The sequence below is a fragment of the Lepeophtheirus salmonis genome, chromosome 4 (assembly GCF_016086655.4).
Source record: "Lepeophtheirus salmonis chromosome 4, UVic_Lsal_1.4, whole genome shotgun sequence".
NCBI classification, from domain to species: domain Eukaryota; kingdom Metazoa; phylum Arthropoda; class Copepoda; order Siphonostomatoida; family Caligidae; genus Lepeophtheirus; species Lepeophtheirus salmonis.
In genome coordinates, this window is record NC_052134.2 from 1756432 (window position 1) to 1827821 (window position 71390).

General features: G+C 32.8%; 7 protein-coding genes, 2 long non-coding RNA genes and 1 other non-coding gene across 13 annotated transcripts; 6 read left to right on the forward strand and 4 right to left on the reverse strand.

The window, feature by feature from the left end:
- Positions 1-5996: 5996 nt before the first annotated feature.
- On the forward strand, positions 5997-7429 carry LOC121116697 (uncharacterized). Its single transcript, XR_005863918.2, has 3 exons — positions 5997-6230; positions 6356-6646; positions 6718-7429. It is a non-coding gene; the product is annotated as an uncharacterized lncRNA (long non-coding RNA).
- An 11276-nt stretch (positions 7430-18705) lies between these two features.
- Positions 18706-19850, forward strand: LOC121116331 (uncharacterized). The gene is made up of 3 exons (XR_011779569.1): positions 18706-18845; positions 19660-19744; positions 19802-19850. It is a non-coding gene; the product is annotated as an uncharacterized protein (transcript).
- A 467-nt stretch (positions 19851-20317) lies between these two features.
- LOC121116330 (uncharacterized) lies at positions 20318-24567 on the reverse strand. The gene is made up of 3 exons (XM_040710563.2): positions 23665-24567; positions 23237-23584; positions 20318-23177 (listed from the first exon to the last, which is right to left on the reverse strand). The coding sequence occupies exons 1-3, from the start codon at positions 23903-23905 to the stop codon at positions 20779-20781; spliced, it is 2988 nt and encodes a 995-aa protein (XP_040566497.1). The 5' UTR covers positions 23906-24567; the 3' UTR covers positions 20318-20778.
- A 1108-nt stretch (positions 24568-25675) lies between these two features.
- On the reverse strand, positions 25676-32908 carry Chd1 (chromodomain-helicase-DNA-binding protein 1). Its single transcript, XM_071887518.1, is given in 9 exon segments — positions 25676-26019; positions 26082-26251; positions 26319-26430; positions 26510-26688; positions 26751-29339; positions 29614-30291; positions 30360-30821; positions 30823-31239; positions 32766-32908. Coding segments are annotated over 9 exon segments (4854 nt in total). The 5' UTR covers positions 32775-32908; the 3' UTR covers positions 25676-25781.
- Positions 32909-35421, forward strand: LOC121116336 (myosin-2 essential light chain). The gene is made up of 2 exons (XM_040710571.2): positions 32909-34793; positions 34879-35421. Exons 1-2 carry the CDS (start codon positions 34701-34703, stop codon positions 35242-35244), a joined length of 459 nt encoding a protein of 152 aa, XP_040566505.1. The 5' UTR covers positions 32909-34700; the 3' UTR covers positions 35245-35421.
- On the reverse strand, positions 35351-37478 carry LOC121116333 (uncharacterized). The gene is made up of 5 exons (XM_040710567.1): positions 37340-37478; positions 36924-37273; positions 36608-36817; positions 36242-36552; positions 35351-36188 (listed from the first exon to the last, which is right to left on the reverse strand). Exons 2-5 carry the CDS (start codon positions 37270-37272, stop codon positions 35487-35489), a joined length of 1572 nt encoding a protein of 523 aa, XP_040566501.1. The 5' UTR covers position 37273; positions 37340-37478; the 3' UTR covers positions 35351-35486.
- A 1528-nt stretch (positions 37479-39006) lies between these two features.
- Positions 39007-41513, reverse strand: LOC121116335 (deoxynucleoside kinase). Of its 3 annotated transcripts, none has more exons than XM_071887517.1 (3): positions 41395-41513; positions 39815-40202; positions 39007-39749 (listed from the first exon to the last, which is right to left on the reverse strand). In XM_071887517.1, exons 2-3 carry the CDS (start codon positions 40164-40166, stop codon positions 39430-39432), a joined length of 672 nt encoding a protein of 223 aa, XP_071743618.1. In that variant the 5' UTR covers positions 40167-40202; positions 41395-41513; the 3' UTR covers positions 39007-39429. The 3 variants fall into 3 exon arrangements, with proteins under 3 accessions (XP_071743618.1, XP_071743617.1, XP_040566503.1); XM_071887516.1 differs by having other exon boundaries at positions 39815-40240; positions 41395-41507; XM_040710569.2 differs by lacking the exon at positions 41395-41513 and having other exon boundaries at positions 39815-40338.
- ScsbetaA (Succinyl-coenzyme A synthetase beta subunit, ADP-forming) lies at positions 40679-43560 on the forward strand. The gene is made up of 6 exons (XM_040710568.2): positions 40679-41073; positions 41441-41629; positions 41704-41937; positions 41997-42408; positions 42476-42756; positions 42811-43560. The coding sequence occupies exons 1-6, from the start codon at positions 40999-41001 to the stop codon at positions 42973-42975; spliced, it is 1356 nt and encodes a 451-aa protein (XP_040566502.1). The 5' UTR covers positions 40679-40998; the 3' UTR covers positions 42976-43560.
- Positions 43561-58541: 14981 nt separating this feature from the next.
- LOC121116362 (uncharacterized) lies at positions 58542-62871 on the forward strand. Of its 2 annotated transcripts, none has more exons than XM_040710607.2 (5): positions 58542-58889; positions 59399-61171; positions 61444-61606; positions 61680-61802; positions 61908-62871. In XM_040710607.2, exons 2-5 carry the CDS (start codon positions 59659-59661, stop codon positions 62095-62097), a joined length of 1989 nt encoding a protein of 662 aa, XP_040566541.1. In that variant the 5' UTR covers positions 58542-58889; positions 59399-59658; the 3' UTR covers positions 62098-62871. The 2 variants fall into 2 exon arrangements, with proteins under 2 accessions (XP_040566541.1, XP_071743620.1); XM_071887519.1 differs by lacking the exon at positions 58542-58889 and adding an exon at positions 58931-59129.
- Positions 62872-67800: 4929 nt separating this feature from the next.
- Positions 67801-68682, forward strand: LOC139905043 (uncharacterized). The gene is made up of 2 exons (XR_011779504.1): positions 67801-67939; positions 68003-68682. It is a non-coding gene; the product is annotated as an uncharacterized lncRNA (long non-coding RNA).
- Positions 68683-71390: the final 2708 nt, after the last annotated feature.

Consider the following 71390-nt stretch of genomic DNA (forward strand, 5'->3'; position numbering starts at 1 on the left):
TCAAGAACCTTTGGCCCCCTCAGAGCCCAGATTTGAATCCACTGGATTACTCCATTTGGTGGCAAATTGAGAAGAAGGCCAACAAATTTCGCCATCCGAATATTGATGCCCTGAAGACCTCTGTTAACCAGGAGTGGAGAATCATTAAAAAGGAATACGCTGTCAATGTGTACAAGGGGTTCCGGAGACGGTTGGAGGCTGTCATTGAGGCTAATGGCGACCAGATTTATAATTAATGTGTATTGTTATAGTCAAAAATATTATAAAATTAAATTTTCTATATCCAACATCATCCGGACCAATAATGAGTATTTTAATTACTATTTAGATGAAGGTCTTGGTGCTTTTTCTATACCCGGTAAGTGGGAAGAGAAACTTTGAAAAAATACATAAATCAAAGAAAAATCTTATTTATACAAAAATAAACTTTTGAACCTTCCTCCTCCTCTCCCGTTTTTTTCTCCCTAGCAACCGTTTTTATTCCTCATTTTATTATTAAAAATTAAGTGGGAAGGGGAGATTGCATTAGCCAGTTAATTTGCCTTGGATGAACATTTATGAGAATTAAATATGTTTTAGTTAATTTGGTATATTACTTTGATAATATTTTGAAGTGCCTATGGCTATAAGTATTGGATATTACGCAGGTTTACTGTTGTTATGTAGTTGGTGCATGTATTAAGCGATCTTTACTTTAGGCAATAAACTTTTTATTTGTGATAAAAAAAGACATCAACCAAAAAATTATTAATCATAAATTTGTTTTAGTTTAGTACTGAGAGGATTGTTACGTAGCTAACAGTTGATTGTTTACTGTAACTGATTATTTGGTATCTTTGCAATTTGTTGGTTTGTCTTCTAAGTATGCATAACTATGGTTTATACGTACACAATACCGGTTTAGGAGTAATTCTGACGAGCATAACCGTTTTCTTTAATCAAATAGGAGGCAACCATTTTTTTTTTCTTACTTGGGTTTTTTTATTTATTGTTCTGGAATAAATTAGGCACTTTAACAGTCGGTTCAAATAGAAAAAACATACGTTATGAATAATATTATTTATTTGAATTTTTAAGTTATTTGACCACCACCATTTTGTCCACCATGCGTCCGTGGAACGGGCAAGCTCATACTAGTACATAGAGCACTTTTATGTAAATGGTAATGAACAATAATATACTCAAAGACTCAACAAAGTATTGATGGTATAATATTCCAAATAAACATATTACAAAATAACTCTTTGGTACTTTACACATTCCTGTTTAAATTTGACCAGTACGGAAGTGTAATTTATGATATTATAAAAGTAGTTAGGTAAATCCTACGGTTTTTTAAGGAGACAGGGAGTAGTATGATTTATAGAGCTACATGTCAGATGGTCCTATAAATATGGTTTAATACTTGAAGCATAAAATGATTTTGGCAGTAAATTTTACATGTTTTACATTTTTTTATGGTGTGGGCACCATTGGACCTAAGAGAGTGAAATTTTTCATCCAGCGAGTTCTACCCTAAACTCATGATTGGTACTGAGCTCAACAAAGAGAAATTTGCTCCTCACTCCCCGGTATGGGGTGCAGCTCAACTGATGATATGGGCAGCTGTTCCTTTATTCATTCGAGATTCTATTTTGGATGTAATCCGAGGGAAGGTGAAGAAGCCTATCTTCTTTGGGAATCTTAGAACTCCCAAGAAATTAAAGGAATAAGGCCTGGAAAAAAATATTTTATCCTTTCATGACCTAAAGCCGCAAACCCCCTTTTGCGATGGTCGTTTTTAGTTCCTTTTAAAAATTATTTTATTGTTCCAATACCCTGGCATCTTAAAATGACTTCTATAAAACCAACAGACGTAGCTCAATCTATTTGTGATTACTATTTAAATTTTTTAAGACTTCGAGAAGATTGGAGGGAAATAATTGTATCTTCCTTATGTAGATATATTTCGGATGGTAGGAATTTTACCGCTCAATTTCAGATCTCTGCCAATTCTATCAAATATTATAAACCATGAAAAGATAGTTGGAAAATTTATAACAATATACTGCATGTCTATGTGGTTTGCAGGACTGTCGAAACTCTGCAAAGATTCGTCGCCATCAGCATTAAGGGTCTGGAAAATAGACCTTTGAAATTTTAGAAAGTTTAGATAAGGGATTAAGTTATAAATCAAAAAGTGATTGACATCTCAAAAAACAACTATACGAACACGAAGGACGTTTTCTAAATTTGTTCTAAATCAAAAAAGTTATGTGCAAAAAAAGGAATCTGTGAAAATTGGAGTTTTTTTTTTTTTTTCAGGTGTAATATAATGGATTTTCAATAGAATATTAGATTCCTAGATAAAATAAAATTTGTAGATATTTGTCTGAATATTCCTTTACATATAAATTTGACACATAAATTTGGATGCTAAACTGAAATATCCATCATTTTATGCATTATTTTTCAATGTTCTTTTCTTTCCTTTTTTTTTCAAACGTCAATTTTCAAACTTTTAAGAAGAAATGCCAGAAAACAATGCAATTTTAGACTTAAACTGTACAATACTGTAGGTATTTTCAATTACCAGAACATTTTATTATAGAACTTTTCCAATTTTTGTAAAAATAAACTCATACTAATGAATGCCTGCGATATTTCATTAGTATGAGTAGTTTGTAGGGCTGGAAACCCACGGATTGGTACAAACCGTGGTACATCCTTCAGGGTATGCAATTCGATACCGTACAATAGTAAATCGGGTTTTTTTTTAGAAATAATATAGTTTTACAAGTTTTTTTAGATATTTTAATCTTCAATAATTTTTTGAGGGTACAAATAAATTATTTATGAATATACTTATCTTATCTAAAAAACAAAGGAATTTGCCTCCAAAAACTAAGGCACAGTATTATGGACTTTTAAATTCTAAGGCATATACTGCCAAAAAAAACACACTTTGAGAGAGTCGATCAAAGTAGAAGATTTTTGAAGGTATTTTAATAGATGCAACAGTAAGATACATTTCTTTTAATATCAAAATACCAAGAGTCTACAGAAAATGATGGTACTTTGCCTCCGACATTGTGAGGTTCATACCCTCTGAATCAGAACGTCACCTGAAAAATTAAAAAGATATTGTGAATATTTTTTAAAAACATCATCATTTCTCAATTTTTACTACCGTAATTTGTATTATAACTCTTAACGCTTTCTTAGTATTTGTGGCCATTCTTTCAATATTCTTGTTAATTCATTTCATTTTTTTATTTTACTTCCAATATTGTTAAATGAACACATTATTTTTTAATAAAATTTTTTGAATTGATACATAAATAAAACAAAGAACGGATGAATTAGTCTATCCCTGGAGGTTTAATTTTAAACGCTAATGTTTATTTATATTATTATAATGCAATTCTCTAGGTATTTTATTTAATTATTAATTGTATTAGTTAATAATTAAAAAAAAGTTTGATAAAAAAATAAACAGGTTATATTTGCAAAAAGATGAACAAGTCATCGTTTTCCGGTAATAAACAAGACCGATTGTCAGTGACAATTTCGCCAGCTGTATAAAAAATTATTATGTACATATAATATATATATAATATCATGAAGCTGATTGGAAAAACTGGGAAATTTATTTAAATAATCCCTTGCCCATACCACTGTGTTTTTAATACAAGTGGGATGTATTATATCATTTTATAAGTCTACATTTCTTTTTTGCATAAACAAAGACATTAAATATTTATTATATAAAAGGAGTCTTATGGATTAAAAGCTTACCTCAATTTCTAAATCTATTAATTTAAAAAAATCAAAATTTTATAATATCAAAATATTTGATATCTGATTATGTGTATTCGAAGGAAAAACGTACGAAACTTTAAGGGTCGTACCGTACCGAACCGTAGTACAATCCCGTACCGTAGCAGTCCTAATAAATTTTTATTTCTTATATTATAAAAAAAAATTCTTTTTAATTCCAACATTTATAAATATAGACAGATTAACTCGGCTTTATTAATATTGTAGATATATTGTGTAGTAGTTCATTTAATTTATTTTTTTTAAATATATATTTTTTGATAATATAAATCTTGTTTTTATTATAGTCATTATCATTCATGACAAACGTGTGGCAATATGCTTTAAAAAATTGTCATTATTAAAATGTATAGAACAGTAATAGTAATATTAACAACGTTATGAAATTGATGCCAAAAATTGCATATTGTTTTGAAATTTGAAAAAAAAAAAAAAAAACACGGATCTTTACCTGAGTAATATGGTGAAACGTGAAAAGTAAGCCAACTAGCCCCACCCTCTCGATGCCATGTGATACAATTGTAGAAAAGATAATTTAAATATTTATTTCCTCTTGTTTTGTATGTGTTTTTTGTTTTGTTTTTTCAAAAAATAATAATTATACATTTTAATCCTTCAAATTTTTTTGGTTTGAATATATTTGTATGTGTAACCATACATTTTCAACACCCTCGAAATGTGGTTATATATTCAAATACATAACCATTTTATGAATATAGATATTTAGATTAAAAAATTAAATAAATAAGTTATCTAATGGGATCTGGGATGATTGTAATTTAAATGCTTTTCAAGGCCGAAAGTTAACGTTTTATGATATGTACCATACTCCTTCAAATATGTAATTAAATAAATTATGTAGAATAAAGGATTGTCATCAATTTAAGCCCTATAAGTAAATAGAACTTCAAAAATACTTTAAGTAATATTAAACAGTAGACGTTTTATAAATATATATATCAGTCGATGGTATTAGGGTTGGATCGGTCCTTATTTAGGACCGAGGACCGCAGTTAAGTCAATTCCCACTTGTTGGTCCTTAATCAAAAAAAAAAAAAAAACAATACCTCGTGTTGATTTGGAGGGTCACAATTAGCTTTGTATCCACTCTTAACCTCGCCTGTGAAAAGGGAAATGTAATTCTTCCAATTGCTTTATATTATGGCTAAAAATAAAGATTAACAGCTATATTACAACTTACAATGATTTACCGTCAAAAAAAAAAAGTTTTATTTTGATTGATTTTTACCGTTTCACTTTTCTTATAGAAAATTTAATAAATATGAAATATAAGGTTGCGTGAATTTTTAGAAATTAAATACAATTATATTATTTGATTAATTCTCAGAACAAATATTTATTTTAGAGGTGTGAGAAAAACTCAAAAATTAAATATAAATTAGTTTGACTAAATTTAATCTATAACTACTGATAGAATAAATTACATACGAAACATATTTAGATTAAGATTAATCTTTCAGTCTTTAAAATATGAATTACTTATTGTGATCAGTCAAATAATTGACTTAATTATATTTAATTTCCAAACAGTCTCAGGCAACTTTGCATTGCTTATTTATTAAATATTATATAAGGAAATGAAAAGTTAAAAAAATTGAACCAAATAAAACTTTTTTTGACAGCAAATCTTTTGAAGTTGTCATATAACGATTATTTTTTAGTTTTAGCTATGGTATAAAGTAATTGAAGAAAATATTAGCTTCTATTTATGATCCTTCATTTTTCTTGATTTTTGTACTATGAGACACATTTTATTGGAACTGTATTCATAATAACTTAACAAAATTATATATCTTTTGAATGCTGCAAGGTTTTTATCAATTGTGAGGACTTTAAATTTTCATTTATATAATTATTTCATTTCAAAATACGGCTCTGAGTCGAAATTATGCTAAAAATTTGATTTTAAAAAAAGGATTTAAGGGTCAGCCGTACTGAGATTGAAGAATTTAATGGTCATTTTTGTAACAAATGTGGGTTTTAGGCCGGAGGGTGAATTTGCTGTTGCATAAAAGAGTCTACTAATGAAAACAGCTAAAAAAAAATTACAGTACATCTTTTTTTAGTTCAAAAAACTAGTTGTGTATATAAAAGAATAAATTATATAACTAAGTAAAACATACTGAATGAATAATTTGTATTACAAGAATATTTTGTGTAAGATATGTGCAATGCTCTTAGTATATATATCTAATTTGGCATAATAAACTATCGCAATTTGTAGAAAAAACCGACTACACCGAATAAATAAGGACCAATACATAACTAGAAGGGATATCAACAGAGAGCACAGAAACACACAGAAAGCTGAAAGATTCTAATCTCAGCCTCCTACTCTTACGTGAAGTAACCATTTTCGCAGCATCCAAAACAAGGAAATTTTGAATCATGTATCTAGTTTTTTTTTTTTTTTTTCTTTTTAAAGAATTTTGAATATTAGTTTTCGTTAGAAAACAATTGAAATGTTAATTTAAAACAGTGTTTTTACAAATAGATTTTTTTTTCTTGAGTCTAGTACGTCTAAAAGTAGAAAAAATATACGTCCTGCTTCATGCTACACATGATGGGGCATTGAAAAGAGGAATCCTCTTCCTGACTGATGACACAATTCATTACATCATTACGGAGGCTGGAATCTTAGTCTGGTTGTCCCGTGGAACCTCATCGTTAGCCGAGGTAGCGGTCGTTCTGTGAGTTTCTCGACTAGTTGACGGTACTGTTATTATTTTCTTGTTGATATACTGGACGCAAATCAAATCGGCTATAAAACCCTTTTAGCCTTCATCTCGATAATGAATTAGTTGATGTAAGTCAATTGTAGCACATTTGAACGCTAATATTCACCGGATTATTGTGTTAAAAAATCTTGAAACCTAGCTCTCAAATGAGGACTCCCTGACACTATCCAAGTGGAAGTCGCGATTTGCTTTCGTACAGTGTATGTATATGGTACTACCTCAAGATTGGAACGCGGGACAGAAGGGAAATAATGGCTGAACGTTGAACGAAAAAAAATAATTGAATGGAACGCCATAATAGCGGAACTCTTACAAGCCTGATTTTAACAGTAATTTTGGAAAGATTCACCATTCTAGCCAAACTTACATTCTTATGGGTATAAATGGACTCAAGAGTTTTCATTTCCATGAGAATAGTAGTCATAATCAGATGATTAAAAACCTGAGCACCTTCAAGAGCATGAAATCTCCATATAAGTCTTTTTTGAGTATGTATTGTTACTTTTTAAAGTTGTTTTACGTATGGAGCATTATGACTTCCTTAATTTTTGTATTGATTAAAATACCATAAAATGATTTTCTAAGAATAACTATGTATGTAGTCCGTTGGATCAGAGATTTTTTGCAATTACTTGGAAGGAAAATATCATTTGATTTTCATTATAACAATTATTTATACAAATAAATTTGATGGCCTCCCTATTTGTAACTCATCATGAATTCAAGTACTACTACAATATAAAATTCAAACTCATATAATATATACCTGTTATTAAATTATGATGTAACTAAAAACCCTTGCAATATCCTCTTCCAAATTGATTTGCATCCAATAAAAATGTCCACACAAATATTTCGTCAATTACCTACATATTTCCAAATGATTTTTTCAAGATAAATTGAGTATTGATTGACCATATCCAAAGTACTAATGTCACGTCACGTTACTTGAGGGATCATTTAATTTTAGTTGAAATTCCTCCCTTATAATCTGGATATCTATATTAATAAAGACATTGAATACTTTATGAGCACATATAATATTTGTGAATCTCTCTGAACACGTCATTTAGTTAAAGATACTATGTTACATGTAGTGCACATGTCTGGGTTATTTGCATTTTCCTCTATCAAATGAATCATTTAAACCCACATTTTTGGCATAAAATTCATATTGTATGTGAAACATAGCCATTAAATTTAAAGTTTATTATATTAGTAAAAAATAGACATTTATTGTTAAAGGAATAGGTTTGATCGTTAATTGACCTATACAAATATATCAACCTGGATATATGGAGCTTCTCAAATAACGAATAGCAAGAGCGTGATTGAAAGATAAGCAAATATATGTATAAGTGACCTTCGCTGTGGAAAAAAGCTTGTACAACTGTGATTTCGTATATCTGTATGCAATAAATATAGATAGAAGAGGAGATTTTCTCAAGAGTAACACCTGGGATCTAATTTTTAAAGATATTTTAAATGATAAAGGAGTAGAACGATAATTAAAAAGTAGTTCATCTACAAAGATTCCAGGGTTGATCTTCATCATGTCTTTCAAAATATGTACAGTCTTTTCGGCTTGTCTGTTAGATTCCGAATGTGGAGAAACACTCACTCCGACATCTTATATTTGAAGCTGTTGTTTGTAGACTGAAGACCATTGTCGGAGTACAACCATGTAGGAATACCAAATCTAAAGAACCAGTATAATAGTTGTTGCAGTGTGTGAGACGTAGAGGTGTTTGACATAGGTGCAGTATCGATCCATTTGGACCCATCCTAGACAAGAATTAGGAAATCCTTCCCTTTGAATTGTAAGTAGTCCACGTGAACACATTACCAAAGACAGGCAGGAGAGAAGGATATGTATTTAGTTGGTGGAGAAGGAGCATTTTCCTGACAGATTTTGCAGGTGTTGACATGATGTGTGATGTCATTGTCAATATTAGGCCACCAAGCATTACAGCGAATGATTGATTTCATTTTAACTATCCACAGCGAGAGAAGTAAAGTTCGTCTTGTATTCTTTTGCATAGGGAGGAAGGGACGACCAGACGGATTCCCCAAAACAGAAAACCATTTTTCAAGGAAAATGTATGACATTTGTTATTGTACCCATTGTCAATAACTTTCGACCAGTCCTTCGTTGTTGCAGCATAAACAACAAGGCAAAGATGGTTATCTCCTGAATTGGCCTCCCACAACTCTGTTTAATTACTCTTGAAGGAATAGATAGAAAGGCACAGTAGTTTTCCGGTTGTGTCTTCGTCATGAACAAGAATTTTTGGTAGACCTCGTGAGAGAGCGTCTGCATGAAGATTCATAAGGCCTTTCACATGCACAATCCTAAAGTTGAATATAGACAGACGAAAAGCAAAAGTTAGTAGTGTGGCTATCCGAAGTTTCGAATATGCATTGGTATTTTGCATTGAGAGATTCCAAATCATCCTTGAAAAATACTTGTTTGGAAGAATTTGGAGAATAGATCTTGCAGAGTTTCCCAACAATCAAGTTGCTTTGACCAGATCTGCAGTGCAATACAAAATTATCAGCACCATTGCATTTCAAGCAGATTTTACCAATGGCAGGACAATGAGAACGAAGAAGAAGTGGATGCATTGTGGCACAAAATTTTGCATTTGATACACTTTTTCTGAAATTTTGTTCCAGAGGAAGGGCACATTCTCAGTATGGAATTACATTTGGGGTGAAAAGTGCCTTTGGGGTCCTTATATTCAGAAATCCTTCTTCTGAGTTTCTACTGATTCCATGGCATGACCTATAAGACTTACTTCTTAGAGTTTGACAAACATATTTTCAACAGCGGTCTGTCGTAGTTTAGTAGAGGTTGTATTCTTAAGGATAGTTAGCACGACCACATCATCTCCATAAGGAGAAAAACAGGATGAATATTTGAGTTTGTAGAACTGTGCCTGACTCCGTAGATGGGTTAGAAAGTCATCAATTGGTTCTTGCACAGTCTGCTTTATCTCAGTCAAGCAGAACCTTTCATATAACAGAGACTCTATTGGAGAAAATGCTTACTCCTTAGTGCATAGGAGAGCTGTGTAAGAACTGACCTGAAGCTCCACATCGAGGGTTGTATGGCACTGTATGACATCTGAGCCGACTCAATTAAGTAAGAGAGCTGCATTTTGTTCTGCAGACAGATCAAGATAGAACCCTACGTAATTCCAGAATGCATCACTTCATGAGGACCACCAATGGCCTCTTCTAGGTTGGACATTCAAAAGGAGAAGGTTGGGAAACAAGTCTAGATAAAATAAGGCTACAAGTTGAGGTTTACGTAGGCCCATCAGTTCTTCCTTAGACTCTGCTAGTGACCTTCTGGACCATTCCTCCTATAGGTCATTAACAGAAAGACGTGGAAATAGCTTCACCATCATCATATGCCAGGGTGTTAGGTATAGATACCTATTAATATGATGAGTAATTAGATATCCAGGATCCCCAGGCTCATCCCTAGGATCAACTACTAGATTCGACTGGAGGGTAATACCGAGTGAGTACAAAGCTGTACTCAGGTTCTTTATTAACATGCGACTAACAAAATTACAAAGAATATAATTTAACACAAAGAGTATGTACAGTGTACAGACATATAAACCGGTAGGGATATACCAGTCACAACAATGAGCTAGTTATAATTCAAACAACCAACATTCAGAACACTGATTAAGAGAAAAGAAGCCGAAACATCGACATCTGACCACGGAATAAACTGTGTATTTTTGAATTATGGAGGTAACGCCGCGTTGAGGAAGGGAACAATTTATTTACGTTTATCAGACAGGTAGCTTGACTTTTTTATAGTTCACTCCTCTTTGTTCACTAACTTCATCATCCGCTGAATGCCGCGTGTGATGTATTCATGGCTATCAAAATCGTAATTCTGGAGCAGGTACTTCAGCTTATGGAAGACAAATCGGTTAAAGATATTGAGGTGCGGGCTGTAGGGACTCTGTTTGATCGTGTCCACCTTTCTCCGCGTTAAAAACTGGTTCATCCTTCGCTCATCCTTGTTGGCCTGAGAGAGAGAATGAGTTACCCACAGACTGAGGAGGTTTTTGAAGCTGAGATCACCAGTCAGGATTCTAAAAATTGCTGTGAGTGGTAAGGAAAGCTCCAATGGGACCTCTCGAACGCTCAATTGGGTTTTGTTCTTTACCAGGTTCTTAACTCCCGGGGACGTCCTGATGAGATACATTTCTCGAGATTAAAAGTTCCATCCCGGATCTCACCAGCCCACCGAAAGATGGTTGCATGACTAGGGCAGGCATCAAGGTAAACGATAGTGAGGTCAGTGTGAATCTCAGATACTGTTTTGCCCAGTTTGTAGCGTATCAAATAGTATTGTGAGTCTCCATTTCAGCGACGAATGGAGAAACATGTACATATGTGGTATGTAGGCATTAGCTATTTAGTCTCTGAATAACTGTTTTTCCACGATAAAATTAATAAAAAATCGATGCTGGTGGAATTTGTTGCTAACTCTTCTTCTTTCCTTCAAACGAACTTATCTCCATCATTTCGGAGTAACCTAATATATTGCATATATCAATTTGAAAATAGTTGATGCTAAGTCATCCATGAAAGTGAAGAGTTATAAAATGATGTACTATGTTACAATAAGAATATTGAAGATACATTTTAAAGGCATAGTTATCATCCTTGTCAGATCATCTCCCTTTTTAATTGTCATTAGATTTAGGAAAATGTGTCCATACTTTTAATTAAATAAAGGTTCTAAAATACAGCCAAAAATTACAAAGCCTAAAATAAATATGAAGTAAAAAATAAAATGTAATTTTTTCATTGCTTGATTTTTGTTACAGATTGATTTTATGTTGAAGCAGCACATATATTTTTAATTATATCATAACTTATGTAACTTATGATATCCATAAAATAATTAATATACTTATATTTCATTTAAAAAAAAAAGTAATGAATATTTTTGAAAAAGAATAAATATTTCAAATATACAATTCTCGACAAATGGTTGCACTCGAAATACTTTTCAAACTAATTTTATTAAGTCGTAGTTTTAAAACAATCAAGCGGAACAATAGTGACGTAATGAAGAAAAGATACATTATTTCTTTTACATGGACTTATTGAACTAGTGAAATTCATTTTTAAAAAGGTTTATTTTAATATAATTCTTGGAAAAGTACATTTTTATTATGTCTTTTTGAGTGGGTAAAAATAGGGTCTCAATGTGACAAATTTAAGAATATCATCCACGTTAAATTACAAATCTTTGTAGATTTTTTTCCTTAAGAAATAATATTTTTAATAAGTACCTATTGAAATAAATCACTTAAATGATTAACTTTATTATATCACGCAACCTATCTTATATAGGCCACCAAAAACCGAAATTATATAGGATTATAGTGTTCATTTTCATATTTCTTGGGATAAAAGCAATCAAGAAAAATGCCATCACAATCCCAGGAGGAACTTAATTTTCTTTAACATGGGTTATTAAACAACTAATGGTGAAGGAAGTTTTATAAATGTCAGCAAGGTAGTTATGATAACTCTTTTTCATTTGAACTTAGATGAAATAGGAGGAGCCTGCTAGAAACTACTATATAATATATAGTGATTAAAACCATGTGTAATTTGGTCATGTTAAAACAAAAAAGAGCCCGAAAATCAACAAGCTAACCCAAATAATTTGCAGAATGTTTTAGAGGAAAACAGCTTAGCCGTCATTAGATCAGCTACAATCAGCTGTGACAAGGAGGGAGGGGAGAATCTTCAATCAGGTTTTGAATATAATTCAATCGAGTAGGAACTCCTCAGAAGTTAGAAAATTGTGGCAACAACTACGTAAAAGAAAATTCAGATTAGCAATTCAAAAGAAAAACAGGCGAGCTAAAAAATACACACGATTTAGATCACTAATAATTAGGACAGGGCATCGAGCGAGTGTGATGAAAACGTGGGAGCGAGACATATGGTACTATTGATTAAAGTTACGGTCTTGGAGGATAGAATATCACGTGATTCTGCTATAGAAGTGAGAATATTCTATATTTCAAGTAACACTAAAAAACATGTTGTAAAATGTAGACGAAATTGTCCAATTCAGGAATACTTTATTTTCTTCGTTAAACTATTAAAATACTTTCCTAGTTCTATATTATAGATGTATTAACATTGAGATCTCTTAAATGTCTTCCCTTAAAGTCGCTTTTCATCTTATACAATGAGTAACACTTTAGACGTAGTAGTTGATTACTAATAAATTAGTAAGTGGAAGTATAATAACGAATATTTGTGATGTCATGTTAAAAAAGTGTAGTGAAAAAAAAAATTTAAAAATTAAAAAACGATTAACTAGTACAAAAGAAATATCAATTATAAATTTTAATAGAAGTTAAAACATAGAAAATCAAACAAATTAAGGTTGACAAAATTAACGACAAATGTAAATTATATATATTCAAAAGATAACGAGACATTTTACACAGAAATAAATATACATATAATTAATAGAAATAAAATAATGACCATTATTAAGATAATATATTAAAGTATTATGACGTATGTTTCTAATAGTAAGTTAAATAAGTGTGGGTAAATTTAAAAAAAATTATATGATTTATAAATTTTAATGGAAGTTATAAGTAGATAATTAGAGAAAATTAAAATGACAAATGATACGATATAGAAGTTATTAATAAAAAAATAAAACAAATAGATTCAACAAATTATTAGTGATATTATACATATACAAAAATTTATACAACCCAAATAAATATACTTATTAGCAGATTCTTGTATTTTTTGTATTTTATTCTATTTTTGTATATAAATACGTCAAGATAATAAATAACTTAGGAGAATACCCAAAAAGACAAGGAAAAAATATAAAAAACAAGTATTTTTTAATATTTGGGGTAAAATTTTCCCCTGGAAACAAATGAAGGGTTAATGACATATTTATACGAATGGAAGCACAGTTTATTGGCTTTGATTTGATATCCATATAAATGCTATATAATAACCCATTTCGAAGCTATTGTCAAAAAATACAAACAATCACGTTTTGTTTTTTTTTGCCTTTTTTTAAAGCCACCAACGATAAATTTTCAAAGCCCATGCGTCAGGCATAGCTGTGGTCCAAAATCCAAATGACTGCTATATTTAATTTCTAAAGACTTTAGAAAACGGGAAAAAGTAAAATATTAAAAGGTTTGAAAAAAAAAGTTGAAATTTGAATAGGTCTATAAATTCCTTTAAAAGTCAAATTTATCGTATAAAATAACCTATTAAAACTCATTGTTAAGCCAATTTTTTGTCATGGGATCATGTAAAAATATTTATTAAAGATTATTTGTAAGACATAGGTAGAAACAATCAGTCTTAGTATTTCTCTATCATAGACTCTAAGCTAAAGGTTAACTAGGTCTAGTTGGGTTTCGTTAAAGGTAGTTCGAGTTTAATAGGACTTAGTGATGAGGTTGCACAGTAGATTTTGCGAGCCCCAGATCTTTAATTAATGCGCTTACTTAAAATGTTATTAAACGTACCCTGAATGAGGTTGCACAGAAAATATTTTATGATGGTTCATCCTCCAATACTATGTAGCTATTATTTTTAATGTTTCATGCAGCAGACAATCTTTGTTGAAAACAAGGGATACTTTAAAAGTTGGTTACTTATACTGTCTATATTTATGAGTTACATATTATATATATATATATGTCAATATTAGGATTTCTTTTGTGAATATTTTTTTTATTGGTTATCGCAGGGACTTTTTCTACTTGTGTAGTGTAATTTTATCCTATCCTCCAAGGACAAATACATCCTGAGAATTATAGATTCATATACATTTTATCTCTAGATATTATTAGAATAACATAAATGGGAATCATAATTACATAGTTTTGCATCATAAATAACATTATATTTTGTATTTTTTTCGGCCAAGTTTCAGGTAGGCAAAGTGCCCTAGAAACCTACGTGCCATAGAACTCATTGGCTCAGTAAAATTACGAGCTTTTTTAAATAAACAAAGCTAAAGTGAATTTTACTTCGGGTTGTTTCCATTCATTTTCTTGAGTTGACACTTGTATGATTTTATGCAGCTTACTCTACATATAATGAACTCAAAAAGGCTTAAGAACTCTTAAACGTCCGGCAAAACATGTTGGTAGATGCAGAGGAATGATATCGAGGAAAAAAATAATAGGAATTGAAAGGATAATTATGACTGAAAGCATTATGAAATGTGAAAAATCTAGCTCAAAAAATAGTTTATTTAACAAGAAAATGATGCCAATGAGTAATTTGAAATTTTCAACAGAAATTTCACTTCCTCTAAGTGTTTAAAATTTGAAATCTTGTCAGGTTTTTGATTCGATAGATGAAGCCCTGGTATCTATTCTTGTATATCAAACAGTCTTTATTAAATGGATTTTTATCTTGATATAGATTTACACCGATCTAGGACTTCTATTAAATTTAGTTTGTATATAATTGATCTATTTTTGGTAGTGCAAAGTGGAATTATGCCTCATTGCTCTATGAATCCTTCCCAGTTGCCGGCATCGTTGAGACTTTAGGTCAATTTTTCGTGGAGTATTGTGCAAATAGGTAATGTAGAACTATGAAATCATACTCCTCAAAATCATCGAGAAACGATACATACAATAGAGAAGGGGCCATAGGGTAATAAGGCATAGTTCTACTTTCTCCGTCGTTGCTAAACGAAAAATCAGGCTTTTATCTATAGGTTATAAAAAATTTAAGATCACACTCTTTTGCTATTTGCAATCTAAAGAGGATTTTTATATGCCTAAGCTGTAATCATTATCATTTTATTCTTGAAGAGAGAACGTGTAAGTATTAGTAATCACTAGGGTTTGTCCTCATCAAAGAGGAAGAGTCACACTGAGGATTTGTTGGGGATTTATAAGCAGTTGAAATGTTTTTAAGGAAAAAAGGGTCACAGGAGATGGCGAGAGCAATACATAAGGTACTACTGAATTAAGACTCTTGTTTTTATGAACTGCATGTTATATGATTTTGGGGACAGAAAATAAATTGCTGTTAAAAAGAACCTTCATTGTAATTGCAAGCTGAGGCTCCGGATTCTTTGATACTCAGGGAAGCAGTGGTGGAAGAATTTAACTTACCTCAGGGACCAGCAGCCCACAGTCTATAGGGTGAGGTCTATTCTAGTATGTTATGAGGGGTTTTGGTGATTAGAAATGCAGCGGGGGTGTAGTTTAAATTACCTTGAGACCCAGTTCTTCACTTGCACAACCTGAGAGCTATGGTATATTTCGGGGTATTACTAGGGTTTCTCGATGCTAAGGAAGGGGTGGTAGGGAAATTTAATTTGACTCGGGCCCAACAGTTCACCTGCACAACCCCTGGGCGCGGTGTATTATAGTATTTTTGAAGGGGTCCTTGGTGCCTAGATCCGCGGCGGCAGTAAAGTTTAAACTATATTTTGCCCCAGTACTTTACCTGTACAAATGGAAGCCGGGTGGGGTGTATTTTGGGATATTCGGAGGGTTCCTTGATGCTCAGGAAAGCGGTTGCGAGACTGTAAGTTTGGCGTCTGACCCAGAATAAAGCAACCACTTCCTCATCGCGTGAAAAAAGACTGCCTATATAATGACTATATATTAGTATATTGATAATCATAAAACCAACATGAGCATAATTCCTAAAATTCTACGGTCTGTATTTTTTTTATGTATTAAGCAGAACAATTCTTAATTCATTTTAATTACTTAATGTCTCGGGCTAGTATAATATTAAAAATATGTTATTACATCATTATACAATCTTATTTCCATTATTATACAGATAAAATTAGCTCTATTAGTTATTACAGTAGAAAGAATATAATATTTCCCCTAATTATTATACTTTTATCGTTCTTAATCGATCAAAAAAAAATATGCAAATCAAGTCATTCTTAGGATTTTTAGTACATATTAATATTCATGTAAATGTGAATTAACCCCTCTAAAAAGTACATAATTAAAATAAATGTCCCTTTTACACATAATAATTTAATTTATCTTGTACTTAATTGGAAACATTCTCCTGCTTTTAATTTTTTTCAAATTATTTATTGTTTATCAAATTATTAGTTTCTTAACGATTTTTTTTTGTCAGTCTTGGTTTTTTATGATGCCTGACATAGTACATGGCATTGGTTCAAGTTTTGCCCATGTACCTTATGGTTCAAATAAACTATCCGGAGGCTATTTTGGGGAGGTTCTGGAGGCCAACCCCAGCAAGGAGGGTCAGGATGACAAAAAAAAGTTAAATGTTTTAGGTTACATAAGTAATTTAAGGTGGTCAAACCTTCTGTACCTTATGGGATGAAATCTTCCGTGGAGAATTCCCAGAGTACTGGTCGTTTTAAGGAATAACAAAATTCGTATGTTCCCACGCACATACTCAAGCTTGGAAGCGTACCCCTATTTTGGTGTTCCTTTTATTTTTATTTTCGTTCCTCATTCAGCCATTATTTTCGTTCTGTTCCGCATTCCAATCATAAGTTAGTACCATATACACTGTACGACAGCAAATTGCGACTTTCATTTTGATAGTCTCAGGGAGACCTCATTTGAGAGCTAAATTTCAATATTTACAGTAATATGGTGAATATTAGCGTTCATATGAGCTATAATTGAAAAGGCAAAGTATAGCCGATTTAATTGGAGCCAAACACAGCACCAAGTCAAGAAAACCGGGCCATGGACTAGTCGTGAAACTCCAAGAACGACTGTTACCTCGCCTACGTGGTCGATGAGGTTCCGCTGGCCAACCAGACTAAGTTTCCAGCCTCCAAGATGATTCTGAGAATCGTGGCATCAGACGGGAAGAGGATGCCTCATATTGGTTGCTGAAAGGTCTGAAAATCGGTGTCAATGAGTACCAGGATGTCCTCAAGGAAGTGTTCTTGCCCTTGGTGAATTTCAATTATCAAGAGGGAAAATATGTGTTCCAGCAGGACTCTGCCCATGGCACAAGGACAGTTGCACGCAGCAATTGGTTCAGAAGAATTTTTCCGATTTCTGGCCTCCCTCCTCGCCCGACATGAATCCTCTCCACTATGGTACCTGGGGCTATGTCGAAAGTAGGCTCTCTACCGTCCACCATGACGCGCTAAAAATCTCATGCCGAGAGGTAGTGGGCGGTCATGTCCAAGGGCACGTCGTCAAGGTGTGCGTAGCCTTCAGGCCCATGGTAGCAGCAGAGGACGGGCATTTCGAGAAATAACTTTGTAATTATTGCTCTTTTGAATAATAACTAGCCCACTCGTTCACCACTATGTTGTTATAGATTAATTCAATTTTTCTGTCCTACGCTAAATTGTTGCGTTGTGCTGTGGCATACTGTATATAAAAGAGGAACTAAAAACAATAAATACTATGTAAATATCGGAAGATACCTGATTACCTTAGCCACATTCCACCTCGAAAGAGCCACAACTCTCTTTCATAGGACAGAAAAAATCATAATTCTTAATTATTAGTTATTTAGCTCACTTCGATGAAAATAACTTCCTACGACATTGCTATTATAAACATTAATTAGTGGGAAACTATACTGCAGCCCTCAAAATATACGAGAGTATAATTTATTATTTTTAGCGGTCATTTGCTTACATTCGCGGCCAAATGATATGCCTCGGTCACTTGATTCAGAATTATTGAACTAGTCAAGGTCATATATTTAAGTTAAGGTAGAGTACTAGAAACTTTCATGTTCAATAAGACCCTTCAAAAGTGCCTCCTAATCTCCTCTCTCCCCCTGTGATACTGCCACAAAATAGTTCTCCCAAACGCGTTCGCCTTTGCTTGATCAGCCCTTTAAATCATATTTAAAATAGTAAAAAAATATATAAACTTTGATTTCTTGAATTTTTTTTAAGTACTAATGGAATGGAACGCTAAAATCTCCTTTTTAGCGTTCCGTTCCCAAGCTAGTTCATATAATACTAGAAACGATGCATGCTCAGAGCAAAGTGGTGTGAATAAAGTTAGTGAGCAAACACAAGTATTTATTCATTTTATTATTTAGAATAATGCAGAGGTCAGTACAACCAAATACTTAGAGACTAAGTGTCTTGAGTAGAAAAATCAATTAGATTAGCTGCAAAAGTTCAAAAAGTGTATTAAATAGGATTTTTATTTTTATATTAATTTATATCAAGCTTTTAGAAATGTATATAACATCCCCATCGATGAGGCAAGTTGATTATAAAAATTGCAATAATTAAAATTAATATTTCAGCCACCATGTTATGAAATTTATGCCTAAAGTCGCATATTTTTTTTTGAAATTACCATTAAAATAACTAAGATCTCAATATCACTTCTACAAGCCGAGTAATATGCCAAACAGTAAATTTATCTCTCCTACATAAATATATTTGTACAACATGATAATATATTAATAACTATTACAATATTCTTATTACAAAAGTAATGATTTTCTTATTTGACTTTAATGCCATATATATTTCCGAATTCGCTAGATGATCCTCAAAAATTCACTATTGAGTGTGAATCCCTATTGTCTATTGAAAAAAAACTGTAAGAAGAATCCAAATTAGGATATTTATATATTTTCTCATAAGGGTTTACTCATGGGGGAGTAGAATTTTTTTTGGATAACGCTTTTTTTCTTTTATTAAATTTTTGACTTCGAAATTCGTCGATCTTTCGCACAAAATATTACAAATTGAATCAAATGTTCCAACTGACAATTCCACACACACACACTAGTATAATTTAGTAACCAAAACATGTTATGTCGTCATCAACAAATATCCCTATGTTCTGCACCGATAAGAAATAAAAGATGGCTCTTTCTACCAGGAGCGCTTTCTAAAGTGAGAAAGAATTAAATTAATGACTACCTATATATGGGCTTTCCCTTTGTGCGTGTATTTGGCTTAATGTGGCTGTACTATTGTTGTTCTTCAGTATTATGTTTTAAGCTTTAAATAATATATATACATATAATTTGAAAAAGGAGAAAATTTATCTCCGCTATCCAGGATGTCTGCCCAGCAAAGGATGAAAATTGCTAACGAAAAGGCATCGAAGAACATCACACAGAGAGGAAATGTGATCAAGGGATTGGTAAGACACTATGACTATTTTAATAGAGATTAATATTAATACTACATATTTAAATAGAAACCGAGTGAAGTGAAGTATCCCGTCGGTCCCTGGTTATTAGGACTATTCATATTTGTAGTTTGTGGATCAGGTAAGATAAAAAGAATAAACATTATTAGTCAGCTTCTTCCATGTATTAACATGCCATACAATCAAAATTTCAGCTATATTTCAAATCATTCAGTCAATATGGATGTCAAAGATGTGAGTCCAGATAATCACCTACTTGTCGCAAGAAAAAACGTGATTCTTCTAACTAACCTCAAATAAATTCTTAAAAAGTGTAAATCCAAACCATACATTCCATGAGTGAAATAAGGCTACTTTAAACTTTCGATTATAGAAGAAATAACCAGTGTGAGAATCTCATAGACTTTACTTCTATTCATAGACAGGAAGTGCATGAATCTATTGGCATGATAAAATTCATTTCAGTTTGTTTTTACTTTCATAAATATATAATTTTAGAAAAAATAAAATGATAATATACAATGTATAGCTCAGTTGTTTTCAAATGAAACACATTACGAAACATTTAAGTACATTTCTCTATTAGACTGGATATTCATAGATAAATTTTCAATTTTTTTTACTTATAAATCCGTATTTGCGCAACTTTTTTTAACAATAAATACATAGACAATAATAGTTATTATAATATGCAAAAACCAACAAAATATTTTAAGATTTATTATTCATATAGTTATCTGCGATATCCGAGATATATTGATACAAATCATGATATTACGTATAACAGTGTAAAGTAAGACCGTTCAGTTTATACTTTCTTGACGGTAAGAAAAAACTCCAGCAAATATACTAACTATGCGTAGTACAATACATCAACATTGGCATAAAATTTCATTAAAAAAATGTAATGGAGATAAGTTTATGAATTTGTATAACTAATTTGTATGTAATAATCTCTTAGAGCAGAGTACCAGTAATACTCTGGGAAATTGTTGTATTTTTAAGAAAAAATTCATTAAAATGATTTATTTTAATAAAACCTCGAAAATTAAATTTAAGCAGGCTCTAAATGGGACGACGATTTTTTCTAGACAGACTTTTGTATGTTTTTTTGAAGATAAATTAGGGGAAGTTGAGTCTGGTACACCAGGTACCTGTGATGATAGAACGTCTGGTGTCATTATAGGTGCCGAAGGTGTGGCTTGAGTAGATATAAGAGGTATTTTGGTCAAACCAGAAGAGGATGCAATACCTGGAACAACTACAACTCCTCCTGTGGTGTCTACCGTAGTTACAATCTGTTGTTGCTGGATAGCAAGTGCTAAAATGTCCTTATTTGAAGATTCTTTGGTGCTTCCTGTGGATGTTGAGGAAGTCATAAGAACCATATTAGAATAATCTCCAGATGCTAAACTACTTGGATCAATATATAAAGTCTGAGAGTTGAGTGAATCAACAGTACCAGATCCATCATCTACCAGAAGAATATATGTTTCTTCTTCTCCTTGTAACAATTGTTGAGTTGAAGTGAGCTCACCCTTGCAGTCTCCGGTGATAGCAAATACTTTATTATCCTCACCGACGACCGCTAGTGTACTTTCATTACCATTGGGTATCACAGCCATTATTGTTTTTCCATCAAGCTCGTTTTTAGACTGTTCTTCAGAAGAGTTTTCATTACGAGAGGAGGAGTCCGGTTGATTTTTTTCATTTTTTTCGGAGGGCGTTGTAGTTGAAACAGCATCTTCGTCAGCTTCCTTTCTTTTCTTTGAAGCTCCTTCCTGATCCTTCATGAACTCGTCCTGTACGTCCCAAGGATCAGTTAAATTGGACGTTGGTTGCATAACTTTAACACATAAAGATTTTTTCCTAGAATCTTCCACTTCAGATATATCTTTTAGGTCTTTTGGAAGGCTAGGCACTCGAGTTTCTTCGAGTACTTTGTTAATATCTATCACGTCAGGTGCGTCAATATTTGAATTGGAGGAGGATGGACCCTCTGTTTCGTCATATGAACCGTTTTTCAGCACTTTTTTCTCTTCAAAACTCTCAGATGTGGTCACATCCTTATGATTTTCCTTCGAATTTGTACTCTCTGCTTCTTCAATAATTTTAAGATCCGAAGAAGAATTTACATTATTACATACACTTGATTCTTTAACAGGTCTTTCGTATTCACAAGACTTGCTGTTGCCTGCACTATATTTAAAAGTTTCTTCGTCCTGGACTGGCTCATAGTCTAATTTTTTGTCTAGTTCGGAAGAAACAGAATTGGATATTTCTTCTTCATCATTCAGTTGGGAATGTGGAGTTTGAACATTTTTGCTATTAAGTTCACTAAAGTCAGTCTCAGATGGAGTAACTTGACTATCTTTAACAGTTTCCTCTGTGGAAGAAGAAAGAGACACTATATGATGTTTAGTATTGTCACTTGAGTCCGAAGAATCTTCAGATTTGTCATCAGCATTATCTGAACTATCGATTTTATCGTATTTTCCAGATACTTTGAATGTCCCCTCGTCTAATTCTGAATTTTTTAACATTTTAGTAGAGGGCTCATTGATAATTTCAGCTCCGTCAGACTCTAATTTTGACTGTGACATTTGATGTTCTTCTTGTGCCCCCTTACTTCCCATGGTAGTATCAGTTTTATCTTGCACTTCATCACCTTCTACACATAATTTATTGACAGATTCGTGTTCCTTAGTTTTAGAAGACTTATTTGTATTCTGGGATGGATTATGTTGCTCTGTTGTATCGTCAGGAAGATCATTATTTTTAGGGGACATACTTCCCCCAGGAGTTTTAGTACTTTTAGAGTTAATAGTATCCTTATTATCGCATTCAATTGCTTCATTCTCATCTTCACTACAGTTCTGATGAAGATTATCATCTCCCATATAGATTTCCATCTCTTCATCATCCCAGTTCTCTTCTACAGCAGGATCGTCTATTTTGTTCCCTCCTTCATTATCTTCATCATCTGACCAGTCATTGAGGATTTTATTTCTTCTTTCTACCTTCATTTCTTCTTCTTCTTTGGCTTTTATTTCCTTAAGCTTCTTCGTCATTCTAGGTTTTTTGGGAGGAGACTTTTTGTCCTGAGATGTTTTTTTAACTTGAGCCACTGTAGACTTTTTGCTCAATTTCTTAGGTTCCTGAGTATGACGAGAAGAAGTTTCTAATCCATTTTTACTTCGCTGCATCATAGGTGATCCACTCTGCCTTCCTGAGGAAGCTGACTGATTAGCATGAGATTTGTTGTGAAGTATTATGACATTTAGCCGAGAAGCAGAGAATCCACAAATGGAACATGTGTAATTATTAGATGGAGACTGTGCTGCTTTTTCTTGTTTCATAGCAAGATCTAAATGATAAGGCGATGATGGTTGAGGTAAAATTTTAATTTTATGATCAGAGGCACCTGTAAGAACAATAAGTAGTTAAGCACAATTATATTTTATTAAAATATTTATTTTTTACCTGCAGCTCCGGGTTTGAACCTCGGATGACTTATTGGTCTAGGAGGAGTCGGAGTGGTTTCACTCCGTCTCCCTCTTTTAGGTGAATTTACTGCATCAGAGTTTTTGGGTTTTTTAGATGATGGAGATGCAAGAGAGCTTGAAGATCGTTTACGCCTTTTCGAGAGAGGTACTGATTCTGTACTTGACTTGAAGATTTCTTTATAATTGACCTTTTCATTTTTCTCTATGTAGGGCTCTTTTTCTAGAATATTGGGATCTCCTTTGGTGAGTATTTCACACCTCACAATATCATTTGGAAATTTGGCGAACCAACTCGAGCCTTCTTTACTTGTTCTCCGGCTTTTCACTGAAAGAAAGAAGGAATGACAATATTGCAAAGGAAAAGACGTGACTCTGGTTGCGAGTTCGTGAGTCAAGAGTTATTACCGAGTCCCTTCTTGATGAATTCTTCTTTCTTGGAGCAATTGTAGGGAAAGACTCCTTTGGTATCCTCCAGGAATTCGTAGCCATCTTCGTCAAAGAACTTGACAATCAGCTTGGGCTTCTCATCCTCAGGATCAAAGTCTTTCTTCACATGCTGGGGAAGATCATCAAAGGCCTTCACTTCTCCTGGCCAATAATGAGTTCCACACTTGACCCAAACCACTCCACCAGGATCCAGCTCCATTCCATCCACGATTCACCTCCAATCTCTCTTCTCTCCCTCCTTGATTCGGATTCCACTTCAAGTCGTCAAACTCTTCTCCTCTAAATAACAATCCGGACCCAACCAGGATGGAATCTCACTCCCTGCCTCCCACTGCATTCAACAACCTCTACCACCGATTCTCTACTCCACACGCAGTCCACTCATTCAACAGAAGTCATCGTTCAATTACCCCAATCTCAAGTTTCTAACTCTAACAATAAAATCAGCGCTTCTACTCCATCCGCCAACACCAAAAATTGACGCCATCTTCTTTTTTCCCCTTCTTCCTTCAGTTCTAGCTAAAGCATTTAAACTAGCTAGCTACAATGCACTCACTTCATCAGCTGCTTCATCCACACATCTCAGCTCACTCTCAGCTCTAGCAGCTACATCTCTCTCTTCTTTTCTAGCTCTCTTACTCTTACCAGCGCACCATATATCACTCAGTCTCTCATTCATTCCCGTATGAGTTATCGCCATTGCCTTGTACTGACAGCAATACAGTGCGTATGTAGCGTCACTAAATATTAAGACAATTTCTTCATTCTCTTATTGAGTATTGTTTATACTTAATGCTCTATCGTTCTCGAAGACGGTAGTAAAAAATGTCTTTGTATCGTTCCTTCTTTTTTCTCTCTCTAGCTATATATATGTGTCTAGCTACATACATTCAATTTGATTCATTTCCTTTTCTTCTGCCTTAAATCTCTGCCTTTTCTAATGACAAGAATACTGCATAATACTTTGTTGCTCATTACTTAATACTCCCTCATCCACCCGTCTCTCATGAGTCTAATTATATTATTATTTACATCCTTGATGTACATACATACATTGAATGATTTATGACTACGAGTAGAAACCGTAGTATTCATTGATGTAATATATTCAACTAATATTTCACGGGTTTGACTGGTCTGTGACTGAAGCTCATTCATTTGACATTTCCCGTCGAATAATATTAGAATGAAAAATAAGCATAACTTGTAGATTTTAACTATTTTGATCAAGATTAACATTTACTAAGTTATTGTAGCAGTATCTAATTTAATTATAATTAATATGTATTAAGTTCTGAATGAGAATTCCTAATAAATTAGGATTATACGTCCTATACGTGCCACGTTGAAAATATATAATTTGAATCCCTCTCTACGGACAATTAGGCGGAGGCCCATGTAATGTTAGTTTGAATTATAGTACGGCCAAAATGAAAGTATATATTATCATTTCTTTCTCTTTTTTCATCTATGATTCGAAAGCAAAAGGAGCTTTCCTACCAATATTATTTTAATAAGAAATCCCAATGAGACAGAATATTATATTTTTATCCACTTTAACTTGCATTACCTTTTTGTCTGTTTCTTATGGACAACTTCCATTGAAGTATGATCTGACATGGTTTGATGACATAGATACTGAAGAACGGCCATTGCCACCAACCCCTAGTAGTCCAAGCTATCCTTCAGAAGATCCAAAAAATGCAAAATTACTTAAACAATTCACAGCGGCTTGCAAGCAAACGCCAAGTTGTTACAATATATCTGGAATTGAGCGGATAAATTGTGTGAGAAAATGTGTGAGTCCCTCTTGTTACGCAGAAATTTATTCTCATGACCCCATTGAAGACGGAGAGGTCGATGTAAGATATGTAACATTCAAGAGATGCTTCTACGACAAAAAATCCAAAAATATATCATCATAATTTAATTATTTAAATGAGCAATAAAAATTAAAAACGATTTCGAATTAAATAATATGCGGTTCTTTCTTTTAATGTATCTCCACACATAAATATATGATTCAACGCGAGAAAAAAAATGAAAAAATAATAATAATAAACTAAATAGAAAAATCATCTATATTCCGGCGGAGGCCCTCTCCATTCGTGTTTCCGATGAGGTGGAGGTTGATTTCCATAAGAAGACCCGTTATGCCCACCCCCTCCCGTCCAGTGATTATGATGATGCTGGTGAGGCTTGTTGTACATATCATGGTGATGATGACTATACCCATCACGGTTATGGCCGCTTAAGTGATGGTTGTTAGATCGATGATGTCCGCCACTATCGTAGTTACTTTTGCGTGGGTATCTAAATTAATACAAATCAAATATAAATTCTGTTAGTATTCGAACGAACGACATTAATTTTACTTGTTAAATTGCTCGGCAGAATTGTGATTATTATGATAAGGTTTCTTGGCTGTATCATCTCTTCGAAATGAAGGGGCAAATGAGGCGTTTGGTGTTTTATTATGGTGATAGGATGGACGATATGAAGACGATGAAGGTTTTCTATCATTGTCCACAACGCTAGTTCGCTTCTAACAAAATAAAGAACGACAACTTTCTTTGTAACATATATACCGATATATGTATTTTTATATTTACCACTGGATCTTCCGACTTTTCTCTATGTTTCTTTTTTAATGCATGACGATATAGTTTGTACAATTTTTTTGCATCGTGTTCAGTAAATTTAGAGACAAAACACCACAAATGACTGAAATACATGTAGTTAATGAATATAGTAGGAAAACAATTAATTATGACATTATTGGTATGTAAGAACAACAACCTACCTTTTCCAACTTCGTGATTTTTCCTCTGAATTCATTTTAACTAGAAGAGAATCAATATGTCTGCCAATGTGCAATAAACAATGCCGATTATGATGCGCTTTTTCTGATTCTCCAAGGCTTTGATCCGGACGATCTAACGACTTTAACGACTTTTTCACAGCTCTCATCATCTCTTTACACTGTTTTTTAAAAATTTAGCAATTATATAATAAAAGCAGAAATGCCATTTTTTGATTCCTACCTTTGAGAAAACTTCAGGCGCGAGCTCTCCAATAATAATAGGCTCACTTTTAGCAGTGATATGAAGGATCGGTTTATCTTTTTTCTTCTTTGATTTCTTTTCTCGATTTCGATCATCAATATTTTCCTTCTTTGTTTCTTTCTTTTCAATTTTCTCATCTTCATCATTAGATGAATCTGTGTTTTCAATAATATCAACTGACTTGTACTTTGCTTCTGTGTGAGAATGAGATTCACTCTTACTATCGTTTGAGTTTTCGTTTTGAGCCAGTACAGCGGGAGTTTTCTTTGGCCGAGAGGTCCGACTTTTTTTAGGAACTACTGAACTTTTTTCTGCACCTCCTTCTAAACTTTTCTTCAGAGATCTCAATAGAAATGCAACTCGAGAATCTAAATGCTTTGCTTGAGGTTTACGATCAGCATTTGACATTATTTTATCCCTAAGTTCTAAGTCTCTATCCATTTTAATAGAGTCCCAAGAACCGTATCCGTGAATGTATACACCTTTTAACAGATTAACATCATCACTAATTCCCCATTCGATATCATCGTAACCAGGATCTTTGTATTTGAATGGAAGATTTTTTATCTTACTCCATGAACTACGATCATTTTCACAACTAAGCGCAGGCAAAAAATCAGCAAGAGGACTAAGAAGGTTCACTGCGTCGCATAAAGTTTTAGCATTTACAGCGACGTTCCCAATTTTGACAGAAATTGCTTTAGACTTGGAAGCAGTAGTTTCGCCTTCCAGAACAACTTCTTGAACAGCCTCTAGGCAACGGTCATAAAGTGCATTACCCAGCTTGATTAAATCCTTCATAGCTTTTTCTTGAAGTTCTGAATCTGTGGCAATCGCTTCTAACCTTTCTTGTGGCTTAGGGAACTTTTTATAAGACTTAATGAATCTACGAATTTCAGTATCAGAAAATCCAGTAATTTTCTCTTTTCCTGAGGGTCTACCCCGTTTCTTAGAAGGCTTACCCGAATCATCCGAATCACATTCTTCATCAGAAGATCTTTTTCGCTTAGAAGCATTGTCTTCACCAACAGTTTTTCGATTTCTTGGTCCCAAGCAGAGGCCTTCAATTTCCTTTTGTCTTTCTTCTTCTTCTATACGATCCCTCGTGTCTTGAGGTATAATATCAGACCATTCCTTATCAGGTTTGGTAGACTCTGACGATTTTTCAATGGTAATAGGTTCATCTTCATCAACAGCAAATGATGCGACTTTGAATGCAGACAAAATTTCCTCACCAGTTGACATACTAGTTTCTTCTTCTCGTGTTTCAGCTCGATTAAGTATTTCATCAATATCACATTTGGGCTCTTCTTCTCCATCATCCTCATCTTTGAACAAATCCTCAGCTCCAAATTTTAATATTGCACCAAGCTCTTCTTTACTAAATGGAGTAGAATTTTTTTCAGCAGATTTGGGTTTATTCAAGATTGTAGTTCCAGTGGTGTCCATTCTCTGAATTACCAAATGATCTAATATCATTTTTTTCTTAGCTCTTTCAATTATATCTTCTTCAACAGAGTTCATAGTAACGAGCCGATAAACATTTACCTGATCTTTTTGACCAATACGATGAGCACGAGCTTGAGCTTGAAGATCATTTTGAGGATTCCAATCCGAATCAAATATAATGACAGTATCTGCTGTTGCAAGGTTAATGCCTAAGCCACCAGCTCGAGTTGAAAGTAAAAAACAGAAATCTGTTGATCCTGGATTATTAAAGTGCTCAAGTGCCTGTTTTCGAAGCTCCCCTTTGATTCCTCCATCAAGCCTTTGAAATGAAAACCGACGCAATTCGAGATATTCTGCTAGAATATCTAAGACTCGAACCATTTGAGAAAAAATTAGAACGCGATGACCTGTTTCTCTAAGCCTAACAAGTAGTTTATCTAATAGTAATAATTTTCCAGAGCCTCGGAGCAGAAATTGCAACTTTTCTTCTCTGCTCATTGTGAACGTATTGTCTATTTCTTCTGGACGAGTAAGTAAAATATGATTGCAACATTTTTTTAACTCCATAACAATATTAACAAAACTGACTGTTGATCCCTTTATCCCCTTAGTTAAAGCAGCATAATTCCGAGTTAGTATCCACTTATAAAATTGTTTTTGTTTTCGTGACATATCTACTCTTAAAATTCTTTCGACTTTAGCAGGTAGTGACTTTTCAACATCCTTTTTCACTCTTCTAAGAATATAGGGCTCTAAGAGTTTATGAAGCTTGGTATATCCTCTTTTCTCTGCTGAAGATGTTCCAAATTGCTCGTTAAATTCGTCCCATCTATCAAATTTATCAGGCATAATAAAATGCAAAAGAGACCAAAGCTCCTTTAAAGAGTTCTGTAAAGGAGTTCCAGTGATGAGAAGGCGTTGATAAACTGTAAGATCTTGTAGGCATTTGTAAAGCATGGAATCGTCATTTTTAAGACGATGAGCTTCATCCACCATTATCACAGCATAAGGCACATTTATCAAAAATTGCTTATCTTTTAAGACTATTTCATAAGTAGTCAAAATTGCATTGAACTTTGAACGTTTATTCCCTGGATGCGTCCATTCGTATTCACGAATCTAAAAAGACCAATACATTTATGAAATAACACTTTACATTAAAATATATTTAATTGCGATGAAAAAATAACAATCACATTAGAAATTATCATAAGAGTTAGGTATAATGCAAGACATTAAAACCTATGTATAGTGTGAGTTGTTGAACCAATGCATAACTTCTATGAAGTTATTATTTTTCAAAAACAATGACTAAATGTTTCAAAACCTTGAACACCATAAATAAGAAATAATGCATATTTCATAAGAATATATTAACCAAGAAACCACTTACTATAGATCGAGAAGCGACATCACCGACATAGGATAAGACATTTATATCAGGTGCCCATCTGGCAAATTCTCGCTGCCAAGCGTCTAGCGTAGAGAGAGGCACAACCACTAAAAACGGACCATAAAGTTGATGAGTATGAAATAAGTAATATAAGAAATTAACCGTTTGAATGGTTTTCCCCAGTCCCATTTCATCGGCTAGAATTACAGAATTTTGCTTGCACCAGGCATGAACCAACCAGTTAATACCATCTAATTGATAATCTCTGAGTTTCAAAGAATCATCTGAACCTCCCATATAATCAGGTTGACTTTTTGTAGTCGTAAATTTGGGTCTATATTTGAAAAATTTAGACTTAGAAGAGGGAGCATAGCGAGACTCTTGTCGAAATCGAAAATTTTCGATCACAGATTGAAACTCATTGTCAATCAAATGTCCAGCCTCCCATGTTGCATCAATATACGGGAGATTTTTCCATTTGACATAATACTCGACTTGATCATCCACGGATCTTTCAGCAATAATTCGTTCAGGAATGGTATAGCTTGAAACTAGTTGCTGGGACATTTCTAATTGACATTCGTTGTATTCTATGTCTTCAGGATTTGCATTCTTTTTCCATGATTCATAGTCAGACATACGACTCATATAATTATGTAATTTTTTCATTCCTTTAGCCTATTAATGAAACCCAAAAGAATAAATTATTCAACTTCAATAATTTGTAGAAATAAAAAAATAAATACCCCAAGTTCATCGAGTGATGTTTCTGACTCCCATGTATTATGAAGGTGAGACAATTCCTTCCAATTTATCAGGTACTGCATTTCAGATTCTTCTGAGACAAGAGGTTCGCCTTTGGCTTTAATATTATAAATGGTTGTACCTGCACCAGTACCTCCAACAAAGCCTTTACGATGATCAATAACTTTTTCAATTGTTGGAATATTTTCATTGACTCCCTCGGCATTTGTGGTGGTATCTTCCTCATAAGTCCATGAAGCAACCTGATCATCATCACCATCGATATCTTCATCTGAATCCGGAATGACATATGATACTGGCTTTTCAGAATCTGGTTTTCTTCGACGAGAGAACCGTCGATAGTCCTCTTCGTCATGATGTTCCTCAGATTCACTAGACATTCCTTTGCGTCGTCTACCCACAACTGATTTTTTTAAATTCTTTTTAGCAGATCTACCTTTAGACTTTTTTGTTTTTTTTGAAAATAGGTTTTGACTTAGGTATATACGATGAATTATCGTCCGATTCAGTATAAGATGAGTTTTCATTCCACACACTATTTTCGTTCTTTTTAAGTGGTTTAGAGTACTCATGAGAAGAATTATCATCAGATTCCTCTTCAGAGTCATCATTGAGTCTCTCAGGCTCTTTACGACTCCTACTTGAGCGACGAATACCATACAAATCTGGATTTTGATCCCAATCAGGAATGTTGTTTTCATTTTGAGATTTCGTTGACTTTTTTTTTGGTGAGGAATTTGCATCTGAGGAAGAAAGTCCTCCTCCTGATGAATGTGAAGAACCAGAATCGGAAGAAGATGATGATGATGACTCTGAATCAGAGTGTTCATTATCTTCAGATGATCTAGTTCCATTTTCGTGCTGCTTAAGGGGAAAAATTATTATTTCTAGTTGTGGTTGGACAAGTGTGATTGTACGTATTAGTTTCAAACATTAAACATTTAAACTTATTTCTTTCCAATATCATTGTAAAAGAAAAAGTTGAAAAATTGATATTATTTCATAATAAACTATCTAGGAAGGAATGAAAGAATGAAAAAAAAATATTCATATGAAATAAATTTAAAATGATAACAAATAAATTTTAAAATTTTGGAAAAAATTATATTCATTAAATTAAATCTAGAAAGGTAATGAAAGAAATATTAGATTTAAATATGTTAAATAGCCAAAAAGTATTTTAAAAATCACAATAAATTGATTATAATGATTACCTATTAGCCTTTAAATAATGAAAGACTTAACTCGTTCAAGTAATTTGGGGGTTTAATGGAAGAAATTAACATATATAAATAATTTTGAATTATGACAAAGTTAGAAAATAGTTTTAAGTAATTACATCTATGTACCATACACATAATTAATTGATTATATTAGTTATATGACCATAATGAATAAATAAAAGATTTAAAAAGTTGGAGTATCATTTGTAATGGTAGGTTTGGATGGTTTTCATGGGAAAAGTAGGTACCCTTAAAGGCATAAATACAAATTTATGACGACTTTAATTATCTCAAATGGGTGTATATTAGAAGGTGATTTGGACATATTGAAGGGGTAGTTGATAGTTTAAGGGAAATGTCTAAAGATATTTATGAGTTGCACAAGACAACAAAGAACCCGCTGGATCAAACTGAGACAAAAATGAGCTGTAGTCACAGTGAATGAATGGAATTTGAAGATGGGTCTACCAGATATGTGGATCCAAGACATGAATCTTATCCAATTCAGAACTTTTCATTATCCAATATGTGGAGATCTATGTTGGTAATGAGAGAAGAAGTAAGTGTATCACTAGAAAAGGGCTATGTCTCTTACAAAATCCGAATTATCTCAAAAGGGTCCTACCCCAAAGTCATTTCAACCGAGTGGAAAGCGTGTTATAGGTACTGTAAAAGGATACTGAATGACAAAATCATTGGAACAGTGAGGATTGAGAGCTCTGGATGAGATTCGGGATTGTTGAGACACAAAGTAGCAAGTTCGTTTTTCCTAGATCATTTCCCTTTGACTTGCGCTCTACAGCCACGTATATAAATTCAAAATGGCGGCCCCCTAAGAAAAGTGGGGAGTAAAGGAATGGATGAGCATGAATTCGAGTCCCATCCTCCGTCATTAGCACTTCTAATTCTCATTTCAGTTCAGTGTGTCAATAACTATAAGAAATGACAAAATAATGGATTGGGAGACAATTCCCTAGTTCTACTTGTAGAAATGAAGCAAGATTTGGCATAAATGAAGCACCAGGTACCCCATGAACGGACGGAAAAGGGCCTTAGAAGGCAATGAAGTGAGATGTGCCAAGAATTTGCAATTTCCATCAGTTATTTAAGTGCAAAATAGTAGTAAACACAGGAAACTTGATATATAAAATCAAAAAGCGTTACCTTTTTCATTCTTCATTAAATTGGGGTTACATATAGAAGACAGAATCCGAGACTCGAAAACAAACAGTCAGTGAGATTCAATAATAAAGTCAATAGAAATTGAGATCTGTATTTATTCACAATAGAAATCCTTTAGTAATAAGAAGAAGGGGGGTCGTGGTCCTTGTAGTTGTAGTCGTCGTTGTCGTCGTTGTTCTCCTTCTTCTTCTTCTCCTCTTTTTCTCTTTTTAATTCTCTCTTTCTCTTTCTTCCTTCACACCCTCTCTCCCTCTCTCTTTCTCATTTCCCCTCTCTATCTCCTCTTCTTCCAATATGCACCGAGCCAGCTACACAAACTTAAGAGCAGAACCTTTTCTCCTCTTTCTTCTCTTTTAAAGTCATCTGCCAGGGTGGGTGAGTGAGGCAGGTTAGGCAGCGCACTTAATTCCAGAACGCCCTCTATAATCATAGATGACGCTCTTATATGGGCCTCCTACTTTTTCCTTGATATAGCGACACCTATGGGAATTATCGCTATCTCATTTAAAAAATAGTCATCATGTCCATAAATATTCATCAACGACGCTTTAGCAGCAGATCACTTATTTCCTTATTATTATACAACATTTAATTACGCAGATCGACGTACTTATGTTATTCTATCGAATTGCATGATATAAGATATTGATGCTATTTTTACTCATGCCCTTTCGCTGTAGGGGTCACGAAACTGTTTTTATAGAAGGCCGGATAATTAATTATAGTCTTAAATTTATTTATATATTTTATTACGTCATTTTGCGATATTAAAATTTGACGTTGATTGAGTTTAAATACGATTATGGGGAGGTGATGGTCAATGGCAACGGGATAGGAAAATATAGAGATAGCAATAAAATATTAAATATCTAGGGTAGAACGGAATTACAAATGTATAAATACGCTTTTAATAAAATATGACATTAATACAGTAGACTCAGTTAATGTCGACTATGTATGGCGTGTACATATTACAACTAGTAAAAGTAAACTGCAATAAAAAATTAAGAATTTAAAGCTCTTTTGCCAAGGATAATTCAATAATTGACTTTCCATAGAATATTCGATAGATTAATGGAGTATCTTATCATTTTAATTTAAGAGTGAATAGGCTGGGTGGATTGATATTCCGTTTGGATATTTTGGTTACCTTTGCTATGGTAACTTAATAATTAAGTTTCAGATTATGAGCTTTTCAAATACTAAGACTGTGCTTGATAGACTGCAATAAAAACTATAAAAATAAATCAATCGAAAATGGATATAAATTCATTCATAACATATATTACCTACAACTATTAAAATAATGTATGGCCAAATTCAATAAATTTAAAAAAGTTATGGTTAGAATAAGAGACTAGGATTATACAATTACATTTTCTCAAAATATTGAATAGTTTAAAATTTAACTGTATTAAGATCATGTTACAGGGAATAATTTTTATAGTTAGTAACTATCCATGGCTGACTTATTAAATATTTTAATTAGATTTGAGTATGCTAATATGTAATAACATAATCTTGAACTTTTGATCGGAATTTAATTTTTTTCAATCGAATTGAAGTATTATACGAGCTTTTGTCAGTATGCATATGAATTACAGTGTGTCTTAAAGATAATAAATAATTAAGGATATATATGTATATGTTAATATTTATTTCTTAACAAAAATCAGCCGTATACATAGGCATATAAAATACTTCTTTATATGACTTAGCCTACAATATCATGATTCAAGGAGTGAGCAGATGAGAATAAATGAATAATAAAAGAGGGGGAAGAGAGGTGGAACCTTCACCTGTTGAGTCATACACAGAATTGCTCGCCTACTTCAAGGCACCCTAGTTACTAGTCCCTACCTCTCTCTTTTTCATCCTTATTCTGTATATTATTTTGTGAAGGTCTATCCGTCAAAAATGACTGTAAAAACTAATTTTTCTGATGATCAAATTGCTGAATTTCAAGAGGCTTTCATGCTTTTTGACACCAAAGGAGATGTTATGATACCCGTAAGTACCTAATCATTTAATTTTTTTATGTGACATGACTTTGTATAGACAAATATGAGATGAATTCTCCTTACGTTAAAATTAGGCAAATCAAGTTGGAGAAGTTTTACGTGCTCTTGGACAAAATCCCACAGAGGCTGAAGTAAAGCGTTTGGTACAAAATCAAAAGGCCGAAGGAAGAGTTACATTTGAAACTTTTATTCCTATTCTCCAAGCAGTTTCTTCCAAACCCGTGACGGACACAATGGAAGATTTTGTTGAAGGTCTCCGTCATTTTGACAAGGACGGGAATGGCTTTATATCTAGTGCAGAATTGAGACACCTACTAACTTCTCTTGGTGAAAAAATGACTGAAGATGATGTTGAAAGTCTCATTCACGGACAGGAAGACTCATCAGGGAATATTAACTATGAAGAATTTGTCAAGATGGTTTTAGCCAATGTATTTTGATGAATATATGTATATGACATGTAATCTCTTTCTTGTATTTAGCTAAGGGGGATAAATACTTGGGAAAGTAATCTGCCATAATTAATCTCATTCCAACGCAATCATGTTATCTATGTTGAACATAAAATATTTATAGAGTTTATTTAAAAATTAAATAAAATATAAATTATGAACATATATCATTGTGAAAATAGGTGTATATAATTAATGTTTTTTAATTAATTTGTTATAATCGATGGCATTCATTGATTAATGTGATCCCAATAAACATTGTGCATCACTCCTTCATTAATGGATAGTGAAAGGATAAGGTTATTTTTAGACATCAGTTCATCTGGTAGTAGGCCATCTAACCACTGACTAGAACCAACAGTTATTTGAGCAAAATCTGGAGTGGTGGCATGAGAGTGAGGTACTGTGCAGCCTCCTGCAATTTCTGACGTTTTAAGATCTACAATGGCTAGATTGTTGTACCTTGTATTTACATATGGCAAGAGAATAAGTGCAAAACGTGTGCCTATGGCAAGAAGTTTGCGAACTTTTTTGTTGATATGAACTGAATTTACAAGATTTCCATTTTCTGCGTCAATGATTAGAATGTCAACATCCCCGATTGTGTGTGTATCAAACATCGGGAGTTGGCGAATAAATGCAATTTGATTTCCACCAATCAAATTAAAACCTGGAGTAAAAAATGTTTCCCTCAGATCTTCGCCATAATTTCGGGCCGATAAAAGATGAATTGGGATTGATATTTTTTCCCGATAAGAAATAGGTCTCTTTTTTTCACTAACTCCCACTGATGAATAATCTGTGTCAAAGATTTGAATTGCATCACGCGTCATTGTGATAATCAAATCGCGACCTGATGAACTGATTAAACTGTGTTTCTCCTTGGGAACGAATAGAACACTATCAATCCAATGGCTAAAATCTGAAAAAATCTACAAAAATATCATTATTAATTTAGTCAATATTACATATTATATGCTATTACATTAACTAATTCACCGGTGCTCAATTTCCAAACTTTAACTCTAAAATCTGAAGATCCTGATACTAAGATGTCATGCTTTAAATGACCATCAATTGTCAAAATCGCAGAAGTGTGCTGTTCAGTAAATCTTAAGGGAACTAAATCTTTATTTTCCAAATTTCTTGTTTCAATGCGACCATCAAAAGTACCATATACGACATACTTTGGCCAAAATAGTTTTATAATAGAAATTCCTAAGGATATCGGAAATGCATGGGTAATCTCTGAATTCTGAATTGACCATACCAAAATACATTTTGAGTTAGGAAGCTCTAAATACGGAAAAATTAATTAATAATCAATATTATCATTAAATATATGTATGACCTATGCTTTTATAATTTCTAGGTGTTCCGATTGCTCCCATGGCGATGTATTCTTGATCATAATGTAAAGTAATAATCTTTCTACATGCTTCACAAGATAATTTAGGACTACTCAAAAGCAGATCACTTTCTGATTTGTGGACAAAACATTTTCCTTCCTTCATCATGGATCTGAAGCGATAACCCAAAACAGTCATTTTCTTCCAATAATCTACGTTACAGATTTTTCATAGTAACAAGAGATGAATGAAAGAAAAATTAATCTTATTTTCAACTTTCCGGAGAATCTTTCATTTCATCCCTTGACTATGAATAACCCTTTGAATAAGATTGAGTATGTGATGAAATTCCACAGAGGTCTTCAGCTAATTGACGCCAAATAGAGAATGAATCGGAGATGCGACGATTCCATCCATGAGAAACACATGATCCAGCTAACAAACTCTTACAATCCAGATAAGTGAATATCCTCTCGGCAATTTCGAGGGGTAGGGACGTAATAAAATCTCTATAAAGAAGCTCAGGTAGTCGATTTTGAAGATGCCATCGCTGTTCTGGCCCAGATTCAGAGATAATAGTATCAAGCACTCGATTCTTATGGTTACTATCTAATGTACTAAAATGTGTGGTGAATTTTTTAAGCCAAGATTGGAATTGGTTCTCCATACTGAAATATAACATTACTTATTAGTATTCCATTATTATTATAACCAAATTTAGTCAATAATATTACATGAATATTTGTGTTTAGTAGACTTCACTCCAATAATCAATGAATTAATCTCATTGATTAGGTAGGAAGAAAATAGCAGGGAAAGCACAGCGGGTTTATTAAGTAGATCTCTCTCTTTCTATTCCTACTGACGTCATTGGGACCTTGGCTTATGTTTAATAAATATAATACATAAATTCTTAATCAATATTTTACTAAATATAATGTCAAAGGTGAGTTTTTAAATTTCATAAATTATATGGACATAGACTTAACACTTCATGTTAATTAATAATATTTTTGATTTTTCATGTTTAATTTAATTAGGTAACTAAAACGTAAATAGTCTGTGCAGTGGCTATTTGTAAAAACCCAAAAGGAGTTTCATTCCATCGATTACCGAAAGATCTTGCAAGAAGGAAGGCTTGGATTTGGGCTTGTCGAAGAAAATACAAATTCAATAACGATGGACCCAGAATTTGTGCTAACCCTTTTGATCCTTGTGTTTCAAAAGATACAATTTGGAATTAAATTTTGGGAACTCCAAAGAAAAACTTTTCTGGAACCTAATTCTATTCCAACCTGTCATTTGCAGAAAGACTATGTAAGCCCAAAAAAGCTAGGGATAACAGAGCTACCGATCGAAGAAAGAAAAAAGTTGTTCTGGCACTTATGGATTCTATCATTCTGTCGAATGAGATATCGGAGTCTGAACATATCTATCAAGAAGCTGTCCTGGATATTTCAAAAAAAAGTATCTCTTAATTATACCAGCATCCAATGTAGCATTATATAGCCTAAATCAATACATATATCAGAAAATGATTGCCTCAAGAATTACTATTGAAAGGAGAAAATGATATTGTAAATTTGTGTAAGGAAAACATATACCTGAAGAAAGAAATATGAGATATGTATTGGGGAAAAAGACATTGGCAGCAAGCTTGGGCCAAGCTTTCAATGACAAAACGTATATTATCAGATAAGAAACCCAAGTTTAATTGGATAAAATTATATCTGCTCTTGTTTTAAGATGCATGAGCTTCAATGCTTATGAATATCTCAGGAAAAATAATTATCTAGCCCTTCTAATCCGACCAACTCAAGAGAAGTGGCTTCAACGGTTTGACTGCTCGTTTGGATTTCAACATGAAACCATAAGAGCCTTGAAAGAGATGCTCCTAATTCCTAAAGATGATGAAAAATGAGCAATCTTAGCCTTTGATGAGATGAATATAAAGAAAAAGTTATGAAATGGATTTAAAGAAACAGCTAACAGTTGGAAATTGCAAATGGTAATTATGCATGGTTTAGTCCGTCATTGGAAGCAGCCAAATCTTCTTTCATCTTGATAAGACCAAGACATAGGAGTTACTTTTTTCTATTATAAATTAAATGGAGCAGAGTGGATTTAGAATTCGGGGAATCCCGATGAACATGGTAAATGTATCTCTGATATCTCAACTATCATTTAATGACAAAAGCTACTCGTTTGTGAATCTATATGACTCCTCACGCAATGTTTATGTATTTCCTAATTCATATAATTAATTGAAGAAGGCTCTTGACCATTTACTAGATAAAGAATTTGTTATATTTTCAAGGGATGGCACACGTTCAGCTAAGCTGAAGAAATCGGATTTTCAAAAACTTCTTATTCAAGATGGTAGAGAGTTTAAAATAACACATAATCTCAGTGATATTTATTTAAATTGAACAAGAACAACGGCCCAAGCCATAACTTTTACATTAATCAAAATTGATAAAGGAGACGCAAAACTGAGAGGCTAATTATTTCTTGCATTTGATTCTTGGCTCGATGTTTTAAATTCACGTAGAACATTCGATAAAAGGAAAATATCCTGTGGGTTGGAATACATTGGGATGAGCAGCGATTCGTGTTGGACAAAATGGAAGTTCTTATTGATTCTATGAAAATTAGAAATAAGTCGGGTGATGGGATACTTGGCAAAAATGCATACTAATGTCAATCAAATCTATATTATATTATTTTTTTACTTGAATTTATAAGCCTGAATTCAAACCGATACGTAACTAAAAATATGAAATATGTATGTACATTGTATATGCATGTAACTAAATTATATATGTTAAGTTCTTAGGGGACGATGTCGCCCCAAAATGGCATCTCTATTTTGAGATAGTAGTTTCTCAACAGATTCAATATTTTGATTTGCATCAATTACAAGAACTGGCGCTGGAGGGAACCCATGTCTTTTTTTCATTAGCCAATCTTCATAAGCATCATGTAAGTCCTGTAAATAATCAAGTGGAACTGTTCGTTCTTCAGCTCTTGCACGTTTTTGAAGACGGCAATAGGCAACTTCAGGTAATGTCCTTAAGTATACAATAAGATCAAGATGTTTGGAGATGGTATGATTCTGTATCCATGAATGGTACGATCCAAGGACTAAAATAAGATAACTACTAATTTGATCTAAAATTGAATACTTTCAAATTTATTCTGTAACAAACCTTCAAGTTCCACATCTGAAAGGGTCTTTCTCTTCTTAGCTGTTTCCAAAAATACAAAATTGTTACTCTGAATGGATCTTTCAATGATTTTAACTTTTTCATTTCCATGTTCCTCCAGGAGCTTGAGTCTTGTAAGTTGTACATAGGACTGAAACGTGAAGGAGCAACGAGGAGGATCTTTGTACATATTATTAAGTAAATTCTCTCCAGCAACATTACGCCATGAATCTACGGGCTCCGGGTCAATTATAACATCCTTTGACTGAAAAAATTTGAGCATTGTTGACTTCCCACTCCCGATATTTCCTTCCACGGCCACGATAAATGGAGAGCATTTTTTCTTGAGGGACATAATCTAAATGTGTTGTGATTCCCGCTTATTGTATTTCTGAGCATACAATTCAAAAGACGACATATGATATGTACCTTATATATATATATATATAGTCTACATAGACCATAGTCAGTCAACATGTTTCTGTACTATGTGCGTGGTATAACATGGTAGCATACTCCTTGCCTACATGTTCATAAGAATTTGATAGGAATACATACAATGATAAATATATTGTATTATTTTTTTCTTTTGATTATTGATTCTAGTACATGTCATAAAACTGTCTACAGATTGTAGCAATGAACAAGTGGAAAAGATAAGGAACCATCTTTATTTATTATAGCAGGGAAAAAATAAATTTAGTACATACAAATAGAATAATATTATTTCTGTTAAAATAAGGCAGGTCCTGAAAGCATATGATCATTGACAGCTTCACTTGGCAAATGTTCAACAAAAATAAAAAAAATCTACCAGATTTAAAAATAGCTGTCAAAAATAAGTAACATGTAAACTCTTTATTTACTACAAAGTATAACTAGAAGTATAAAAACCAATACATTGTAAGAAACCAAGTTCTATCAAAATTATACAACGTATATTTTTTAAAAGACTTAGGGTGAATGAAAGTATGAGAGTTGAGAGCCCAGATAAACAAAGCCAAGCTTGCCAGGACAAAAGAATGCCATTAGAGCCTAGTGAATAAAAATACCGTGCGTTGCGTCAGACAAATAACAACTTTTATATATATATATATCTTTATATTCTTTTTAATGAAAAAATAGTTCAGTGTAAACACGTAAGGGTATCCTGACATTCCTTCTTTTAATTTTAAGTAAACTAAGTCATGGCTTTCGTTCAGCTTCTTGGTCGAAATATTGTTCAATACTCGGAGAAAACTTTATTCAAAAATGGAATCAAGGTAAATCATTCAATGATTGTTTGTATATTTCTTTTGTTTTTTGGTCCACTCAAAACTCATAATCTTCAAGTATTACAAATATATGGGGTAGATTGGATTGTATTTCTCAAGAACAGCTGATTGCTAAAAACCAAAACAGGAGGTTATTAACCATTAATGAGAAACCCCTCGAGTACAAAGAATTCAGATAAATGATAATGAACGGATTTGAATTGCGTATACAATATATTAAATAATTTACCCATCTTCCTTACTAATGATCTACTTGATAATTAATTAAAACTTGACAATGTTAAAAATTAGTATCATAATTAAGGATACCTGAAATGAATCTACTAATGTCTAATTCAATTTTTGGTCAATATAGTCCCTTACGGCTCCCTCGTCCCCTTCACGTCAACCAAAAAGAAATCTCAGTGTTCATGAATGTGTTTCTATGAGTCTTCTTCAAGATGCAAACGTACCAGTTCCTAAATTTGGAGTAGCCAAAACTGCTGAAGAAGCTAAAAAAATCGCTCAAGAAATTGGTTCCGAGGATTTAGTTGTCAAGGCTCAAGTAAGTTGATTATAACTAAAGTGATGGAGAAAAATGGAATAAACTTGAACGATAACAACTTTAACTTTTATCAGGTACTTGCAGGAGGTCGTGGTAAGGGAAGGTTTAAGAATGGTACGAAGGGTGGTGTTCAACTTGTTTATTCTCCGGAAGAGGTTGAGATTGCTGCCAAAGGGATGATTGGTGATCATTTAATAACCAAACAAACAGGTCAAGAAGGCAGAATTTGTAACTCCGTCATGGTTACAGAAAGGAAATACGCTCGAAAAGAGTATTATGTCGCTTTTACAAATGAGAGAAAATTTGCAGTATGAAAATATCAAACTATAATAGATAGAATAAGTGTATGTGATTGAATTCATTGCAGGGCCCTGTACTGATTGGATCATCTCAAGGTGGAGTCAACATTGAAGATGTTGCTTCTTCTGATCCAGATGCAATCAAAACTTTTCCTATTGACATTAATAATGGTCTTAGTCTTGAAAGAGCAAAACAAATTGCTTTAGAACTAGATATTCCAAAGTCTAAATTAGAAGAAGTTGGACATATATTCATTAATTTATACAATTTGTTTATATCAAAAGATGCTACAATGGTAGAAATTAATCCTTTAGCTGAGGATTCAAGTGGGAAGTTTGTCTGTCTTGATGCTAAACTACGATTTGACGATAACGCAGAGTTCAGACAGAAGGATGTTTTTGATCAGCGTGATTGGACACAAGAGAACCAAAGTGAAGTTGAAGCTGCTAATTATAACCTTAATTATATTGCTCTTGATGGTAAATTCAAAATGGCTTCCTTAACTTATTCCTTGCTTTTTTAAATAAAATACACGTATATCATTAGGTGACATTGGCTGCATGGTCAATGGTGCAGGATTGGCAATGGCTACGATGGATATTATTAAGCTTCATGGTGGCTCCCCTGCTAATTTCTTGGATGTTGGTGGAGGTGCCACTGCTTTACAAGTTAAAGAAGCATTTAAAATTATCACAGGTGATCCCAAGGTTCACGCAATTATGGTTAATATTTTCGGAGGAATCATGAGATGTGATGTTATTGCTGAAGGTATTATTGCAGCTGCTAAGGAGCTCAAATTATCTACACCCATTGTTGTCCGCCTTCAAGTAAATTAAATAAGTCTTACTTAATTATCTATATCCTAAAATACTTATTTTCAGGGAACAAATGTTGACGAGGCTAAAGTCATGATAGCTTCATCTGGACTTAAAATACTTCCTCTTGACAACCTGGATGAGGCTGCTAGAATTGCCGTTAAATTATCGAAAATCGTCAATCTCGCGAAATCTGCAGATCTTGGTGTTAGTTTTGAAATTCCTATTTAAGTAAATCACTATCTATTGAAATTATATGAAATACAATTTATTATGTTGTGGTTTCATGAAGTTTAACTAAGTAAGAATGAAGAATTTAAAATTAGATACATCACAAAAAAATATGTATGGAATTGAGAAAACCCCTTTCTATGAAATCATATTAACTCAATACGAGGAATATTAGTTAAATATCTTTCAATTTTATCATTATGTTGTGGTTTTGTGTGTCCTTATACTTATTTTCACACATTTCACTATTTTATTTTAATACATTCAGTGACTTATAGAAGTGCGTGTATGATCTTTATAGTCCTTGATTTTAGGTATTGTGCAATTTTAATTAAAATATCTTCATTTAAAATTAATGTGTGTGCTGTTATTCAATATTTAATTATCGAATAGATTCCTATTATCAGTTAACATTAAATACTATTAAATATTTCCTTAAAAAATTTATGTAAGTTGTAATCATCTAAGAACACGGAAATAAATTTAATAAATTTTAAAAGTATATTTGTTTTTAAGCATACATATTTCGTCAATATTTGTAAATCGAACTTATTTCTGTTGAATAAAATAAAATGCTGAGATACATTTCTATCATCAAATTCAATGTAAGAAAGAGTTTAAAAACATGATGATTCGAGTGGCAATTTAATTATTATCATATACATAGTTTGCCATAAAAACAATTAAGGATTAATTCTAAGGTTGATATAAACATATTTTATATTTAGAGTCGTTTTTGAATTTTGTCTTTTGATGGGGAATAATCCTATTATTATATAGTTCTAATATAAGTTGAAGCGGAAAAACATGTTTTATGGATAAATCGTTCCATAACTGTTTCCTTAAACAACAACAACAAAAAAAAAAACAGCACTAAGCAGTATTAAAAGATTTTGCATATTTTCAAAATAAAGTATTGGTGAACCTACGTTTAATCGGGAAATATTACTTAACTACTTAAAATAGCTAAAAAATATAATATTTCAATACATAAGGATTTTATAGATTCACTAAAATTAAGATAACACGTGACCTTGGGTATTACTACAATTGCTTGTCAGAGCGTTCAATAATACTGTTAGTGATGTACTGGGAGCTAAATTTTTCTGCATGAGTATTTTTGAGTAAAAAAAAAACAACTCGAGGAATTACGAGCTTAACCTAACACTTCTACGTTAAAAAAAACAAAAACAAAAATCGTCTTTCAAAATTTCATATTTTTGTAAGAAATATTGAAACCTGTGATTAATTTTTTTCCCCTAATTTATGCTCCACAGATTAATCTTAAAATTAGTTATAACTTATTTGAATCGTGGTCACAAGTGTAATTCAACAATTTATATTGTCAACACATCAATATTTGACTATAGTCTGATTATAACTTATAACCAATGTTTTAGTGGCAATGATGCTTATTAATTTTAAAACGCAGAAAAGTCAAAATATTTCTACAAGTGGGAAAATATAAATTTTAAATTTCACAGAGAAAGGCAAGAGTACCAAAATAATTATGAGCCTGCGGATTTTTTTTTAAGAAATAAAATTTCTTGAAAAAAAATTCAAATATTAAATTTTTTGGAAAAAAATTTTCAAAAAGCCACAACTATTCTCACAAAATTATATTTCAAATATTAAATGTTCGTGTAAAAAGCAAAAATTAATCAATTTAGGGAGGGCTACAGCCCCTCTCCTGCGGACATCCCTGAAAAGAAGTCAGTCCAGGAAGATTTAGATGTTATAATGGGCTCGAAAATGAAAAACAAAGAATTCCATGTTTCATTTGTTTCTTTTTATTAATTTCATAAAACTCGAGTACGAATTTTGCTCGTGACACATCACTACTGTTAATAGTAAATTGAATGTTTCTATGTAGATTATAACACGACGTTTTTGGGCACTCAAATCTCCTCTAAAAATTTTAGTTAAAGGTGAAAAATTGTTTTATTTAGCCAGATATTATGATCCTAAAGCTACATTTAATTTTATTCTGAGAATAGAAAAATAAATATGTGACTTGATGTGAGAATTATTGACCAAAGGTATTGGCTGACAAAAGTGCTATAATATTTCGTCACCTCTGTTTATTTTTCTTATATTCAAATAATTAATCGACTAGTGAACATTTTTACGTGACGTTTGTATAGTTGATTTAGCTATTTTGAAGGCCTAAACTACCATGTTTTAAAACAATAAAACCTGTTTGGATGTCAAAATAGGACCAAAAATAAAACGATTCAAACTTTACGTACTGTCATTATCTCTCTATTGCCTAGTTTTATTATATATTCCACCAAAATATATTATTGCACCGTTATATAATCTTATTTCCGCATTGTAGATACAAATTAAACATTTGCTATTTGCTTTAATTCTCCTACTTTCCTCGTATAATTTTAAAAATCTTGCCACTTCATAGGAATTTCCAGTACATATTACTTTGATTTAATTCACAATAAGTGTTTATCGTTGGCATCAAGGAGTATTCAATGCAGGTGTTAAGTCTTATTTGAAAACGCTCTATAGAGCAATTTCAGTGACGTCATAAATTGCATTATAATTTATAATTGAACTGGTTGTATCTTTATTGTATCACGCACGCAACCTTTCATCCAAAAAGAAACAGAAAAAAGGCCCGAAGTCATCTGGTAGTTAGCCAAATAAGTAAATCATACCCACTGTAATTTATATCTTATATAATCGCAGACTATCACTGTCTTTAAAATAAATTACATATTAATAAAATCGACATAGTATTTTATTCCGTACTGTATTATAATATTGCTTAGTAATATTTTATTAAAAAGAGTAGTTATTATATTATTTCTAAGAAGAAATAGCCAAAATGTATTCATAAAAATAATTAAATGGCCAATATATATATTATATAAACAACAATGGATCAACAAGAAATTGTATTCCTGTTCTTTTGGAAACGGAGCAGATGTATAGAATAGCTTATTAGTTATTACTTGTGTAGTATTTTTGAAAAAGAATAAATTATCAAATAGCCATGACGTATTAAGGGAGAAGAGGGAATCGACAGCTGACAACAAAACACATAGATTATTTTTGTATTAGCGAGATAACTCCAGCGTGAAGGAGATATTATTTTGGTGTCTTTACTACATAAAATGGACAAACTTCCAATAAATCTCAATGAAACTTGTAATAATAGATATCTGTTACTTCCTCACGTCCTTTATTTACATTCTAATAACATTCCCCCGTGATGTTCTCATCACAAGCAAACCCATCAAGTTTTCCATGCTTCTTTCTCTTAGGTCTTATAGTAGGTTGATTCTGGCTTACTTCTTTGCTTTGATCCATTCGTTCATTCTCCATTCCTTTTATGTCCTTTACACGACGAGAAACTCCGTCAATGATGACACTAAACTTCGTATTAAGCTGACAGTACCCTCCTTCCATCTCTCTCCTGGCATCTCGCTATAGGTGATTTTACCCACACTTTATCACCACAACGAAAATCAGAATCATCGAACTCTTTGTCCTCTTTTTCCTAAGTTAATTCCATTAAGGTGGGTTTCCATACATTCTTAAATATCCTGTCCGACAGAATCACCCCATTTTCACTTGTGGGACATATGTTATACCAGTAAAAACATTGATTAATTGAGTTTTTAGTACAAGCAGAGGATATTTTAATTGTTCTGTTTCTTTCGACTATTCCATTTCCTGACGGTCTATAGGCGCATCTGGACTTAAGCCTTGTGTTCCATCTGTAGAGGCTTGATGTAAATTTCCTGCAATTATCAGAAAGGATTTCTCTTGGTGGTCCCATTAGACTGAATATTTCTCTGATCTCCTGACACTCCTCATCTTCTGTCTCACAGTTAAGAGATCTCTATAATGCAAACCTACTAGGACCACAGTCTACTACAGTAAGGAACTTGTCCTTACCAACATGGGTGACGACAAATGACAATAACCAAATTTATTCAACTTACAATGTGTCTTTACCTCACCTTTTTGATGTTGGGGCAATATAATTTCTTTTTTGGTACTTCTTCCAGTGATTATTTCGCGAAATGGAGTGTGGTATCTATCCCACGATGGTGCATCTTATGCCCTCTCTTCACCCATTCTTCCATCTCCTTGTCTTGGAGACATGCATCATTGTGTCAGCTATGTTTTACTCATACCTGACCAAATCCATTTCCCAAACTGTTCCATATTCAACCAAGAGATCTCCAAGTAGTACAAATCTTCTTTAGAAAAACATTTACGATATTCCAGACACTCTCGGGTTATTTATTCTCCTCTTTAATGTTGTAAGGCATGAGTATACAGTAGCAGAGTTGGTCTTAATGGATATTTTTCCTGCCACACTTCATTATCATATTAACAACTGTGACAACTGCATTTAAATGCCACGTTTATATGAGCGCCGTTTTCTTTCTTCTGGATCCACGCCCCATCCTCAATTATTTCTCCATCCTTTACAGTTACCACACCAAGTGCAATTGAAATAGCGTCACACCAAACCTCATACCTGTCAGTGCCTCTCACGCTCCATGTGCCATATCCCGGCTCTGACTTTCTAATTCTATCAACGATATCACAAAGCATTTCAACAAGATTGTCTTCGGGACAGTCATGTGGTGACCTGTCACCACATGATCTCTTCACAAAACTCACGACTGCCTCAGGGAATTAGCCTACCAGCTTCCTGCAGAACAAGAACACCTGCCTTCTTGTTATACCCTCGCTCACCTTTGTATTCACCTCAACGGGTCTCCTTGATCTGAATCTACCTTATACGTCTTCTGTCCAAATATGGGCGTCTCATCACGTTTCTCCAGGGGTTTGTCTCGAAGCCATACTTCTTGAGAATATTTCTCACTTTCCATGCTTTAATCCTGTCCAAGTTGATGATTATGTCGTCGAAAAAGTTATCGGTTACTTTTGTCACTTCTTTATTACTTGACAAGACATATGCCAGAACAGATATATCATAATTTGTAGAGCACAATTCAACCCAAATCCAATACGAAACATTTTATACCATTCTCCCTTGTAATTCACCTTAATTACTTTTGAGCATTACTTGTAAATCTTAACCTTGGTATCGTGCAAATCCAGAAGAGGGCTACTATTTGAGAACTGCCTCCAATCCCGTAGTTTTCCCCCACGAACCCTCTCCAACCTCTCTTTGCTTTTCACTGACGCCCTTGTCCATAATAACCTCGTACCTTCCCAGAATACCATTACAATAAATATGTCACTAAACAAACACTAAATACTCGAACATTAGCTATGGAATGGTAATTGTACAGAATACTACAACTCCACTTTGCAGCCTTTAAGTCCTAATAAAATGAGGAGCCTTGTGTGGACTTCTCCTCGATTCATGAGCTTCACGATCCGACGCTTCATCTGATTTCTTTTCTAGATTTTGAATACTTTTCTATAAGAATCTTTGGTTCTCAAGTATATACCTCCATTCGTTTCCTGTACGATATAGGATCTATCAATTCTAAATTGAAGAAGGAATATTGATCTATCATCTCTGTTGGCTTTAGATTTCTCATTGAACACTTTTCTTGTCGTTGGCGATTTCTTAAATTTATAATCCCAATACAATCGCATTGTGATTTATGGGCAAGAATTAATGTTTTCATTTCTTTCCGAACAACCATTCTGCTGGCGAGAGTCCATCTTACCAGGGAGTATCTCTCCACTACAATAAATGATTCGGGAAATTGTCTCCCTCCAACTTTCCAATATTTTTTACGAGTCTTTTTTTCTTCTTGTTCCGGAAATATATAGGTATATTTCAAGCAATAAACTCTAAACAGATTGTGCTCTTCTGTATTATGTAAGAATCGTGTTCTGACAACCATTGGAATATATTTTTCCTACTGAGCAATCCTCGTAGGGGTAATGTTAATTGAGAAAGATCCTTGGAAATTAAAGTGAGCTGATTCGCCACTCCAAAGTAAGATCTTTGCTCTGAAATATTCCTCGGAAGAGGGAAATTCTGTATCGCTGATATTTTCGATGGATCTGCTCGAACAGATCCATCTGATTAGTTATGAAGCCTACAAAGTTAACTTGGCTTGCAATCTGAATCTACCATTATCCTGCATCTTTACATGACCTGATTAAGAATTTCCTCAACCTCCTCCCAATTTTTTCCATAGCCCATTATATCGTCTACTACTTGGAAAATATTATTGATCTCACTAAGTGCGATGTCTTTTCTTTTGAAATACTCGTCTCCTGACGCGTTCAGACCCTTTGGAGCTCTCGTAAATTTCTTCCTCTCCCAGTTTTTAATGAAAATTATGAGGGACCTTCCACTTTCAACCACGAGAACCTGCCAGTATTTACATCATGTGGAATTGATTATGGGGTCATTCTATGTCAAATCGACAATAATAAATAAAAAATGTCACCGACCATCTCAGATTTAGATGATTTTTGGCACACAAGCTCAAATTCAAGAGTAAATAAAAGGTGGAAAATTTCAGCATACAATTATGAGTTGTTTATGAGATATAGATACTCGTCTCAGACCAACATTTTCAACGTTCATTTAATGTCTTATTACTGAAATCTACTTCTTCTTGTATATTTTTTGATCCAAAAGAGCTTACCTCTTGAAATTTAGTACTTAACTATTTTGAAGTGTGAGGATTCCAGAAATGAAGTCAAAATTAGAATATTTAAATTTTGATTTAAAAAAGAATCTGAAATAATACACGCCCAAGTACTTGATCAACAATAAAAAAAATGATCAACTCCTATGAATATGAAACTCTGGAAACATATACATAAATAGGGGTATCACTGTGCCAAAAATCGTGTTGGCTTTTTTAATATAGCTCCCACGGTGGGATCTAAAAAGCTAAGTTACTTTTCTCCGGCAATTGGTGAATTTTACTTACGTTTTTATATCTTAAACTTACTTTATGGTTTATATAGACTAAGAAAAGTAACATAACTTTGCCACCATTTTGATGACTTTAGGATGAGATGATTTGGTCAATCTTTGCTACAAGTCCCGGTAAATTACCTTGTGATGGAATTGTTGGATCTATGAAAAGATTGGTAGGATGAACTAGTCTGCAGCGATCATTAGAAGATCAAACACTTGGCCCAATTTGTTTCTTCAACTTCTGCCGAGATATTATAGCATATGTTATACCTATCACTTATTTTAATATAAGTGATGCAGAATATATCCTTTAATTAATGAATCAATTGAATATTAATTGTCATTTCATACATATACCTGAAGTAAAATTGATTTTCTTCAACGAAGTCTATATTTATTCACACATGCACACACACACACTAGTTAAAAATATTTACACATTTTTAAACTGAATAAAAGAAATTTTTTGCTTAGAATAAAACAAAAAAACAACATATTATAGTGAATTGATTTGAAAATGGAGTGATGTCTTGGAAACATGGATGGAGATAATCTTAAAGAGGGTTTTCCTCTAAGTCATCGCCTAGAATGAATGCCCTGTCCAGCTCAAGGTTTGGAACTCGAATCAAGATGAATTCATGCATAATGCAGAACTTAACTACTTTCTTCAATTTCTATAAATTCCAATAGATTTACAATATTGAATATTCCCCAACTCCATAGGCCCATATTCCACATCGAGCAACCGAATTATCGATCATGTTTTCGTCAAAATGGACGATTGGAGTAGTATGTAGCCGGCGTAGTGAGATGCTATCAATTCCATGGATTCATCCAATATCTGATAAACAATTGTATCCTATTTTCAGTATTATAACACCAGGAGATGATCCTATGGAGTCTCTCCGAGTCTGAGACTCTTTAATTTATAAACTTTGTGCTTAAGTATATGGAGTTTATATTCATACCATCTTGATATTGGAAGTTCAGTAAACAATATAAACATCATATTTCAAGATTTACAAAATTAAATAGCTATGAATTTTGAAACTTTTTTGCAAAAAAATTTGATTTTTTGTTAATAGTAATGGATTTTTGAAATTTCTCTCCAAAAATTTTTTTATCAGAAATTTAATTTTTTCCAATAAAAGTCGGTTTTCTGAACAACTCTGGATTTTTGAAATTTTTTTTCCAAAAATTTATTTTTTTGAGAATAGCTATGAATTTTCGAAACTTTTTTTTTTCCAAAAAATACATTTTTTCTGAATAATTCGAAATTTTTGAAATTGTTTTCTAAAAAATTTAATTTTTTGAGAATAGCTATAGATTATTGTAATTTTTTTCCAAAAAATTTAATTCTTTATAAATAGCTGTGAATTTTTGTAATTTTTATACAAAAAATTTACTTTTTCAATTTTTTTTTTTTTTTTTTAATTTTTATAAAAAAAATTGTTATTTTTAGATATAAAAAAAATACAAAAACAGGACGCTCTTGTAATTGTATCACAGAATATCTCCTCAAAAAAAATGAAAAGGTCCAAAATCATTTGGTAGTTAGATAAATAAGTCAATGATACCAAATGCTATTTATCTCTTAAATACTCCTAGACTATCATAGTCATATTATTTTTCCACAATTTAAAAAATAAATAACATAAATATATATTTTTCATAATATTAAATTCCAACTAAGTATTTTATTCAATACTGTACTATAATATTGCTTAGAAATATTTTGCTAAAAGTAAGGGGGGTTGTTAATGGATGAAAATGAGCAAATTATATATTTATCCCAACTCTTCGGATGCAAAGAATCTTTTAAGCACTCTGGAAATAATCCCCCCATTAATGCGCATTTTTTAAATCTATATATTTTCAAAGTAAAAAAAAGAAAATTACAAATATCCTGATCCTTAAAGCCTTCATTTACTTAAAGCGATAGTTAATTATCATTTCAAGTTTTTAAAGTACATTTTTAAGGTGATATAAAAAGTCACAAACAAGGTCAACTTCTTCAAAAAAATTATTTTAGAGTGTGTACTAAGGTGTCCAATTTTTAAGGTGACCTATTAATTCGATGTATCATTTCAAATGAAGGATTTAATGCACTTGAGATGAGGCTTATGCAATAAGTGAATATTCCATAGACAATCAAGACATTAGTCGTCTAATTATTGACTATTTTAATAAAAATTACTAAAATATAAGTGTAATCAACTTTAATTATCTGAAATTAAAATAAAAACGGTATTTTTGTGTTAGCAAAGTAAAGCCGTGCTACAGGGTGTCCACGATAAATTGGAACTATCTTAAAATTCAACCTGCTTAATAAAAATGGAATTTGGAGTGTATTTGTTAATATGAAAAAGTTAGACATGATATTAAATAATAAATTTATTCAACATGCCCTCCCTCAGCAGCCACCATCTTCTCCATCCTGCCCCTAAAGGATTTGCATGCCCTGATGACTTCCGCGGAATCGACAGCATTCAACTCCCTTGTAATTGAGCCTTTCAGGGCTGCGATGCTCTTTTGGCTGACCTTGCACACCTCCCTCTGCAACTTCCCCTACCAGTAGTAATCCCACGGATTGAGGTCGGGTGAGTTCGAGGGCCAGGTGTTGCGATCCCAGAAAGTGATGTCGTGGGAGTTGAAGAGGTTAGTGGTCCTCATGGCGATGTGTGCAGGCGCTGAGTCTTGTTGGAATATGAACTCCCTCACAGCGGCTGTATCCTTCATCCAGGGGATGACGAACTCCTCCATGACCTTGCAATACCTTATTGCGTTAACCCTTTCCTTGGGATTGAAGAAGAAAAGAGGTATCACCTCACCGGTGCTGCAGATGACACCCAGGGTCATCACGGAGGCTGGGAACTTTGTGGTGAAGACCGCAGGGACCTCTTCTCTCTCCTTGGCAAGCCACCTGTCATTCTGGACGTTGTAGCTTCTGTCGACAGTCCAGTTCTTCTCGTCCGAGAAGAAGATGATTCTTCCTCCATGGCTCTTCAGGTCATTGAGGAGACACTTACCGTTGGTGAGCCTGGTGGCCTTCATGGATGCCGTGAGGATGTGTTGTTTGGCCATTCGGTATTACCTGTACCCGAGGTCCTCATTCACAGTCTTGGAGACCAGCTGCTTGCTCACTCCACGGTTCTTGGCCAACCTGGACAAGGAAGTCCCCGGCGAAGCCTTGATGGACTTCCGGAGGCCTTCAAGGAAGCGGGGAGTGCGGATTCGGTCACTTCTCATGTTGTGGGCCTTACGGCAGACCTTCCCCTCAACCTCCCAGGCATTGAAGACCGGGTACACCGTGGTCTTGGGGTAGTTAAGAAGCTTGTAGATAGCAGAGGGTTTGTGTCCCGCGCGAGCCAATTCGAGGATGGCTTCTCTCCTTGCTTGTTCCATGATGACTATTGTTTGTTGTCAAAACAATTGTGGTGGAAGTTATAGTGCATTGATCACGCAACCTATTATATTAATATGATTTAACCCCGAATATCCACATTATGGATCTGGAGGAAGTTTAAAGTAGTTCCAATTTATCGTGGACACGCTGTATATTAATTAATTAGACATTGTCTGTTTGTCGACGCCTAATAACTCAGAGCATTGGCAGGTAGCAATTTAATAGATAGCTTTTTGAGAACTTGTGTTATAAATTAAATTAAAATAATTGTTTAAAATATAAGAGTACTACTGGCATTAACAAAAATTAATTTCCATTTATTCTGGATAAAATATGCAAATAGACATAAGAGCATAATTTAATTAACGTGATGTATCAGGATCACTCCTTCGCTTTCATAATTTCAAAATGATTAAATTATGAAGTTAATAATGCGTGTGCACTGTGCATTTATGATAATATAGAAAGTACAATCATAGATTGAACACAAATAGATGAAAATTTGAATCGTGTATAGAAAGGACTTTGTGAATAAAGTAACCTTCACCTATTTACAAAATAAGGTAAACGAACAAAAATAAGGACGCAAGAAAAACAATTCAGGACTTTCTCCATCACCTTTCTACGTACATATATCTCTATTTATATAAATTTATTTAGATTTCAAACCTTGCCAATTCAACATTCCCAGTCTAACAGATTCATAAAAAATATGAGACTTTTGAAACGAACATTTATTCATATGTGAAGGTATATGATATACATATACAGGGTGAACAAGGTAAATCCGAAAAAAAACCCGGACGTAACCACCTTTGCACTTCATTTGGTTAATAAGAATTTTACCTTTGCTGATTATGTCTGCCTGATTCTTCTCTGTTAGCAGATGCTTTGAGGCTCTGATCCTCGACAAGTAACCCAGGTTAATCCTGATGGCATTTTTGATGGTCCCTTTGCTCACGTTACGGTCCTTGGCCAGTTTAGCAATTGGCATGTCTGGATGGGATTTTATCAGATCTTGTTGAATGAACTGCTCTCTCAGTCTTTCCCTCCTCATCAAAGGGCTTAATGACGTCATAAACTGTTGATTTTGGATATTTGAAGAAGGAAATTATCTCCTGAGCAGAGTTTCCCGCGGGGCAAGCTTCCATGATGGAAATTATTCTTACTTTTTTCATGCTTGAACGACGAGAAACTCAAAAAAACCTTGTTATTAAATTCCATAGCTAACACATTTAGCTTGTCGCAAGTATTAAAATGTTTATTTCGTAACAAATACAAGTCTTATAATTAGCCGTTAAAGTTATTCCGAATTTACATTGCCCACCCTGTATACTACTTTATGAAATATTAAAAAGCTTTTTTATTTCATTTTGTCATATAGATCTCAAAAAATGAATAAATGATTTCTTGAAATATGTAGAGACTGATTGAAAAAAAAAATCAACGTATTTCTGACTGAAATAATTCATTAAATATTTGCGCGGGAATTAATTAATATACATAATATTATAATACATAAAATAATAATTTTATAAGGGCATATAAGCTTTTAAACGAAGTGTTAATTTTATCAGTTGAATATAGAATGTCCTCGCTGGAGCATCAAAAACTACATGTCATCTATCTCCAAGTACTTCCAAAAAATGTAATTCTTTGTTGAAGTATAGATTAAAAATGTGTATCAAATTGACAAGGCAATTCGAGCTGAAACAACATTATGAAACGGTTCCAAGGCAGGGTTTATAGAAATTGGTAGGGTTGGTGGAGGAAATTTCGGACATTGCTGAAAATTCGCCTGCTACGTCAATGTGTCAAATGACAACTGGTTTTTGAAGGTGTCCCCCTTAACCATTCCAGCCCAAAAAAATAAAAAAATCTAGGAATTTGGAGCTCTCCCAAACGCCACTAATCATCAAGAAAAGATTCGATAGTTTCAATGAAATTTGAACTTTTTCGACACATAATCGTCAAATTTTTTTCAGACAATTTTTTCCCCTCATTAATTAGCATAACAACTGCCAAAATGACCTATGGCTTTTAAAATCAAGAAAATAATTCCTATGGGTGACCACTTAAAAAATCCAGCCAAAATAATGCCCCTTAGAGTCATAGTGTCTGATGGAAAAGCCATTCCCCCATACTTCTTCAAGCCAGGAGCGAATATTGAGGCCAGAGAGTACATATGGGCACTGTTATTTTACCCTAGTTTCGGGCTAATTATATACGGCAGCAAAAAAGTTTTCTGAGACATGTCAAAGTGACCGCTCTCAAGCCCAAACCTTAACCCTCTTGACTACTATTAGTAGGGTGTAGTTGAAAATAGGTCCAAGACTACCAGACACCAAAATATAGAGGCCCTAAAATCAGCCATTCGTGAAGCTTGCTCCAGCTTTCCAAAAACAAAAATTCTCCGGCATAACAAAGTTTCAACCTAGCACCCAGGCAGTGTTAGAGGCCAATAGCAATTATATAGAATTCATAAACAGTCTATATACTCCTTTACAACATTTGTAAAAAAATCGATTCGGTGATTTTTAATGCCAAATATGGTATCTATACCAAAATTTAGAAAAGGTAAAATTTTGCATTTTTTCACACCACTCTGTACATAGTAAGCATTGGCAAATACATTGTTGTGAATTTCAAAAAGTATTCTATGAAGTGTTTAAATGTGATTTAGGTGAAGCATTTAATATTTTTACACATAAATGAATAAAACACAGAATTCTTCTCCATTGTATATGTCGAATTTTTCTTTTTTTTTAAAGACAAAAAAATAGAAACCCGAATTGACTAATACTACTTTCTATGTAATGGTACATAATTAATTCACAATCAGCTGTCACAAGGCAGGAGATGGATAAGGAAATATCCAAACAGGTAGGCAAGAATGTCCCCAATGTCAATCCTCAATTCTACTTCGAGTCCAACAAGGATTTACAATTTCAACTCTACAACAAATCCTCAAGGTTACTTTCAGTCTTTGATGAGCACATACGCATGTTCAATCAGTTTTTGAATACAATTGAATGTAGTTGGAAAGGAAGTTCACTACTCAGTTGTTAAATAGAAGCTAAGGAAAGAAAATTCTTCAGATTACTAATTCCAAAAGAACGGATCTGCTAAAAAATTCATCTATTTACATCAATATGGATAATACTTTGCTAGTACCTTGTACCAGAGCTTATTGGAGTTTTACAAATCAATTCTCAGAGTTCTAATAAGGGACAAGAGTAGACTAATCGACAGCTGACTAAAAATACATTCCAAAATAATAATGTTCATGTTATATGCATAGCACCATGTTTAGTAATGACACTTTCTAGGAAAAAATAAATCGAATACATATGTATTAATTATATATTAAGTTGGTTTAAATATCAGGGGATTACTTCACAAACAAAAACATTTGTATTGTATATAGTTGTTAGCTGTCGAGTTTTCTGCTTTTTCACACTTATCAGTGTTTTGAACGTTGATTGGTTGAACTTTAATTAGCTATTGTAGAGCTGAACACTTTTCAATAATTATTGATTAATAAATACTCTTATATGGTTAGTAAGAGTGGAATAACTACCAACTCGTATGGGCTCTTTTTTCTGCTTTTTTTTTTAGTAGAAAGATTGCGAGATGTAATAAAGTAACGACGTGATATATTTAATTCTATGCAGTTAATAAAGATTTACCTTTATATAGAAGCAAGCAAAAATTAGAAAGCATTTGTTGTTGTTCGAATACAATATATTTCAAATAAAGCAATAAATCAAATCCATAAAGTTATATCAATCAGTGGCTATGAAACTTCGATGCTATGGCTATAATGGTATTAAATAATACTTTATGAATTAAAAAAAGATACTAAACTTATCCATAACAAATACGATTTAACTTATTTTCTTAAACAAATATTTCTATTTAAACTAACGCGTATATTTAGGTCCTAGTATTTTGGCCCATGAATTCATGTAAATACTTAATACTAATAATTTGAATACGATATTATAAGTACAAGGTGCATATTTTAATGGGATATTGAAGTGCTTTGCTTCCCACATGAAATCCATAAGAATACATGTTTCTGAATAACCGTACTATGACTTCTCTATTAAAATCTTCCCATATTAGGATTAGTCTGAATGAATCTCAATGGGATACCACATTCTATTGTGCACATTTGAGTGATTCTGAATGTTTCCTTCTCTTTAGAAAGTCTTTTAAAGCTCTCACTGTTTAACCTACTTATTAAACCCACTGAGTTTTCATTACATGCCTTTAAAAAGCTACAATCCTACAACAAAAATAAGTAGTTTAATTGGAAATTCCATTCATATTTTCAAAATCTATCAATAGTTAATTTTTAGCCTATATTTGAGAGGATAAATGCATGCAAAAAACAAAAGCAACATTGTGAAATACGTAATATATAATACGTGTCACCCCTCAAACCCCTAAAAATTGACTCAAAAATAGTTAAATATTCATAAATTGGCAAAAATATTAGGAGTGCCTCTAATCTATGAAATGGATTTAAATCAGTGTGAATTTTGTCTAATTTCGTAACATTTCGTTTTATTATATTTAATTCAGAAGAAATGTTCCGAAAAAGGGTTTTGTTTTGTCATGGAATCGTCATGCTAAAAACATTCGTTGACGAATACATTTCGTCTAGTCATAGCTGACATAATTAACAATGTTGTGAGTGAGCTCTTCAGGGGGATTTGCGTTGAAAATGGGATTTTACGCTTCATCAAGTCGTCAAAACACCGTAAAAATGCTTTAATATCTATTGTTCCATATTTATGTACATATTATTCTCACAGTATATAGACATATATATATATATTGTAATGGTGGGTGAGTCATCCTCGTAGAGAGGACACACAAATTATAAACAGCTATAATTAGACTGAAAAATAATAAAAGAAGTTAAGTAATCTCCGAAAAAGGAAATAATACTATGTACATAAATCCTTATATAAGAATATTAATGGCATATATATGCATTATCATAGCTTAGTAGTATACAATAACGTCAGAGAAGGGTAATAGTTGTAATGCAAGGCTTGTTTCAATAAAAAGGAAGAAAATAATATGCTCTATTTTTCCCTCTGATGGAGTGGAAACCCTATGATATGAGTCATCCATTTGAAATTTTCAAGAGCGCCTTTTTTAGAAGAGCACATAGGAGCTGAAGAGTGCGAGAAAGTGGGGAGGGGGTGACCGATGGGAAGCCCCTTTCAGCATGAGATATTTTCTGATATCAAATAAGGAAGGAAAGGACTAATGTTTATAGAAAATATTCGAATAAAAACATGGATTTAGTCATTTCCTACTAATTTAGTATACAATTATATATATAATATGGCTACCATCCGTGATCTTTTACTATAATATAAGATGGAGTAAGTTTTTTTCTTCATTAAAATTGAAAAAGAAAGCTGTAACAAACAAAAAAAAAAAAGGGGGGAGAAGGGAAAAGAAAGAAGGAGAAAAAAAGGAGAGAGAGGAAAAAAGAAAGAGAAAGAGCAACATCTATGAAAACATCTGAGAGTAAGAACTACAACCAGTCAAAATATGGTATAACATCTACTCACTCTTTGAATCAAGGTAAGGAGATTCTATTCTTTGGTTTTTGTATTATCATTGCTATTATTGTACATTTATCTGGTATATGGAATGACTAAATAGCATCAATAAGTGGTATCCTTGATATTTTATTTAAATTAAAAAAAAAAAAAAATGGCGCTCAAAATTTGGGAAAGGAAAAAATACAATCCCTTCAAAGTTTTTCCTTTTTTTAAATTTAGATCTTGATGACTGCATATATAATGTATGTTAGTAAGAGGGGTAAGGAAAAGGGGAATCATTTTATTTATTAATTTTTTTCCACAAACCAATCTGGACACACGGATTTTAAGACCGATAGAATGTATTAAACTCTATCAATACATACTTATGAACTTACCTAAATATATCAACTGTACTGTATGTACATATCTACCTTTTATATACCATTTGAAATTGTATGTTTTGAAATTTAAAACTGTGTCAAGGACGTGATAATTAAATTTGTAAGCCCCTTGCATCCCCTCAACATCTTAATTTTTTTCTTACAGTTCAAAATGGAAGTCCAAAGAAGTAAAAGTTGCTTGAGTTCCAGGATTTAACTGACTGGGAAAAAGAGCGTTAATTCATGTGTCAAAAAGAGTAAAGTGTTCAACACTAGAGATGAGATTGATAATGACAATGATGATGAGTATAATGAAATGCTTTAAGCCTTCTTATCAAGAGATTGGATGAGCTTGAGTCGTTAAAGAGTTTTTGCTTGAGATTACAAACAAATACACCACTTCAAGGGAAATACTACCTAAACAAAATGAATAGGAGTAGAAGTCGAGGTCGTTTAATGGAAACAGCATTTGTAAGCTCCACTCGATCGAGTGTTGAAGACTTAGATGAGGTGGACCGCCTAGCCAATCATCCAGTTCTTCGTTCTTCATCCAGAACATCTGGAGTACTGCGGAAATCTAGGTCTGAAATGGGTTGCAGATCAAGACAAGGATTGAGTGGCGGAGTGACAAACACTTCATGGCAATTTTGTGCTAGTACGAGTCGTGAGTCCTCACCAGTATCAGACGTTCATAGGAGTCCCCCTCCAACACGTGGAATGACAAGAACCATCACATTTCATGCTAATCTAAGTGCTGTTCTCACAAATCCAACAAACTCCATTTCAAAATCTGCTCCTTCAACTCCTCCTACAAGGGCAGTTGAAGTGAATGCAAATCCTGTTCCATCCATCCTTGAGTTGCCTCCTCAAAATAGTCCTCCAAATACCGCTCCTCTACCCATGAAATTCTCAAGATTAAACCAGGCAAGAAGCCATGAGTCCAACTCTGTTCACAACATGAACAACAATTGTAACATCAACAGCCCATTGGGACCCTCTGTATCTTCCACTGAGTGTAGAGCATCTTCTTCACCTATTCTCCGATTCCCATTATCCTTAAGCTCACGATTTCGTCAAAGGGTTCTTTCAAAATCCGCTTCCATTGAATCTAGTAGTACAGATAGTAGTCCTCAACGAGTAGTTAAAATGCAATCTCGATTAATGCCGACTCGGAAGCAGGTAATCCGTGTTCATACTCATGAGGATTCATCATCTTCAGCCATGTCAAGCACTGAGAGTGTAACTGATGCTTCTGATATCGAGAGTGTCATGGTTCATAATGCAAATAATAACTTGTCCCGATCTTCAGGAAATAATAAACTTTCCAAGAAACTTCAGATTCTATCACCCATCTCTGATAAATCTCAGGAGCAAGCGGATGAGAATGAAAACGTTAGAGGAGAGACGGAAAAATGTGTCAATCAAAATTACAACAATAGAATAAATGATAACTATTTCAACAATAACAACGCAAGCCCTCACCATGACCAGTATACCACTTCACAAAACCTAGAGAACGTTCCTTGGGACATGCCAAAGCTACGACGCCGCCTTCTTCAGAAACAAAATAAAGAAGGACTCAAGTCTTATTCAATTCAAGGCTCTGACTCAGGGATTTCTATGACCTCAACAGATTTGAAAGATTTGCTCAACGTTCCGTGGGACATGCCAAAGCTAAGACGTAAGACTAGTGTAGCTGGAGATCGTCCTGTGAGTCTCCCTAATGACAATGCAAAAATACTTCCCCCTGCTACCACACCGTCAACTTCTAATCCTTCCATAGCATTCCCTCCAAGAGAGGAATGGAAATCTAATTTAAATCTAGAAATGCAACCTACTATTCAGAAAAGCGTTAAAGATTCCCTTTGTCTGGAGCCTCCTCCTGGGTTTGAGGATGAGTTTTATTTGACGGAAACTACTCCTCAACATCTTCGGAAAGGTGAGAGAGAAATGTATTATTGTAATTTAATTAGGTGGTTGTGTACACCAAAAATGAGTGGGGAATAGGTAGGAAAAAGAAGTTATAGGGGGAGAAGTCATCCCCCCTCTTTTTACTTTAGAAGAAAGCATGTTTAAAATAATCTTTGATTTACACATCTAGTAGGTACATAAATATGAAAAAAAGATATGAAAGAAGGGAGACAAAATAATACTTTAAAAAAAAAAATGTACATGGAGGTTTTTCTTATATTTGTTTGTTTTCCTTTCTAGTCAATTCCTTAACTGAGTGTTCATCCACTCGTCCAAGGCCTAAAATGACACTCTCCTTCGGAGTGGACCCCTCTAAGAAGACTCTCATGTTCTCTACTAATTCTCCCTTTGATTTAATTGATTGTGATGAGGTGAATCCAAACATTCCTTTGAATCGACAAGAGTAAGTTGTTTGTTGCAAATGATTTGTATAAGTAGATTGTCTATTGTTGCGTTTTTTGTATATATATATATAGTTGGTACCATGGAGGAATTTCAAAGGAGGATGCAGAGAAAACTCTTAAAACTCTTTGTGAGGGAAGCTATTTAGTGAGAAATTTAGACTATAGCAGTCGACAAGAATATGCACTTTCATTAAAGTAAGCCTTTCTTTTTTGAGTATACTACACAATGTACATACATAAATTCATAGTTTTACTCGATTGCGTATTTTAATATAAATACATTTTATTTTATTTTCAAAGGAGTTCAAGAGGATATATACATATGCGAATCAAGAGAGACCCAAACTCTAGGGAATTCTCCCTCTCAAATTTCCTAAAAAAGTTTATTACTATTCCTCAAATGATTCATCACTACACTCTTAATCGACTACCTATCCAAGGAGCGGAGCATATGTGCTTAAAAAAGCCAGTTTCCATTCAACTACTCTGATCAGGGCCGGTTTTAGCAGCAGTGGGACCTGGGGCAAAGTTAAATGTGTGGGGTTTTGCCTTTTTTATGAAATAATCATTATTTCAAAAACTATATTTCTTTTATTTCAAATATTCTTGAGTGGACTCTTTAACAAATTTAATGGAATGATGGTTTTTTTTAGAAACCTTCTTCACTTTTATTCATTTGTTTTATATACATAAAAAATATGTATAAAAAACCACAACACAGGGCCCCCTAAAACCGACTCTGACTCTGATGGCAAAAGAAAATGATGACAATGCAATTATCTTACCACATCTTTCATATTTGACAGCACATTGCATATACTTAATTACCTACTTATTATATACTATATACATGCATACTTTATCTGTGATCATCAGTTCTATATACTGTTAAACTCTTTGACTAAAATATCAAATTACATACATTTATATCCATATATCAATTGACTTCATATTTTTTATAGTTAACTCTTGATTTTATTAACTACTTTCATTAATATAATTTTTGATGATAAATATCTTTAGATAAATGAGGAATATATTAGGAGCTTTACTTACTTTTTGAATGTATATTAGATGTACATCTGGCTCAAAAGGACACCAATTAAATATAATTTATTATTACTAGTATCACTATAAAATACAATTTATATTTAGTATAATAAAAAAATTGCCGGAGGCAATAAAAACTATGACAAAACTACTCAATGTTGTTTATTATATAAAATATTAAAAAAAAATAAAAGTTAGACAATTAATATCAAAACCATTCTGGCTTTCTTATTTCGTATTCGGGTATAGTCCTTCTATCCTACATTTACCATCAAGTCATTGGTTTTTTAAGACCCCAGTTTTTTACTTCATAAAAACCTTAAAATTAAAAGAATTATTCTACCTGCAGATGTTATGTATCTTTGCACACTTTCTTTAAAGGAAATTGTAAGGCTTAGAGAAGAAAAAATATTTAATCGCCGACATTTAAACTTATATTATCTTTTTTCTTTCTTTTCTAAGCCTTATAATCTCCTTATAAAAAAAGTCTGCAAATATACATCCCAACATACACCAAGAATAATTCTTAGAATACTATTGAAAGACCCTCATCGCCTTGATAGCCATTTTTTTTTAAATACAAGACCCATCTCTTGAGCCTTAATAATCTATGTGAAAAACTTCGGCAAAATACACTACTTGAGCCTTGAGAACTTAGATGAAATTTTGTATCAAAATCCATCTATTGGTTTGGCCGTGATTCTGGACACACCCAACCACGTTCCACACCCACTCATAGACGTTCGAATTTAATATACACGTATAGAATATATGTTTAGTATACATATAGTCTACAAAACTCTAAGCCGTAGGTGATTTCTATTTTTTGCAATCATAGGATTAGTTCTTGAATTATGGTGTCTTTTATTTTTGTAACTTTAGAGAGGAAAAAAATGACCAGTGTTGTCGCTAGCCCCCTAAAATTTTATGAAATGTTTATGTTCATCATATCTTATATCTATATATGGCCGAATCCAATCCGACCAAAGTCAAATAACCAAATATGGTAAGTGGTAAGGTGTTCAATTCAGTTGTTCATTCTGTTTGTTTATTTTTGCTTTTACTGAAGAAGTTTGTTGTGTGGAACTTGAAAAATACATATAAACACCTCACCAAGCCACATCATGGCCATAATTATTTTTGGGCTGCCCAAAAATAAGTTAATTCATTCTAAAACGGCTAAAACAATCGGATTTAGCATATTAAACTCTAAGTCTGTCGTTGGAAACGTGTTGACCTTGAAGGAACTGATGGATAGCATCGAGTTAAGAGGTAAACTTATTGCGCCTGCGTCAATGTACATGGCTTTAGATTTGAAAATCCCTAAGGGATTACATCGACGTTCAATATAGCTGTGGATATTGTACGGTATTTTCCAGAGAACACTATAAAGTAAATTAAAATTTTAAATGGCAATATCAAGATCGGGAATGGAAATTAAAGTAGGCCAATCATCCTAGGTACTTAATTTTAGATTTCTGACTTTTGGAGTATTTTATGTTTTTTTTTATCTTTTTTTATTGTTTATATATTGTATGGATTTTGAGAGTACTTTTGTTACTAAAGAGTCTTTGGGCACTAATTTGAGTCTACAATGTTTATTTATATTTATACTAAATGTAACTACCCAATTTCTTAGGATGCATTTTTTTAAGTATCATTTTTTGTAAAATAAAGACCTTTAAAAAAAAGAAACAAAACAAAAATAAGACGCTCCTATGATATTCTTTTGGGGCCCATAAATCCTTAGGAGCCCTAATTCTTAGTTTTTAACCAGAATACTATTTCTTATTGATCCCTTGTCCTTTAAATATATATTGGCCATTTAATTATTTCTATGAATAAATTTTGGCTATCATACGCAAATACAAATGTATAACCACTCATTTAATAAAATATCAATCAATAAAAGTTTCAAATAAAATAAAATGTAGATTCTAATGATAAGTAATTCATTTTAAAAATGGTAAAGTATGATTGACTTATTTGTCTAACTACGAAATCATTTCCGGCCTTTCTTCTTTTTCTTTTTCGAGGAAAGGTTGAGTGATACAATAAAGGTATCAATGTTTATTCCCTTCGTATCCTTCTACATCCCTCTCTTTGACTCTTTTCTTCTACGTTCATTCTTTGTGCCTATTCTATTATATTCAGTCCCTCAATGAGGGCACCCTCTGTTCGTACATTTGTATATATCAAATATATATATTTGCATAAGTACTTATGTAACGGTGTTGACAATTTTTGACTCTTAAACCCCGAAAGGATGAAAGCTACCAACGCACCTCCTCTACACCAAATTTCAAATAGTAATATCATCAAAACTCAGGTTCAATTTCAAGAAACAATTTTTTTTTGAAAAGTAAACACATATGAAAAAGTTTTATTCCGAATTAGCATGACGTTTATCAAAACTAGCTATGAGACCATTACCTAGGGGTATTGACTTTATATGACCTTTGACTTAAAATATTAAATATTATTGTCTTCAAATCAGATTACTTAATTTCTTTTAGTTCTGAAAGTGGCATCTACAATAAGTAAATGCGGAGAAGATAATTTTTCACTATGAATTATAAATAAAAAATAGAGTATTAACCTATAAATCAATTAATACTTTATATATGTAATGAACGCACGTCTTCCCACTTTTTTTTTTTTGACTAACTAAGCGAAGGTTCTCGATAGTTTTTGGATATTAGATAAAATGATCAAGAGATCATCTCGCGGGTCACATTAATGAAACATTACCTTCAATTTGAATGGGACAGTAAAGAATAATAACATGATAAAAGTCATTGAGGCTTGAATATTTTTATTCATACATATTATGTATAACTAATGATCTTTTTAAAATTAGCATCCAGACTGGTTGTGGCAATCCTGATTTTCTAATAGGAGTGATGTTGAGTGATTTTAGTACGATATTTATTCATTCGTATCTGAGAAAACAGACTTGCACAGCCATGTCGATCCAAACATTCCACAAACACGAAGATTTTATTGTTTTACAAGCTCAAATCCTATTGGTCCTCCAATATAGAATTATTCAGTAGAAAAGGATGAGTTGAATAATTTGATTGCAGGTCAATCAAATCGATTTGGAGTTGATGAACCTAAATGTATCCATATACCAGTGGTTCCCGAAGTAGGGATCACTGCCTCTGTGTAGACCATGGGACACAACGAAGGGGTCGCCAGATGATTTCTAAAGAAGAAAAATATAATTTAAATTGACATTACTTTGAGTGGAGTAATAATCAAGTAACAATTTTTTTTTTAATTTACTTCTGGATCATTTTAAAAAGTATTCCCCAGAAGATGGTGCTCCCTAAAAAAATAACTGGATATCCCCACGTATTTTACCACGACAGTCGTCTGACATGGAAGATACGCTTATCGAATGTTCATAAGGCCAAACACTAAGAAACAGATTTTGATTCTAAAACACTTCTGAACTTCTGTGAGGAATGAGTGTCCACTCCTGGCAAAAGCAGCTGTAGATTTACTTATACCCTTTTGGCATAGAAGAAATTATCCGTATTAACTTATTTCAAAAATAAATACAAATCGTGGTTTAACATATAGGATGATGATCTTTGAGATGTTATATCCAAAATTAAACCTAGAATATATCTCTTTTGCTCAATGCACATTGAACATACGTCACATTAAGACCATGATTCGTTTATAAACGTATTTGTACAACGACAGACTGAAATTTTATTGGCTTGTTAGTCTCAATTTTGACTTTATTTACCTCAAAAAAAGGAAAAAAAAAAAGAAGATAATTGATGGTATAGAAATGATTCCAAATAGTTCATCCATGTATCGCTGATTTTATATGTCCAATATATTCAATTATTTCTTGTATTTTTCAATATATTTAGAATTAAATTCTTTTTTTTTAAAATTTATTTCGGTACAACTTTAACAAAATAAAAACATGAATTACCTAAACAACAGTCAATAATCCTTAATAAATATCTGGCGATAAAAAAATCATATAAAAGCAACGAAATAAAAAACTACAAGATTAATATTTTTTTTTTTTTAAACAAGGAGTAACAATCTACTTATAAGTAGTCTTACACAATGTTTTCCAAAGGAACATTTGTGACGTCATTAACTGCTTTATTGTACTTTCGTTATAACGGCAGGATGAAGGATCTTTTTTGGGGACGTTAGAATCTTTATTTTTGATCAATACAGTCAAATAACTTATACTATTTGTGCCTGAGTTGAACTTTATAGGGTTGATATGGTCTTTAAGTCCTCTATTTATATAAAAATTACTCCCCATTCTATATTTATCACTCAATAAAAGCTGTAGGGGTCGCAATTTATCTAACCACATATTTTAAGGGTCGAATAGAGAAAAGTTTTGGAAGCAATGCCCTACACCGTATGAAATGCAATTACCTTCGTTGCGGGCGAGCGTTAGATTATTCTATAATGTATTATAATTAAGTTTGATAATTTTGGTAAGGATACAAAAGTGTGCGAGGAGAAGGGAATAAATACTTATGGTATCACTGATTAAAATAATAAACATCTTCCTCTATCAAGAACGTTATCAGTTCCCGCCTTTATTATTCAATATTAATATAATAATAGATACTGATAGTAGATAGAGGACTGAATAAAATGCCTAAAATAACGTCGCCTTCTGTCTGGATTTTATGGAAATGGAGGCCCAGGAATTTGGGCGAGAAATAGATGGCTTATCGGATTTGTCAATATAAATGTGCCTTTAGTCCCCCGTCTAGAATTAAACCCCACGCATTATCCTCATCTAATATCAAGAGCATGGATATTCATCTATAGAATGAAGTTAATGATGAATACATTAAGTCAGACTTTAACTTTGATCTCACAAATATACTTATTGCAGTTAATATACCCTTATCTATTGCTAATCCTCCTACGTTCAAAAAATTTATGGAAATATCACATTGTAAATTGTGAAGTTGAGAGAATTTTCAGCATGTTTAGAGTCATTCACGCCAAATTACGATCAAAGTTATCAGTAAAAAGTATAAAATATTTACTAATTTTGAAATTGAACTCTGAATTTCGTACCATCTAACAGTAAGTATTCATTTTTTTTAAAATCTAATCATAAAATAAGATTCTATTTTAGCTAAAAATATCAAGAATTTCGATACACAACTCATTAAATGGCAAAAACAACTGCTTAAATGGTCACAACAACGAGGTAGTAGCTTTGGTTGGTTCGCAACAAGTTTGTCTGACACTATTTTCTTCAAAAAACGACTTGGGTATGATAATTAGGTTTTCCAATATTACATGGTCATTAAAAATTACTTTTTTTATCACTTAAGGATTAGCTATGGTTGATAAGCTCAAGAGATGATGTTCAGCAAACACGTAAAAGGCAAAAACAACTGTATTGGGTGTAGCATTATAATTAGCAATTGTATGTATCCTTCATGATAGTACTATCTTGTTATATAAGTATAAATAATGGGGAAAAAATATTTTTTTTGATGCTCTTAATAAGGAGTAATATCCCCAGACATTACTATATAATTAGCTTTTGCTCTAAATCTTTACAATGGATTTAATTCTAACATTTTTTTATTAGTATATTTATTGTCTAATTTTATGACTTTGTCATTAACTTTATTATTAATAATTATTTAGATCTCATCGGTAGAGATATATCTATCCTGTGCACAATTGTATATGCAACTTGCACATGAGGGAAAAAGGGTGATGATCTTTTTGATTAAACTCCACGTCTGGCTTGTGCCTTGCAACCTAAAGTTATGACATACTTAACTGAATTCCGATGTCAAAACAAGAAAATATTATTTGGATCAATCTAATATTTCAATATTCTGTATTTATAATTTATTGTTATTATTAGTTAAATGATTCCAATTGTTTAATTTTGTATATTTAACGTAAATGTATGATGGTTTATGTTTTAGTATGTAGATTATATTTAATTTAACACTTCTTTTTAAACTTGGAACTTCAAATATATTTCGAAATACTCTACTTTGTCGTTTCATTAGTTATTATTCTGAGAATATGGTTCATAATAAATTACAATTTCATGGAGTGTGACGCTTTCAAATCTATTGTAACGGATAAAAAATGTCTACGTAGTATATCTTTATTAAACATTTTGCGAATAAATACTTTCGTTATACCATCAAAAATCATAATAAAGCAGGCAGCTGGTAATCACATCAGTATTTCAAACAATGATGCCATCTGTCCCTTCTCTTTGCACGCGTTTTTCTCTACAGGATTATCAACTTTAATTATAATATAGCCCCTATATATTATATGGAATATACTATTATGAATAAAAACAATATTGTTTTATAAACTTCAAATAACACACTAAGCTATATGCATGAAAAAGTTTGTCTAGATGAGAAGTCCATCTTTTATTTTTATCAAAAAAATGTCAAATCTAAATTTTTGAAGAAAATCGTAAAAACTGTTCTGTACTAATTTTCCAAATAAAGTAATTAATAAAATTTGTTGACATTGAAAATAGGACCACAAACCTAGGAAGATTTTTATCGTTTTTGAAAAACCATAAATTTTGTAGAGAATGGTGTAATCGAAAAATAATTATAGATAACTGGTTTATTTTTGGAAATATTGAAAAAATTAAATAAAAAATGTTCTGGAATTAAAACTGATATAAAGTGAGGTTAAGGTTTTAAATTTATGTTCAAAATACATCGTTTTATGGTATTTCTTCTTAAAAGTTGTAATTTGATAAAAAAATAATTCAGAAAATGATAGATATTTCAGTAAAACATCTAAATTTATGTGTCAAATTTATATAAAAACGAATTTTCAGACACATTTATACAAACTTTATTTTATTTACATCCAATATTTCATTAAAAATCTATTTTTTTGCACATAAAAAACAACAGTGTAATTATTAATGATTTTTTATTTTGCTCATAACTTTTTTGATTTTGAATAAAATTAAAAAACGTGCAGTTGTTTTTTGAGACACCATTCACTTTTTGATAAATAACTCAACCCCGTATCTAGTCTCCTTGAGCTCCAAAAGACAATTTTTGTGTTTGGAGAATAGAATAAGTCTCCCCAATGGGTGAGGCCATCACAAGAAATCAACTCCTTAAAAAAATGTGAAAAGGAGAAAAATGGCTTTTTCTATTTCTAGCTATTTTTGATTCATAAGAAAAGAGAAGACTATTCTTGTAACAGGGACTTTGACCACTTTAAGATAGAAGTTCCAAAAACCACAAAGAAAGCTGTATTGTTCATAATCTCTAGTTTAAATTGAATGCATTTAAAAAAACTATAATGGCTGAGAGGAGCCTCAATAGCCTCCTAAAGATGGCAGAGTAATCTTGTTCTCTAAAGCCATTGGATCCATTTGGACAGATAACTTCTTCTTTTAATTGGTTTGATTACTAGTGTGTTTCTTTTCGGCGAGATCAATGCTCGGAAATGTCTTCTATTTCTCCATTGAGTCATGAAGCCTATGTTTTAGATATTTTAATGCCCTGGATAGGGACAATCAAAGTTAATAGAAATACAAGGTTAAACCATAACGCATATACCACATATGTTTGACTTCAACCACGCTTTTAATATTGACGTCATAGTAGATGAGTGGTTGCGTGTTTTTTCAACATCTGTTTTTTCTGCCCAACAGCCGGTACGATTGACAATTCTAGCAATAGTGACGTCATAGACTATGTGTGGTTGCGTATTTTGTCAAAATATGCCTGTTGTGCCCAGCAGTCGGTGAAATACATCAGATTGAAAATTATAGCTAGGCCGATTACATAATGGTCGAACCTTGTATTTCTATTAACCTTGGGAAAGATCACAATTCATTGCAAGACTATGTGTGCCAAATTAAGGAGCACATACACTATGTCCAAAGCGAACGCAGAAATTACAATAAGATTGTTGAATACGCCAAAAATCATCATGAATCTGTTACGTTATTGACTACCGATTTTTCTTTAGGTAAATAAATCTCTTCTCGTCAATTCAAATAGGAAAAAGACACATTTAATGGAATACCTTATGAAGAATGTCCTTCCCTTACTTTCTTGTAATCAAAAGAAACAACTTTTTTTTAAATCTATAAAAAAATGAAACAAACTTATCCAACAAAGAATAAATAAATATTCATTTTCGTCAACATAACGATTCCTTGCTTACTTTCACTTCTTCTCCTACATCCGTCAATTTATCCAAAGATTCTTCACCCTTTTTATCATCACTATCTAATTATTAAGTCGGCTAACTTATTACAAGGTATCCCTCAACATTACGTTGCTTAATTATATGAGTTTGTAATCCCCCCCCCCCATGCTATTTTGATTGTACAAGTAACCTATTTTTATCCAGAACAAGGACTCACACATGAATATGCAAATGATTTGTTTAAATCACATGGAATGGAAAGAAAATGCGTTTTTCATGGGCAGTGTGTGATTTGCAAAGTCAATATTTGAAGAAGGAGATTAAAAAATGTGGAACTTGTAAACATAGTAGGAAAAAATATCTTACAAAATCCTGATAAAGATTAACCTCCGGATGGAATTAATGTAATTATTTTTTTTGTTATGGAACGAAAATTTTTAATAATTTGCCATTTGAAAATTACTTCTACATTTCGAATTTTCAACAAATGTCATTTATCCTTCCATATCAGTGTGTTCTTTTATTTTATCTACGTATTCTACGTCA

Bases quoted from the DNA above. Each gene is read 5' to 3' on its own strand.
- LOC121116335 (XM_071887517.1), bottom strand. From the start codon at position 40,166: ATGTCCCTCAAGAAAAAATGCTCTCCATTTATCGTGGCCGTGGAAGGA. The intron at 39,750-39,814 runs GTTTGTTACAGA...ATCTTATTTTAG, and splicing joins TTCAGATGTGGAACTTGAAG to TCCTTGGATCGTACCATTCA.
- LOC121116362 (XM_040710607.2), top strand. From the start codon at position 59,659: ATGAATAGGAGTAGAAGTCGAGGTCGTTTAATGGAAACAGCATTTGTA. The intron at 61,607-61,679 runs GTAAGTTGTTTG...ATATATATATAG, and splicing joins ATTCCTTTGAATCGACAAGA to TTGGTACCATGGAGGAATTT. The intron at 61,803-61,907 runs GTAAGCCTTTCT...TTATTTTCAAAG, and splicing joins GAATATGCACTTTCATTAAA to GAGTTCAAGAGGATATATAC.
- ScsbetaA (XM_040710568.2), top strand. From the start codon at position 40,999: ATGGCTTTCGTTCAGCTTCTTGGTCGAAATATTGTTCAATACTCGGAG. The intron at 41,630-41,703 runs GTAAGTTGATTA...AACTTTTATCAG, and splicing joins ATTTAGTTGTCAAGGCTCAA to GTACTTGCAGGAGGTCGTGG. The intron at 41,938-41,996 runs GTATGAAAATAT...AATTCATTGCAG, and splicing joins CAAATGAGAGAAAATTTGCA to GGCCCTGTACTGATTGGATC.
- LOC121116336 (XM_040710571.2), top strand. From the start codon at position 34,701: ATGACTGTAAAAACTAATTTTTCTGATGATCAAATTGCTGAATTTCAA. The intron at 34,794-34,878 runs GTAAGTACCTAA...CGTTAAAATTAG, and splicing joins AAGGAGATGTTATGATACCC to GCAAATCAAGTTGGAGAAGT.
- LOC121116333 (XM_040710567.1), bottom strand. From the start codon at position 37,272: ATGGAGAACCAATTCCAATCTTGGCTTAAAAAATTCACCACACATTTT. The intron at 36,818-36,923 runs GTTATTCATAGT...TCTGTAACGTAG, and splicing joins TACTCAATCTTATTCAAAGG to ATTATTGGAAGAAAATGACT. The intron at 36,189-36,241 runs GTAATAGCATAT...ATATTTTTGTAG, and splicing joins GCACCGGTGAATTAGTTAAT to ATTTTTTCAGATTTTAGCCA.
- LOC121116330 (XM_040710563.2), bottom strand. From the start codon at position 23,905: ATGGAGCTGGATCCTGGTGGAGTGGTTTGGGTCAAGTGTGGAACTCAT. The intron at 23,585-23,664 runs GTAATAACTCTT...TCTTTCTTTCAG, and splicing joins ATTCATCAAGAAGGGACTCG to TGAAAAGCCGGAGAACAAGT. The intron at 23,178-23,236 runs GTAAAAAATAAA...TTGTTCTTACAG, and splicing joins GTTCAAACCCGGAGCTGCAG to GTGCCTCTGATCATAAAATT.